This window comes from Diadema antillarum, unplaced genomic scaffold (assembly GCF_040938485.1).
Source record: "Diadema antillarum isolate AM-2024a unplaced genomic scaffold, OU_Dant_1.0 seq00000573_RagTag, whole genome shotgun sequence".
In the NCBI taxonomy this organism is placed as follows: domain Eukaryota; kingdom Metazoa; phylum Echinodermata; class Echinoidea; order Diadematoida; family Diadematidae; genus Diadema; species Diadema antillarum.
In genome coordinates, this window is record NW_027271509.1 from 278536 (window position 1) to 332335 (window position 53800).

Here is a 53800-nt window from a genome sequence, read left to right on the forward strand (position 1 = left end):
CGAGAACCAACTTTGTGAAAGTTACTAGTAGGCCTACAGTGTATTTTATACAAAGGGGAAAACTTTTTTTTTCTTTTTTTTTTTAGGGAAAACGTCGCGAAAGCGTTATGCCCGACAAACTTGTCGGACAAATTTGCTCTTAGCCAATCAGATGCAAGGATTTCAGTACCTTATAACAGTGTGTCAGAAAAATCTGACAAAACGCGGCATGAAATGCCCTCTGAGGTCTAAAATTTTTTTTTCACGCTTGTGTTTGTTGTTTTTGTTTTGTCTTGTTTTTATATCGTTACAAGGAAACGATTTTTGAAGACATACATATGGTCAGCTACTAGTATGACATACGGCGCCGAGACATGGACAGTTAATAAGCCAATGAGACACAGAATAGAAAGTTTCGAGATGTGGTGCTACAGGCGAATGTTGAAAATATCATGGACGGAAAGAAAATCAAACACAGAAGTACTAGAAATGGTGTCGGCTGAACGTGAGCTGCTCTCGACCATCAGGAAACGCCAGATGCAGTTTTTGGGCCATGTCGTGAGGAACATATGGATTTTACCCATACACTTAAGCATCAACCTCTTTAAACCCACCGCGCGCTGCAGTAAATAGCAGTAAAAATGTGTAATTTCCTCCTTTCTTCAACCATATCTTCTGATTCGATCGGCCTAGTTCACCACCGGAAAGAGCATTAGAAAATTTAACTTTTCTTCTTTATGATGATGTAAAAATTAAGATTTTTTGTTGTTCCATTGCACCGTCATTTATTGCTCACTTTTCATTAATTTGGTCAAAATTTCTGTGGTATCGATCTTTCTTACTGAACTCTTCCGACTATATCTAGCGGTTTCTTGCCGGGAGTGGGCTATTTTTCATCACCGGAAAAAGATTGAAGTCCTTCAGGTTATTCTGAACAGTTTGATATATAAAGCATTTCCATTGGATGAATAATACCCCCGTCAAAAGATTAAACCAATTGGGAGCTTTGTCTCATTTTGGGAAGTTTGCTATGAGTTCCGCGGAAACCGGAATTGCACTGATTTACGTGTGTTACGTTGCCCACCGGTTGTGTTGCCTCCTGTCTGGCTCGGGCATAGCCGCAAATTTTGGTAAGTTTAACTTGTTTCTCTTTAATATTATATCATCAAAGTTATACCTGTTTATAAATAAACGTTTGAGGAACATTGTAAAGTATGTTGAGCCTGATGGCATGCACAGAATCGTTAAAAGGGATGATTGAATAAAATCCATAATTCTTTCGGTACGATGTCGTTACACTGAAATCTGCAGGCAGCCAGCGAACCGGGTCGTACCATCCTTGCTCAGGGGAAGTCAAGGGGTTTCAATAACGCGGATCAGCTGGCTGCGCTTACTGGGTACTCTCAGAACTCGTGCATTGCATGCATACAGAAGGAAAATAATTGTATTGAACTGTGTGTGTGTGTGTGTGTGTGTGTGTGCATTTGTATGTCTATATTAATGATTCATCATCTTTCTTAATCTTACTCATTTGATCGATGAACAGGCTTAGACTTAGTCCTAGCAGCGGCGGATCCAGGAATTCCCTAATTCTAGTAGAAACCTCTAAAGCCTAAACTAAAGGGGGGTGGGGCTCACTTTTTTCCATCGTCGGCTGCCATCAGCAGAATCTCCAAAATCATGCTCAGTGGGGGGGGGGGGGGGGGGGGGGAACTTTTTTCCCGTCACCGCACACTGACTAGCAAGAGAATCTTGAATGAAAATCATTCTCAATGGGGGGGGGGGGGGGGGGGGATAGGCAACACATTTTCTTTCCGTCATCTGCCATTTTTCTAATTTTTTTTTTTTTTTGCTAAAAAAAAAAAAAAAAATCAGAAAAATTAAAGGGGGGCGCGCGCCGTTTGCGCCCCCCTGGATCCGCCACTGGTCCTAGTAACATTGCTGGAGTAAAGTAAGTAAAGTATTTACTGGGGAGGGGGTAAAAAAATGTTTATCCCGGCTTCCCATCCCATGCTAATGATTAAAATTAAGGTAATGTTGGGTCTAACGTTAATTTGGATCGAAGGATTCAACTTGTAAGAGCCTGCACTGACACTGCATTTCCTTTTTTTCTCTCACTTTGGTTTTAAAGAGACTCTGGGTCTGGCTTTCTTTTCTGTTTGTTTGTTTTCTTGTTTTCTTGCATCACTTCAAGGGAATAAAAGGAAATTCATTTGGCTGCAAAGCAAATTTACATGTATGCAAAATAATTACCTAAAAATGCAATTTGAAAAAATTCTGTGTAGCCTATAGATCTACTGTTTTCTCTTCGGCCCCCCAAAAAACCCAACAACAAAAAACACGATTTTAGCCCCAAGCCAAAGGAATTTGAGACAATTTTCTTTTTTTCTTTAAAAGTCATCAATAGACAAAAACAATTTCCTTTTGTTTTATATATCACAGACAGACCTCCACTGCCATCATCCTCTACTGCGGCTCATGATGTTCAGTCGGTGCTCAGCCAGAGACGAAATACTCTGATCAGCCAGGATGTACAAGCGAATGTTCAGTCGACCTGCTGCACAGCAAGATGCTAGAATTATAACTGGTAAAATCACTGCATGAATTTTTTGACTTCTCTGTCACTGTGCTATAAACTTAAAGTATGCACTATATTTTTGTTTCTGTTCATGTTATGAATAGCCAGGCTAGGACTTAAACTGTATAATTTGCTTGGAATAAAAAAAAAAAAAGTCAATAATAGTTTTAGTCATACTGGCAGTTATTGTCATTTCACTTTTGATTTATGCATATGTTGGGGAGACTGGGGAGAAGTGGGACATATTTTCAATTTTATGAATTCTACCCTGTAACTCCCAGAATATTTAGGATAGCCAGCTCCTGTTTACACGTCAAAGACAATGGGTACTGCGGTGTATTGTGCAGTAGTTTTTATTAGGCCTTCGTCTTTCCTCTGTATGTAATCAATGACTTTACAAACTGTTATTTGGGGAATTAGGGGGTGACTTGGGACACCCTGGGGAGAAGTGGGACACTGGCAGGGGTAAAGTGGGACAGTAAGAAACTTATTTGGGAGAAGTGGGACATCGTGGGGAGAAGTTGGACAGGGAGTGCAATAAGAATCGGTGTGTCAGTTTACCCCATTGGTAAAAAATACTAAAAATTAGCTCATAATCAGAGGTTTAGGTATTATCCTAAGAAATTTCGTGAATTCTTTTACACATCTACCAGACCATTATGTAACTCAGGTGTAATACCTCCACAGCCTTGTATGGTATCTGTAAATTTACTTACCATTTCAAGAAGGCAGCAAGACCTGTGAAAAAAGGACACGTTTTTAAATCTAGATGAAGAGTGCTTAGCAACACCTGTTAAGGGATATTTCAAAAGCAGACTGTTCATCAGTTTATTAGTGTTTGAGTTATAGAGCTGTCCCACTGGCTTAGTGCAAAGAGCGCGGCGCGTTAAATGGCGCGTGAAATGGCGCATCAAACGGCGCGTAAAAAATGAATAAAATATAGATTTTTGTGGCATTGCAAAAAGTTTTCTATTTTTCGAGTAATTGCTATTTGCGCTGTTGGTATTTATACATGTCGATCATTATACATATACATATACATATACATATACATTAGCACAGCATAATTATGCCATAGGTATTGCATACACTGTAGCTGATGGGCGGTAGTGGAGCGTTACGGAAAGTCAGCATGACACCGTCAAAGTTACAGACCCAAAGTTAAACGAAATTTGCGGTGAGTAACTTTACTTGTTTTGGAAATTCTATTCTTTTTTGATGAAAACCGCAAAACTAATTCAGTAGATTGTCCTAATCAATTTATTCGGCGTTGATTGATTCTAATCGTCTGTAGTTTTAGGAGCCATTCTGCGCGTGTTTTGGTGAAAATACCAGTGCAGTCCCACATATGGTATTTTATGTTTGCTGGCTAATCGGTCAACTGATTTGCCAGTAGGATAGACCGAATGAAAATCTGTCGGAAATTCACTGGCCTCTTATTTTATAAGGACGTCTGTAATTAATAGGGAAATGAGCGGCCAACCCTATTTAAAACTAGACGATTAGAATCAATCAACGCCGAATAAATTGATTAGGACATTCTATTGAATTAGTTTTGCGGTTTTCACAAGGAAATAAGATATGCAAAACAAGTATTAAAAGCTACTCACCACGAATTTCGTTTAACTTTGGGTCGGTAACTTAGACGATGTCATGTCTATGGCTGTGCTATTAAATGTATGTATACAATGACATGTACTACTTGTTAGAAAAAACATTTCTTACTTTTGATCCTTAATAGTTCGGAAACTATATATCAGATGACACTGTCGTGGATATGAGAAATAGCTTAATAGTGTACAATTTAGTTGGAGGTGATTTGAATACGAAAGCATAAATAGGTTTCAATAAATCCATGATTGATTTTAAAGTTATATTCCAGATTTTGGTCAAATTCTAATTCTCGGTAGAAAACTTGATCTTTAATTACACAGAAAGCAATGTTGTGTATCTGAGTGTGTGCTTACAATGACCTCGAACAATGGACATGGATACCACCTTCATGACCTTTTTCAGAGCTCTGCCGACTAAGCTTCTGGTCTCTTGCTCACAAGCACATGAATGCTTTATTAATGATTTATGTTGGATTGCCCTAGACACTGCTAACCTGAATTCATGGCAAAGGGTAAAATGCACGCACAAAAAAGTAAGCCCTGTTTCCATGTGCTTGCATACCACACGTTTCATTCCAGCTGACAATCATTTTCAAAATTTGTCTCAATGAGGCTATCACTAAATTTGGTATAAGCTTAAAATCTAAAGTTTTTTTAACACAATTGTTTACTAGTAATCTGACAAATTTATAGTTTTTTTTCGATACCATGAATTCAGACTAGCAGAGCCCAGGGCAAGCCACATGAATTGATAATAAAGTATTTATGTGCCCTGGAGCAAGAGACAAGAAGCCTAGTCGGCAGAGCTCTGAAAAAGTGGTATTCATGTCCATTGTTCAGGGTCATTGTAAGCACACACTCTGACCAAAATCTGGACCCTAACTTTAAAATTAATCATGGATTTAATGAAACCTATTCTTTCATATTCAAATCGACTCCAACTAAATTATTGTACACTATTCAGCTAAATCCATGACAGTGTTATCTGATTTAGTTTTCGAACTATTAAGGATCAAAAGTGGGAAATGTTTTTTTTTTTTTGTAACACGTAGTGCATGTCATTGTATGAATACCAACAGCGCAAATACCAATTGTTCGGAAAAAAATTGAGCTTTTTGCAACGCGCCGTTTAACGCGCTGATTGACGGGCCATTTAACGCGCCGCGCTTTTTGCACTAAGCCGTCCCACTTCACCTCCTGTTCCACTTCACCTCGGTCTTCATAAAATGTACTAGGGACCATGCACAGAGCCAAAAATTGTGTTCTTTTTGTAAATATTTCTTTCAGGTTATGGATCTGAGAAAGAAGAGGCGTGTGGATTATGCTTCAATTCACGACCATGGCTTTGAAGATGTCAGTGTGAACTTAAATGAACGTCTTCACGAAAAGAAAGACAAATGGTCCACAGCTACGCTATTCCGCTTGGAAGTCCTCGATGAAAGAATATCTGATAAAGGTGATGAAGTTTTAGTCCATTATGTCGGATGGGAAGATAAGTACAATGAATGGAGACTTAAAAGTGAAGTTGTAGATGTGAATGAGGAAAAATCAGATGCTCTGGAACTTGTGAAAAAGGATTTGCTTGTCAAGGTGAAAGAAAACCTCAATATTTCCCGTGTTCAGGACACCGAAGTTACTCTGCATATTCCCATACAAGTAGAAACATTCAATAGGTTTGTGGAGGTCATAAATGGTCATCCAGTCCGTTTGAAAAGGAAAGACATCTTCACAGCTGATTGGGCATCCGTTGCCACATTTCTAGGGACTGATTGGTTTTTTCGCATAGTCAATGCAGCAGGAGACTTTGCTTATGTTGTGGAGAGCACTATACAGATATGGATACATGAAAGAAGGTGCCTGGAACAATATGTTGTAAATGTGGAAACAAAACAACTTGACAAAAAACTACTCCATCGTGGACATCTTCTTGTTTTTCGTTTCGTGAAAGATCGAGGAAACAAGTTTGAACTAGGCAAAGTAGGGGTCACCTTATAAAGCATGGGCTTGTTATCTCATCTGTAACTTCCAAGTAATTCATGTACACATTCGGACAAATTCATATGGTTGTGTAGCTCATTAGGCTTTCAAATTCATATTTAATTGAAACTTTGCCAGATATATCTGAGTTCAAACTGTGACTTTCAAGTAATTCAAGTACACATTCGGACCGATTCATATGGTTGTTTAGCTCATCAAACTTTCAAATTCATATTTAATTGAAACTTTTCCAGATATGCGTGTATCTGAGTTCAAACTGTGTGTGTACAATGATGTAACTTACACTGGTGTTTGAACTGGGTGGAAGTTTTGAAATCTTCCAACTGATTTAGATTTTTGATTGTGTTCATCGCTGACTCATTTTGGTCGATTCAACTTTGGACACACAGTACTTACAGTGAGAATTACACTGCCTGAATTGTGTAAGCTTCAATCTAAAAACCTAAGTTTCCAGCTGACTTTACTTTGTATTGAATTATGACTATTGTGCTAAAAATTACTGTTTAAACCCCCCCCCCCCCCAAAAAAAAAAATAATAAAAAAATGAAACTGTTGACTGTGAAGCTAATTTTTTCCTCTTTGGCACTATACTTAGTATTTAGTGTAAGTTTTCTACCTGCAGTATTTGGTGCACCTTCTGGAACAAATTCAGAATCGTGGGTAATTTACATCAATTGCTTTACTTTGTACCAGCTAGTACGCGAAAGTGATATGGGACCTGGACTCAAACAGAGTGAATCTGTACTAAAGAAAATATTTCATTTGAACAGCATTGATGCAAAATATGCAGATGCTGGCATTGTTAAACGTCTCGATGACAAAATACGATATATTATGCGACCTGCATCAAAGGCTTTGAGTGCTGGTGGCAGGCAAGGTCAACAATTTTTGGACAAGTTGAAAAGCACCATATATAAATTAAATCTCGGTGGAGTTAAAAGACAAATGGAACATGAACTAGAAAATGAAAGGAAACGTAGGAAGGTAGCAGAAGACGAAGTTAGAGGCCAGAAAAGACAAGCGAAAGAATGCCAGAAGAGTGCAAAAACAGCACATGTGTTATTAGGAAGACTCCTTAAAAGACGCACAAACAAAAGGAAAGTCCTACCTAAAACAAAATATGGGCCAACCTGGAAAAGTGTACAAAAGAAAAACCTTAATGAAAGTGTGAACTTTGCTCGTGACCTGCTGGCAGAAGATAACATCAAAATCCAGAAAATGCTTGTAAAAGATCACTATGGAAATACTGTAGGCTACCATGATTATCCAACAGACGACTTGCCCTCTGGACCCTCGGTGGATCGGATGCTATACATAAAGGACTCAAACCTTATTTCAGATGATGCCTACCAAGAACTAGCCATAGAAAATCAACAATTCTTAAACCAATTCAAAGATCACCTGCCTATACGAACCAATTATCCATCACTTTATGCAATTCAACAACGCAGGGCAGAATTAAATGCCACATTTTCTGTACAGCTACTTCCAAACAAAAAAGGTGTTCAAGAGAGACTTGAAGTAAAACTCAGACGTTTCTTGGAAAGTGCTTGGCCGATAACTGATGATGAACTTGTAATCAAAATCACAGGTGACGGAACATCGGTTGGCCGTCTACATGTAACCAATTTTGGAATGACAGTAATTACAGATTCTTGGCGGTCGGATGACCTATTGTTAGCAATTGGAAAGATCCCTGAAAAGTACAACGAATTGGCAGATGCACTACAAGACATAGTACGAGATACCCAGTCACTTCAGGAAATTACAGTTCATGGCAGAACTATCAAACTGAAATACATTATTTGTGCTGATTTGAAATTTACTAATATCATCCTTGGCTTAGGTGCCTGCTCGGCAAATTATTGTTGTGTGTGGTGCCAAACACATAAAGGGGAATTTCACCGTCTCAACCAATCTGGAACTGCAAGGAACATATCCGAAATGAACCAGCTGTGCAAAAAGAAGAAAACCAAGAAAACGGAAAACTACAATTGTTTGCATGCTCCAATCTTCCCCCACATTCCAGTCACTCACGTCATACCAGATCCCCTCCATCTGTATCTCCGCATCTCGGACCAGCTGACCCGTCAACTTGTACTACGCATCAGGACAAACGACAACATTACGAAGAATGACAAGAATGTTGACAAATTGAATTGCCCATCTATGTTGAAATTCGAACAGTTTGTCCAAAACCTCGGAATCGAATGGCAGTTTTATGTTGATAAACAAGGTTATCTCACTCATCAAGACTTCATTGGGCCACAGCATCAAAAAATTCAAAAGGCCATATGTTTAGAGGATTTTTATGGTTCTGATAATCCTAAGCTTGAAGATATCAAGTTTTTGTGGTCGAAATTTGGAGAGCTAGTTAACCAGATGAAAAAGGATATGACAGAGGACGAGTTGGTGGAATTCCAGTCACAAGCTTGTGCATGGGTTGACAAATTCTACCGAGTCCATACTTCAGGTGATATCACAGTATACATGCATGTATTTGCAAAACATGTCAGTGACTCAATCCGCCTTCATGGCAATCTCAGCAAGTTTTCACAACAAACTTTTGAAAAATTGAACGATCGAATAACTAGCTGGTATTTTTCTTCTTCAAATCGACGCAATATTGAAGCATTGAGACAAGTTATGAACATCCAAAATAGAGTCGAGTACCTGGAACCATCATGTAAACGTGAAGGTTACAGAAAGACATGCAGTGTGTGTGGAGTTTCTGGGCACAACAAGCGTACCTGTCCTGAAAAAAACACAAAAAGCAACCAAACGTGAATGTGGAGTTGTGCATTACTGATTATTCACATTAATGGCCTGCAAAATTCGGAAAACATTGGCCTTCACTTAAAGCCTTTTCTAAAGCTTCGCTAAAGTTTAGATAATGTTAGGCATATTGGACTACAGTGTATCCAATATTCAAATCTTACAAAAGCGTAGTGACAATAACATCTTTGTTATCATCGGTTGATTCTTTGGGAAAATTTGAATTTCACCTTTGAAGATATTTAAACCATTTCATGGTAATGTTTTCATTTTTCTTTAAAAAATGCCCTTCCCTTCTTAAAATGTAGTCATTGTATACTAGTATGAGAAACCTGCATAGGAAGATTATATCGTGCATTTTTCAGCCAATTCCACGAGTGAGAAGATTAGGAATTGGTTTTATACCAAAAAGAAGTTTAACCCATAGATCATATTTTTCATTCAACATGAGTTATATGATACAGGCTTTAACTTGATGTTATTGCTAGTGAAGATTTTGATACCTTTTATATCGAAGTATGCAGTAACATGCAACATGACTATGATTACTTCTTTCTGATCAGTTTCTCATGGTTTGTTGTTTACTGCGATTCAACCATAGAGTTACATACTACGAAGACTAGAGTGAGTAGTACGCGTACCAGTGCATGTTATCAAACAGCCCTAATTGAACTACAGCGCAGTCCCTTTAGCGTGTGCACCTATGCGTAATTACACACATTGGTTGGGGCGATCTGACGCGTCACGTAGGCAGTAGCCAAGTAGTAGCCAGCTAGCTTTGTCTTCAGCATAGAGTTCAATGGTTGCACAGTCCCCTATTAAAATGTCAGGGCGCGTTCAATGAAGGGCGTCTCTTCCGGGTTAGTGCGCACTTTAGTACTTAGTAGTATGTAACTCTATGGATTCAACACATCTGATGATTCTGATCTAACATACTGCAATGAATATTAATATCTTATTGACAAGTAGAAGCCAGTAATTAGGCTTTTCATTAAATAGATTTGATTATTTGTAAAATATGTTCCACATACAGAGATGCCACTTTTCAGGAAATTTCCTGAATTCAGGAAATTTTTCCAAGGAAAAACAGAACTTCAGGAAATTTAAACAATGTTTGTACCTGAATAATAAGTGTAGAAGGGAAGAAAAGACTGTGAAAGAAGAAAATAATGATTACTACAGTACATTTGCGTCCATTCTTGTAGGTAAATTGCAATTATTATAAACAGGTGAGTGTTACAGATAGTAGTTCGGGAAATTTTGAATAGCACCCCTGGCATCTCTGCATATGTACAGTGAAACCTCGTTATAACAAGCTCGGATATAACGAGGTAATTTTTCAGGTCCCATTCTTTTTATACTCTTTGTTTTTATCCCTGATATAACGGGCTTGTACCGAAAGGTTGGGTTGCGTCGCGTCGCGTTGACGCGAACGCGACCATTCGGCCAAAGCTCCCCCGGTTTGACTGAAAGGGTGCATTGGGAGCGTTGGGAGCGTTGGCGTCAACGTGACGCGACGCGACGCAACCCAACCTTTCGGTACAAGCCGATATAACGAGATACCCGATATAATGAGGAAATTTCTGTGGTCCCAAGGAGCTCGTAACGAAGTTCCCCTGTAAATGAGTGCTACAATTTTAGTGTTATGGAAACTACTGTAAAATTTTTCCATTCAGTATTGCTATTTCTGAGCAAATAATGAATTTGTTAGTATATTTATTGCATTGGCTTGTGTTGCCAAATGTAGTTCAGTTTAGTGCCTAAAATTGTTCTGCCATTGAAATTCTATCACATTTGAATAAATTGTTGGAAAAAGAAACCAAACTTCCACGTGTAGTATTTGTATTAAAATTATCAAAATTTTGAGAGCCAGAGGAAGCAATAAGCAATCTTGGGGTCAGTGAGAAATCGAGTTATCTGATATGAAAGTGTAGACATTCCAGAAACAAAACATGAGGAAGAAACAAATAAAAAGAGCAGAGGAGAGAAAGCAATTGAGAGAGAAAGGGGGGGGGGGGGGAAGAGAGTGTGCAAGAGAGAGAGAGTGTGTGCAAGAGAGAGAGAGAGAGACAGAGTGTGTGCAAGAGGGGGAGAGAGGAAGGGATGGGGGGGGGGGGCAGATTTCGACAAGTATAAGGAGATAGATGAAATTATGAGAGAACGAGAGAAAGAGTGGGAGAGAGAGGAACCCAACACTGGAAATATCAATTTGTTATGTACAAAAGACATTCCTCTTTTTTCCCAGAGAATTGTAAGGTTTATTTATACGGGTAAGAAATTTGAAATGAGATTGCAGCAATTTGGGCCAGATTTCTCATTTCTAATTCATAGATTACATGTCAATATAATAATCCAAGATTCATGGAGACAATACAGAATGACTACACGAATTACAACATCTAAAACTCCAAAGATTATGAATATTTCCATGTCATTTGCAGGTCAATGGACTGACTGGTTTGATCAGATCATTTTGTAAAGCTGTTCTCACAATAAGTTTTTGGAATAAATTCCACATAAGTAGAAAGAAAGTAACTGAGAAAAATCATTTTTGAATACATAAAGTGAACAAAAAAAAAATCTGAAATGGGATTTGAACCTGCAAACCTCGGTTTATCAGTCCAGTGCTCTACCAACTGAGCTATTCAGTCTTTTGTAATCTTGTTTGTTGTAAAAATGATTTATTTTGTTTGTATCTAAACTTGAAATATAATATCCACAAAATACCATATCTAATCACATACTAGTATCTAAACATCCTGTAACCACCAACAAAACATAACTGGACCTATTTTGTTAGCTTTATAGGGGGCAGGAGATGCATGTATACATGCATGCACACGTTAGCACGAGCGCTGTTCGCTCGGCTGTGTCTAGCGGGCCAGAAAATCTGAGCAATTGCAGAATACCCCAGCTCTCTTGTGCGTACTTCCCCTTAATAACGTGTTTCTATGGCCGTACGCTAACGGAATAAAGCACAGTGTCTATGGGAGACACGCTCGGAATGAAGGATTGCCGGGGTATTCTGCAATTTAGCCAAAAAATCTGCTGCAAAAGAAACAGTTCCGATGCAGTCAGTGCGTGACCGGGTAAATAAATCGCCTTCGTGTCCCTGCCACGTAAATAGGCACCGAGCTCCGTACGTGTCACCCCCTTACTCTAAATAGAACGGTCGCGGACCTGACGCGATCCAATCAGATCCACTCAGAGTCAACCGCACAGCTGATCGGACATTGTACGCTTAGTCGGTTAGTGTATGCGCGTACAGCTGACCCGGCTGATTAAAAGCTTCAAATTAGGTGAAAGAAATCGGGGTTCTAAAATTCATATGGAGGCAAACTGAACATCTAGTCCTGTCTGGATTTGTTAATTGGAAGAGATCACGTGGACGACAGCGACTCACTTTCCTTTCTGCAATGGCTGGATTAGTCGGCGAGAGAGGATCTACATTGCTGCATTCGTGCGACGATAGAGGGAGATGGCGGAAACATACTGCATCAGTGCACAGAACAGAGTTCTGTGCATCAGTGATCGCCAACGGGCGCGCAGTGACGTCCATGGCAGAACAGAGAGAGATGGGTTATGGGGGAGGGAGCGACCCCCGCAAAGTCAGAAACGCGCAGATGTTAGCGCGTCGTTCAATGACTAGCGCTCCACGCGCGTTTGTTCACAACGCGTTCTAATACCGCACGTACATTCCAATGCCACAGCTAATCACAGCATAGCAGCAGTGTTTTACGTGTGTTTAGACTATAGAACCGTGAAGCATGCTCAAAAGTAGTCTTACCTATTTGGGTTTTACTGCTTAAATCATGGGATCATAACGACTATTGTATTGATTACGACCGTTAGAATTAGTCTGATCCCGTCACACTTTACCGTACTCGACCCGAAGTAAAGGCAGGCCGAGTAGAGATCTGAGAGGCAATTTACTGGACGCTTGAAGTTAAAGTTGGAGTCTTCTTGGCCTTTTCGCATTGTTTTTCCAGCGTTTACACCCGCAGGTGAGTAAACGTGTGTCACGAATAAAAAGAATCCTTTGTTTATCTAACAAACGTTACGGTCTAACGTTAGCTCTAGCGTCACTTATATCTTATAGGCTCGTAAGGTGTCGTATAGCGAAGTCAAAATGTTAAATGACAATGTAGTTATCCATGTGATAAACAAAGGAAAGAAAGAAAAAAAAGAATCGCTTGTCTTGACATCAAGGTCAATGTGACTAAACGTTAGGACAATGCAGTCCAGACTAAGGTCAGTAAAGTAAGGAGCTCCCGGAAAGTGGAAGAACTGGAATCATGCAAATATTTATTTATCACAATCTAGTTGTAGGTTAAGTTATATTGTGTACAGTAGGCTAGATCTGTGTTGTAGCTTGTTTTAGAATCTATAGACCCTATACCATACTTTATAGTTGTATGGTAACCCTACTAACCTGTTAGACCTACATATCGACCGCCCTTAGTGAAACCGACCGCTGGCGCACTTCACTGCGCGCAGAGCACATAAAAATGAATTGGCTTTGACTGTTGATGAGGATGTGTAGGAAAACGCGAAAAATCGCTGTTCATTAACGTTAATGGTTTTAATCAAGGACAAAATTTCGAATGAATATTTTCACCGAATCGTAATGTAATGTCTATGGAAGTTTCTAAAAAGCTTCGTACAACACGGTGTTCAATACAACTCGGTTTGCGTGCATTGTCAATGCAAAACAGTGAGCGAGGGGGAGGATGTGGGAGGGAGTGTCCCCCTCCCACGGTGAGCACTTTTTGCATTTTTATGTTGTACATAGTGTAAATGGTGCAATTTGACGCAGGTATTTTGCGTGTTTTATCGACTTGAAACAGTCCCACTTGTTTAAGGTATCAGTACATTTTGAAGTAAATTGTTATTTAACAATTTGCCTATAAATGGTATAATTCAAATAAACTTCTAGTAATAATTCTTACACTGATGTCATGAATGCGACCGAGCCCGAACAAGCGGAACGAGCAAGGGGGGAGGTTGTGGGAGGGGGTTGTCCCCCTATAAATGGATTATGGAATGACGGTGTGAAACGACAAATTACTGGCAGCAATATCGGGAGAAAGGCATAACAATTAAATGCGAGCGAGCGGAGCGATCGAGCTTGAATATTTTGACATTTTACAGTTAAAAGAACCCTGCCGTTTGTTGCTATATTTTTTCGCTTTGGAATTTAAGGGGGGCGCATCGGGCGCAACTCCTAGCAATTACTGGCAACAATGTCAGGAGAGCATGACGATTACATGCGAGCGAGCGGAGCGAGCGAGCTTGAAAATTTTACATTTCACAGTCCAAAAGCTGCCGTTCTTAGCCATATTTTTTCGCTTTGGAAATTAAGGGAGGGGGCGCACCGGGGCGGAACTGCTGGCATTTACTGGCAGCAACATCAGGTGAATTGCATGACGATTAAATGCGAGCTAGCGGAGAGAGCGAGCTTGAAAATTTTACATTTTACAGTCCAAAAACTGCCGTTTTTAGCCATATTTTTAAGGGAGGGGGGCGCACCGGGCGGAACTGCTGGCAATTATTGGCAGCAACATCAGGTGAATTGCATAACGATTAAATGCGAGCGAGCTTGAAAATTTTACATTTGACAGCCCAAAAAACTGCCGTTCTTAGCCATATTTTTTTTCGCTTTGGAAATTAAGGGGGGGGGGGGGTGGAGGGCATGCCACCGGGCGCAATTGCAGACAATTACTGGCAGTAACATCAGGTGAATTGCATAAAGATTAAATGCGAGCGAGCTTGAAAATTTTGACATTTTACAGTCCCAAAACTGCCGTTTGAAGCTATATCTTTTTTGCTTTCGAAATTAAGGGGGGCGCACCGGGCGCAACTGCTGACAATTACTGGCAGCAATATCAGGAGAATTGAAATGCGAGCGAGCGGAGCGAGCGAGCTTGAAAATTGTGACATTTTACAGTCCCAAAACTGCCGTTTGTAGCTATATTTTTTTTTTTTGCAGTAAGGGGGGGGGGCACCGGGTGGAACTGCCGGCAATTACTGGCAGCAACTTCAGGAGAATGGCATTACGACTAAATGCCAGCGAGCGGAGCGAGCGAGCTTGAAAATTTTGACATTTTACCTTCTAAAAACTGCCGTTTGTAGCTATACTTTTTCGCTTTGGAAATTAAGAGGGGGCGGGACGCCCGGTGCGCCCCTCCCCCTGGATCCGTCACTGGTAGTCAAGGGTGTCGGTTTATGTTCATGACTGGCAAAGGTATGACCCGCGAGGTGGCGTCGAAGTGACCAAGCATGGGAAGGATGTCCAAAATCTATCTAAATAGTAAACATTGTATAGAATACACTTGTACTATTATAGTAGATAATTATGTATAAAATCAGTGCTGCCAGAACCAGGGGTGCGAATTGTTTTTGCCCACGATTTTTTTTTTTTTGTCCCCGATGCAAAATTTCAAAAGAAAAATAGATAAAAAATGATAATCATTAGGGTCCGGCGTTGAGGTCGCTCGCAGACTGAAGTTAATTTTTTTTTTTTTTTTTTTAAAGGGTGTGAAGGGGGGTGCGTTCGCATCCAATGCACCCCCCCCCATTCGTGGTGACGCCCATGAATTACTAGTACAAATGTTAGATAAACTCCAGACAATAGACTATATTTTGGTCACTACATGCTGTGAACTTGGTTGATTGTAGACTTAAAGTTAAGCTTTGAGTTTCATTTCACCGTTGCCTTTGGTTAGACGCAAAAGAAACTGTGATTGTAATTTTTGTCATAGCCTAACTTTGGGTTCTAGTACATCTTCTCACTTATCTACTCTGCGCGTTTCTGACTTTGCGGAGGTCGCCCCCCCCCCCCCCCCCCCCCCATCTAAAAACAAAACAAAACCAACAAAGAAACAAAAGCGTAAATAAAAAGGGTACATTTTTTAGACACACTGTTATAAATTACTGAAATCCTTGCATCTGATTGGCTAACAGCAAATTTGTCCGACAAGTTTGTCGGGCAAAACGCTTTTGCCGACGTTTTCACTAAAAAGGGGGTGTTTTTCCCCTTTGCAGAACTTTCACCAAAAAATGGGTTTTCGACATTTCAGACGTAGAACAGCTTGTCTACACCTAATATCTCCTCTTTTAGATGCGTGATTGTAATTTTCGAAGCGACTGTAATTGTATTTTTTTTTTTTGTGGTCATAGATGTGTAAATCTCCTCTCTATTACGGATGCGTGTTCTACCTGTAGACCCTGATTCATCGTTTGTTCACGGACCATCATGGGAAAAGACAGCCCACAACTCGGAGATCCCGACAAGGGCGCGAAAATCTTCAAGACCAAGTGTCTGCAGTGTCACCAGATTGACAACAGCGGGAAGCACAAGCAGGGCCCCAACCTCATGGGGCTTTGGGGCAGGAAGACCGGCCAGGCTGCTGGTTTCAAGTACACGGACGCCAACGTCAACAAGGGTGAGTAGCAGGACTGTGTTCGATCATGTGCACAAGGTAAATCCATGAATACCGGTATGCTTTAATTTTATGTTTAAAAGTCATGATTTGTTTTACAAGCACAGTAAGGAATGTTTTGTTTTTTGTTTTTTGTTTTGTTTTGTTTGTTTGTTTGTTTGTTTTTTTTTTGTAAGTTACGCATAATAAAGTTAAGCTTCCTCGGAACGAGTGGCGGTTTTAAGTCCGCATTCGAGGTAAAACCCACCAGAACCTCTATAGTATAGTACAATTAAGCAGTCAAAAAAAAAAATCACTTGATGCCATATTAAATATGATTGTACGAGTATTCAAATTACTGCGGACTGAAGGCACAATTGTCCTTTTAACGGGGTTAATTCAAGACGGTACATGTAGGCCTACCTTCTAGTTTCGCGCGCACGTGCAAAGCAAACAATTTTTATTGAAAAGAAGATCATCAGCCTACATACGACTTACCCTTTTTAATTATTTGTTTTTGTAATTACAAAAAACAATAACGCAGCCACCCAGACACACACATGAAGTATCTCTGGGCTTCCATTGCAAGCAGGGGACAGCGATGTTTAGCGATGTATCGCCCCACGTTACATCGCTTGCACCGATTGATCTTTCGTTATGGAAATTTTGAAGATGCAGTAGTGTTAATCATAAGGGATGACATCTGTTATATAATGTACATCCAGCTATACGAAACCCCTTACCCGGGGTTATTATTCGATTCTGCGATTTTTACTTCAGATGTTTTAATATACTGCACTAATATCCAACTAGATGAAAGTCGTTTCACAAATGTGCCACTTTGTATCATGTACAGTGCACTCCCGTTATAACGAAATGCTCGGGACCGGCAGTTTTCTTTCGTTATAACGAAATTTTGTTATAACCGAACAAATACAATGTATAACGAAAACAAGAAATCCATGCATATCTGTTTGCTGAATAGTCATCATACACTGGAAAGCTATGTGAAATGGGATGGGATTATTGTATTAGAATATTAAACGAAGTTCCCCTCAGAAACTGTGCGTGACACAAGGAGCGAACACACAGTGATGTGAAGCATTCGCCCGTGCAGAGACGCCATAAATGTTTGTTCCGCTACGTATTTTCGAAATCAATTCGCATTTCGTTATAACGGAACACATTTCTTTTGTTTTTCTTTGTCAGTGGCGCTCGGAAAAGACTTCGTTATGACGAAAATTTCGTCATAACCGTGTTCGTTATAAGCGAATTTTGTACCATAGACTTTAATGGTGTTAATTTTTGGACCAGAAGTTTTACTTCGTTATAACCGTGTTCGTTGTAACGGGAGTGCACTGTATTCCTTTCTTGATGGAAATAAATAAACTGAATTTAATACCTGCTGCTTCATTTTGCGTCAGGAATCACATGGGGCCTCGACACGTTGTGGGTCTACCTCGAAAATCCCAAGAAGTACATTCCTGGAACGAAGATGGTTTTCTCGGGAATGAAGAAGGGGAAGGAGCGAGCCGACCTGATCGCGTACCTCAAGGAAAAAACCACCGGCAACTACACAAAAGATGACTAGACTGGACCACACCAGCAAGGGACTTTTAACAGTTTCATATTGTCCTTAATCGTCTTTGATTTATGGATTTATGGCGATTTGTCTTGGCCTGTTTCCATCCTGTCTGCCAACCACTCGAGGCCTGCTCCAGCTTCACAAAGCTGCGATTCAATTTTTATCCAAAATAGAAAAAAAAATTGAGACAGTTCCTCTTTCATTGACTGTACACACACACACACACACACACATTACACACACACAAATGACTGTCGATAAATAATCCCGAAATTCAAATGAATTGAATTTGTTAATACAGAGATGAATTTAGATATTTTAAACTTCCTTTGTGAGATATGTTTTCGTTTACTTATATCTTATGATCCCGAAAGCCTTGCCAAAGAAATACATGTATTCACGAGTGCGCGAAATAAAATGAATATTCTCTATTTCCATAGTGAAGATTTGTCCTTCCTAGAAAGTTTCCTGCCATTTTGCACCTAAAAAAAAAAAAAAAAAATATATATATATATATATATATAATATACGTGCGTGAGCGTGTGAGTGTTTGTGTGTTCGTGCTCGCGTATTAAATGTGGGTTAGAAAACAGAAAAAAAAAAACAGAAAAAAAAACTTTGTAAGACTCCGCGTCGGCGTGTTTGCTTTCTTCACTTGGTCTTCTAATGATATCAACAATCTGGGGGCAATTCATGAAGCATTTTGTCAGATTTTTTTTTTTTTAAACAAATTGTTATAAGCTACAGAAGTCCTTGCATCTGACTGGCTGAGAGCACATTGTCAGAAGAAAAAAAAATCCGACAAAACGCTTCACGAAATGCCCCTGGAGCACTTCAAAGGTTCACTCAAGACTCGCATTTTTCGCCAGACATTTAATAAATAAATCTCTTAGGGGAGTCTGCGCCTCTGAATGGTTTCTAGAACATGTATGACGTCATACAAATGCTATAAATCAACGTCATGTCCATCCTTCTTTCCATTCGGATTTACCATTATATTCGGATTTACCATTATCATCGGTATCATCAATTTCATCCTTGGGTCCCATAGAATGATAATCATAATAATGATACCGATGATAATGGCAAAACAAACATTTTTTTTTTCATCATTCCATTCTCACTATCATCAAAATTTTATTAGGGAGCTTTAGATTTTAGACGCGCGGACTTTCAGAGGGAAAAACATGTTCTGAGCGTGCGCAGAAGCGCGCGTCTAGTCGATCTATTTTTAGCTTGCGTCGCCTGAGTTTTTCACTATGCGTACTGGGCTATAACGTCCGCACAGTTTGCAACGTAGAAAACTACTTCATGCACTGATCATATGGGGGCGCGATTTTATTTTTCATACGTTCCGTCCACCTGGTTGCGTCCCAGCGTAATCTAAAGCTACTTTTCTACACGACGCAGGGGAGAGGAGAACGTCCAGCGCGCACTCGTCGTCTCAAACGTCCGCGCGTCAAAATCTAATTCTCCCTATTATAGTAGACCAGCCAAACCTCAAAAAAGGCTCTAGATAAGGATTCGACGGCATTTTTTGTTAATGCTCCGTTCTCATACTGAAAGTCTTGCAAAAATACTAAGGAATAGCGTACGGCCGGATGTCACGCGCGTTTTTGCCGAAAAATGTCATTTTTAGCACAAAATTCAGAAGCATGTCAAAAATCACGATTTTTATTTTTTGCTTGCATTCAATTGATATTTGAAAGATCATGAGTTTCAATTGTCCCTTTTAATGAAATTGCAATTTAAATGTGTTTCCTTAGCATTTTAAAAAGTCATTTTGTACAGCCATATATGGGGCTCTCAAATGTTTGGGTGTTGTTTTCTCGAAATAATATTCACAGATTACTTAACGTTCTGCAAAGTTTGCTTTTCCAAGCTAATTAGATGATCTTCCAAAAGTACTTTAATGTTTTATAAAACTACAAGTGCTTCTTTAATTGAATGTGTCAATATTATTTCTAGTTTTCTTGAAGAAATCTTTACTTTTAATCAAAACTCTGAACTTGCAGGAACTCAGAAAATGCATTTTCCGAGCATTTTCCAGTAGCCCCGCGCAGCTTGTGTGCGCGCGAATACTTAATACGTGTGCGTACGTCTACCACGCACTACCCCTACGATCTAGCTACATACAGGTAAAATCTCTCGCGCGAGAGCTGCATGTTTCGGTCGTTGAGTTGGAAACGTGGTGACTGGAAAAGGGACTATTTCCTTCGAATGTAAGTAACTTAGTAAATAAATACATAGTTCCTTATTGCACTGCATAACGGAACTTAAAAATCTGTTTTGATCTATTAGTTAGATATACAACTTTGATCTGAGACTTGGTTAATATCAAGGTTCAAGCGCTAGTACTACGTTAGGCCGATGTCTTTAATTACTGTATTTCGCACCGATCCCGTGGGCGCGGGCATGCCTACCAACCCCCGGGCCGCCACCCGACCGTGCCGGCGGTGTTTGTTAGTGGAACAGCGATTATTCCGTAAAGCACGTCTTGACACGGTGCGAAAAGAGGCCTAACAAACATTAGGTCTACGTCTAGATTTAGGTGTCTTGTTAGTTCGATCTAGGTTTGTAATTTATGGCCTCATCACATGCAGTTGGACTGAATCCTCGTCTACTGTTAGGTCTAATCTATCTAACGGTAATACACTCTCTCTAACTGTTAATACTAACGTTAGTGTTAGACATTCTAGCTAGTAGGGGTAGTGTTACTCTAACGACGAATGTTAGTGTTAGTGCTAGAATGTACGGCTACGCCTGTTATTATGCCAAAACAATTCAATCGGGCTAGGCCCTATGACACTAGTAGTATAATCACAATGAACTTAACACCTAACGTTAGCACATTAGCAGTTGTATAACGTGGACAGTACAGGTCCACTACTACTAACGTTACTGCGCTGGTTAGATGTATTTCTATTTGTAGGGCTAGAGCCAGGTCCAGGGCAAGGGGCTGTAGACTATACAGAAGATGTAGATGTAGATCTACCAACGTTTAGAGTCTAATAGTAATATACTAGACCTACAATATAAAATCTAGGGCCGGGGTCTGAAGCATAAATAGCTGGCGTCTGGAATTAGGATCTAGGTCTAACCTTAGTCAAGATCTGGGCCACTGATTCTACCTAACGTTAGAGGTTTCTAGTAATCTACTACTCATATCTAGGCAGTTTTGTTGTAAAGACCCAGCTTACTAGGCCTAGCTAGACCTAAGTTTAGGCATCTAGAGGTTCTAAAATCTATGCATAATAATTATACTATATATGTAGGCTAACTTTGATCAAAAAGTTCATGTTAGATCTAACATTAGAAGATCCTAACATTAGCTCTAACGTGAATTATCTAGGCTAATATTAGTCTCTAGAGCAGAGGTCTAAGGTTGATTCCACTCTTTCTGGTATTTGTAGACCTGTGGGTTCAGAAAAAGAGTCTAGGATTTAGGCCTAGGTGTTTTATATAAAAGCGAGTCTACAACCAAGTGATCTTGCCATTCGAATATGCCTGAAAGAGAGAGAGAGAGAGAGAGAGAGAAAGTGTTCAGTCCTGACTGCCAACCTCTCCTAATCTGTGAATCATTTACATGTACTCTTCTAGTTTACAAATAGATCTAGTCAAAGAGAAACTATTTAGAAATGTCTTTACTCATAAGTACCAAGTTCTTATGTTAATGTCTCAAAGAATAAAGGTTCATTTGAAAAAATGTAAATATTACATTTTTAATGGATCATTTATACCGACTCACTGAAACCTAAATATCTTCTTCTTTTTTAACTTTTTAAAAAGCTAAAAAAAAAAATATCTTAATGAAAGAGATATATTTTTAGTTATAATTGATTTGCATGGGAAACAAAGAAAATTATGTCAATGTCAAGATGCCTTTTCAAAACAATTAAATTTCAAATTGATTTTATTTTTTGTTCACTATTAGCTTATAATGCTCTGCTTTAAAGATGAAAAAAAAAATATTTGAGTCATGTTGATTTCTGTTTTCAGCTAGATGTACCAACAAGTGGACAGACTGAGTCTTGTCTTCAAACTTCACCAAAGAGAGAGACATATGCCTATTCTGACTTGCCAAAATCTAATTGTAAAGACTGAGCTCTTTCTACCTGCAACAAATTGCAGAACAACCAGAAGGTAAGAAACGGTAAATGTCTTAAATAGCGGTCTAATTTGAAATATCTTTTAAATACTAACTTACTAAGTGTTTGATTATCAAATGTATCACTTCAGTGCCCAGTTGAAAATAATGCCAAATCTAAATACATTGAGTATCAAATATTCCTATTCCATTTGAATAAATTGTAACAAGCATGTTTTCGCTTTGACAGTTGCATTACAATGCAGTGTACAAATACTTTGCAAACAAAGAGAGGAGAATAATCTTATACACGTGTATCTCCATTTATATAATAAGGGAAGCAAATCTATGATCGGATGTGTATTCTTGTTTTCTTGTAAATTCATTGCATGTTCTATTGTAGAGGATCATATGAAAGAACGGTATTCTATCTACTGAATATGAGATCATATAAAAATCAAACATAAATGTAATCAAGTAAGATATTATATGTAATGAAATATTTCTCAACCATGTCAATTGGCACAAGTGTTTAATGTGTGCACAAATGAAAATACGTCTGTAGTCACAGATCAATTAACTTTCCATTGTTATTATGTTGCGTTAAGTATGACGTAAGGGTGATATGCTGTGATGTATTCTTCTTTATTTTTATCAAGGTGTCACCAACAAATGGACATGCTGAGTTTGAGATCACATCCACTAGAGTGAGGGGGAGATAGAAAGATGTCTTGACTGCGATGTGAATGCCCTTTCCAGCTCAGAAGTAAGTGTCATCGATTTGAAATTAGGAATATCATCTCATGAATACAAATCGATTTATGCAAGGAAATCATATCCTAATCCACATACAAATGAGAGCATGATACAATCAAATATTTGTGTACAGGAATTACAGGTGTCAAGATGACTTCCATCCTACATAATTCATTTTCAGTAAGATATGGCTTTAGAGCATCAAAGATGATAATAACAATGACATGATTAATGTATTACATGTAAGACAAATTAATGTTGACAGTGACCTGAAGATCCAAAATCTCATACTAAGGGATTCATGAGATCGTGATGATTAATTCTAATTCATGATGAATGTGTTTGTTTATGTTGCAGTATGATTATCCTGTTTCACTCATAAAAATGATAACTTATTTAAGTTTTTGTTAATTGTATTTTCGACCAGAATTAGCACAAAGTGGACAAAATGGACCCTGCAAACCACAGCCAACTACGGACAAGAGAGAGAGAGAGAGAAAAAAGAAAGAGAGAGATGTCCTGACTACCAACCTCTAATCTGTGCATCCTGCACTCTATTTCGAAAGGAAATGTGGGAGGTAAGCAGTAATACATGTACATGTAAAATGTAAACCCCAAATATGTTGGAATATTTTGTCAAGCCTTTGACATCTTGACCAAATTTTTGACTGTCGATCGTTCATTAGGCAGAAAATTAACGCATGTTTTGCTAAATGAATGCAGTACTGCATATGCATGTAGTCAATCACTCCAACAACGAAGATTTACATGAATTAACGCTGATTATTATTTTTTTTTTAGCCTCTGTCAAAGATGGTTGCAGGAGTTTTTATGTTGTTGCAGTCATCATTCACACGCACATCTGTCCTATTCTCATCTTGCAATAACTTAACATTTACTCAGCAGATCATCTTCAACTTTGGTTTTATACAGAAGAGATGATTACCTGCTGAGCCTTGTACAAGTAGCATTTTAGTTATTGTTGTGATTTTGCTGCTGATTGTAAATTACAGGGAAACCCTGATTTTTATTGACTGTAGAGCATTGCTACCATGACATTATATTTACCTTCGGATGGCAAAGTTACCATAACCTCTAAGCAATTTGACTTTGATTAGTTATGAGGGTATTGATGTGAAAGGTCACAGGGACATTATATGCACGAAAGTGTTGAATGTATCCAGTTGCAGTATCAGGCAAGCACTACCTTGAAATTCTTCTGAATGGAATAAAAAGCTTAATGGAAAGAATTGGATATTTGGGTCATGAAAGTTTCCTACATTTTATATTTCATCGTGTACTCACGGTTAAATTGCTACAATTAGGATCTACTGTATAAAATAATATACTTTACAGTTTCAAGGAAACACTACATATAGAGGAAATCAAGTAACCGTATGTCTTTATTAGCCTATATGTCACTGTGTCTTCACCAAAGATTAAAATGCCCATGTCACTTTCCTCATCAAGTAAAGACAGATATACCATTCTTTCTCTCTCTCTCTCTCTCTCTCTCTCTGTCTCTCTCCAGAAACAACCCTGCCAGGCTATCCGGTCCGCATCCAGATTCCGTATGAAGGATGTCATCAGAACCTGAACTTACATGTGGAATGCATCCATCTAAACTTCTCAAATATAATCACAATGTGCTTTCAGAACTATTATAGAAGTTGAATATATAAAAGACATGTGTATATATTAGACATTTCTACTAATCCAGATTAAATGCTTCTTTTCTAATCTTTTTTTTTCTTTTTTTTTTCCCTTAGTGATGAAGTAAAACAAGACCTGACATCAAAATGTGCACAACACTACTTGGCAAAGAGCATTTACAATATGATTTGATGTAGATCTACTTCCAATTTTGATGGCAGCATTAAAGGGATGAGGGATGGCCTACTTTTGGTTGAGATGGGGGCTGATATGGAGATTTTGTAAAATAATGAGAACCCTGTTACGAAATATTAAAGAGTAAACAATACCAAGAGGAATTCCAAATTTATTTGTTAAAAATTGGTTTTGAAAAGGCTGAGATGTACAAAAACAAAGAGGTCCTAATAAAGGTGGCACCCACTTCTAATTATTATCATTCTGTGTCACTTTTTAAAAAAATTTCTCGGCCGTTTCAAAACCAAGAACTTTAATCAAACAAACTTCAAATTACTCTAAGAATTTGATGCTCTTTCATATTTCATAAGTTGTTTTTATTTGCTTGCAAAAAGTTAAAGTCTGAATCTCCATCTCAACCAAAACTATACCATGCCTTTGAGACTCACAGTTACAAGCCGCATACTAGTAGTTCATGGAAATTGATCCTGTTATTTCCTTTGAAGCCCAAACGCCAACATTTTAATCCTGTCAGATTGGAATGTCTTTTGTTTTTGTTTTTATGGGGGGGGGGGGGGGCAACAAAAGGGAAGTGAACTTTGCCTTTCTTCATCAGATGGAGGAAAATATGTGACATGTTAGTCAGAAAAAAAAACCTGCACGTTGAAGTGCTTAAAAAGAGAAAATTTCACAAAGTAACAGTTGGTGAATCTGAAGGGAAATAGCATAGAGCATGTTTTTTCTTTTCTAGTTTAAGATATAAAAGAATAGTATGTAGCTTAAAGGAACGAACATAAGTAAAATGTTTCAATCCAAACGCCAAGTACAAGAAGTAGTGAAAAGAAAATGTACTGGTCAAGATGTATGTTTTGCCAGGTTTTCTTTCACATGTGCCATAATTGTCATGATGTTGGTAATACTGTAATATATGTTAGCTATTCAGGGCCCCAGCAATGTATTCTGGTACTTGGAATGAGGGAAAGTATTAGAGGGAAATACCGGTACCATGCATTTTGGAGAGGTGATTTTTTTTTTCTTCATTGAGAGACGAGTATTCAGTACAGATACCTTATCACACTGGTTTGCAGAACACAAAAATAATATCAGACTAAAAGTAGATTTTTAAAAATTTGGCAGTCACCATTCCAATTTAGTTGTACATTGACGAAAGTTCAATGCAACAGCGTACAGTCATAATTAGCTAGGATATGTAACCACAAATTTTTTAAAAGATAGAGATATTGAAATATTGCTTAAAGAGAACATTTTGTTTTTCTAACTGGTGTAACGTTTGTGATGCTGGACACATTATAGTATACGTCACATTAAAAAAAAAATTGAGGCTGTCAATGCAGTTAATGTAGTCAGCGCAATTTGTATTGTTTTTCAAACTCTTTTGATGTATATCACAGAGATTTGTTCATGAAAGACATTTTCACTGAGGACTCATTCTTTTCTAAAGCTTTTAATCATTTAAGAAGATTGCTTTCAGATGGATTTTTTTGTTTGTTTTTAGATGTCCACAAATGGAGACTGAGGTTCTTTACCTTTCAAAACGAAATACTGTTGAAGAGAAATAATTATATATATTTTGCAGGATTCAAGCATGTTCTTACTGTGTATGGTATTCTAATCAGCATTTTGGTAACCAGCAACATAGATGTCAAGTGCTGCTATTCTAGTAAATGTACGCTAATGGCAAATCATTGCTTTAAAAAAGAGAAATTGCCTCGTTTACTGTTTACTGTATTTCATTCGTGAACGCTGTTTGAGACGGTGGTTGCGGGCGTGTGCACATTGTGTAGTACGTTTTGTTGGTTGACTGGGAATTTAGAGTAATGGTGATAACTGAAATGATTTTTTTTTTCACAAATTTGTGATAATATAGAAAAAAAAAATCGAATTGCAAACAAACAAGTTGTTACATGTCTGCTCCAAGGACATAGAACTTGGCCAAGGATTAATATAATCTGCAATATAGACTCGATGATATAACCGACTTAATGATGGGAAGGGGAAATAAAGCTGTTATTGCATTGTACGCATTTCACTTCTACTTCCTTTTCGCTTCTTATTTTCTCTTTTGAGGGTGATATTTGCCTTACTTGTTCACACAAATCCGGGATACATTATAACATTTTTATGTCGCCGACTAAGTGTGCGTTCTAAACAACGTTCATGTCAACAATCAACCATCATAAAAGAAACATTTAGTATAAGTCTTCTGCGGGAGAATAAATCAAAATAAAATGCAAACACCTCGCCTTAGAACATTACAAAAGTAAAAGTGATTTCGTGCCTATCCCTTGCAGGGCTCCGTTTCAGGGCCTGAGAATGCAAACTATATAGCATTACGAATTCCAAAGCATTCTCGGGGGAAGGGGTGAGTATGCAGGATGGGAGATTTGGTATCGTAATTTTTCCCAGTAACATGTGATTTGTTATCACGGTTTCCATGACAACCATTTCCGAACATAGTAAACAATTTTATATAACTCTTAGGTTTCATTGTTAAACATAGATTAGTTAGATTGACACATTTTTCACACACACACAAAATGTTTCAACACTTTCGTACGTTTTACAATTATGAATATTTGAAATTTTCAGGGAGTGACCTAATGATGATCAGTTGCCATGGTAACAACACTACTGATTTTATTTTTATTTTTTGGGTTGGGGGGGGGGGGTGGGGAAGAAGCACATTTCAGTCATATCAAGGTGCCACAAAGGGTTTTGCAGTCAGCTATCCAACCTGTCCATTGACTTCGCCAATTATGTAAGATAAATACCTACACGCACTATACCATGTACAATATATATGGGCTTACGCTATACATTCGATTTTTCATTCAAAATGCGCGTCCGGTAAAAATACATCGTCCCATTTAGGATAACATAAAACGAGTTATCTTTCGCCTTATCTTGTAATTTCTTTGCTGCATAAGATATCAGAATATATATTATATTTCGGAATAATAAAAACTTTTGAATAGATTGATTTAGGTAGTTTAAAAAAACTTTGAAATATTGGTAGATTTTACAAAGTACAATTTTGAGTAAATCAAGTTTTTATGTTTCATTGCGCCATATATGTGCGTGTAAAAATTCTACATTCAAATGCATATTAGTCAGGTTCTAAACTTGAAATGGAAGATAACACATTTCTAGTTTGAAAGGTACTTATCAACCATTACTTATTTCGGTAAAAAAATAAAAATCGTGATTTTTTACATTCTTTCAAATTTTGTGCTAAAAATGACATTTTTCGGCAAAAACGCGCTTGACATCCGGCCGTACGCTAAACTTGAGTATTTTTGCAAGACTTTCAGCTGGAAAACTTAGCATTAACAAATTTTGCCGTCCAAAGTAAAAAAAAATCGTCTTGGCTGGCCTACTATTACCTCCGCCAAGGGAGGAGGTTAGTTAGTTAGTTACTTTGTCCGTGTGCAAAATAACTCAAAAAGTAGTTAACGGATTGGGATGAAACTTGCAGGAATGGTTGAGTGACAAACGATTAACTTTTGGTAGTGATCAAAGATTTTTTTTTTTTTTTTGGGGGGGGGGGGGATTTTTGATGTTTTGATATTTTGGCAGGTAGGGTCAATGAACTTGGGAGTTCATCTTGCTTCCGTTATAAAAGTCATAATTCTCTTAATACATTTGATAGTAAAATAGATTTAGTACTTGATTAAATTACAATGTATTAGATTTAATTATTTGCAAATTGTCTTTAAATCTCACACATATAAATATAGATAAAATAAACTTTGCAATATTATGCATAATTATGTGTGTATGTATATATACACATATACGCAAAGATGGTACACATACGAATACAAATGATAATCACGCCCTTTCGTGTACATGTATTGTGTATACGCAATTTGCTATGTAAACCCAAATGAAGTTTCATACTTGCACAATTACGCAAACACAAATGCACACATACTCACATGCACACACACACACACACACATCTTTATATACATATACAAATTTATTTCACAAATTTGCACGATTAACATGCACTCTCGGGCTAATTACTCCCACCTGCACTCCTTTCTCTCTTCCTCGTTATTTCGTCATTCTTCTCTTCTTCTAGTTGGGGGCATCCCACGAGACCGACACCCACGAGTCATACGGTTCACGAGACCGACATCAATAATAGGTCCATGAGTCATACAGCCCACGAGTTATACGGCTCAGGAGTCATACAGCCCATGAGTTCGACACTAAGCACAAAAGGCTCATGAGACCGACACTAAGCAGGGAAAGCCCACGAGACCGACAGTAGGCAGAAAAGGCCCAGGAGACCGACATTAAGCTAAAAAGGCTCACGAGACCGACACTAAGCAAAGAAAGCCCACGAGACCGACAGTAGGCAAAGAAGGCCCACGAGACCGACAGGATAAACAGCGCCATCTACATGTCAATTACCTGTACAGGGTGTTCCATGAACGGAAAAATAACATACTGGCGGGTGTAATTTCGTAACGCTATCAATTGAAAGATGGTGACCATCTACATAATTATGAACGTCATCAAATATGTATTTCTACATACTTTGGGGGGGGGGGGGGGGGGGGGGGGGCAAGTGTGTCCGGGAGCGACATTGTTATCAAGTAGAAAAATTGAATTGCATTCTTCATGCCCCCGCTCCCCCCCCCCCCAAAAAAAAAAAGAGACAAAAACACAAATGAATTTAACAGAGGACAATAACGATGTATAAATCAATTTTAGAGCATTGATAATGCCATCGTGCTAAGATATAAATTTTACCTCTGCTCTTTTCCGATTCACTAGTTACTTACTCTATTTTAGATGTTCTACCCTCCTGCTTTGACGTTTGCAGTAAGATCCATTTGTAATTTTCTCTGTAACTATGATGTAATTCTACTGATTAAAACGTTTCATGTCGCAGGGATTCACCTCAATTTTGTGGCTTGTGTTATTCTCCTCCGAACAGTACATTTTATCGTGAAATACAATAGCTGTTTTCATGGACGCATCTGGTTTTTTTCCGAATCCCTAACGCTATCTTAATAGACGATTACGATTATTTTTTATTGATACTAAATCAACACCCTCGCAGGTTTATTGTAGAAAGATCTGTTACACACTTTTACTGTACTTTGTTAATTTTGTTTTACAAACACACACCCATGCAAACACAATTAAAGATCCTGATCACTTCGGGGGGGGGGGGGGGGGGGGCAACTGATGGGCTAACACCCTGCCGGAGATGGCAACTCTTCTTTTCCATCTCTCATTAGATCTTCCTATGCCATTATCAGGACACCCTATACAATTTATCGGTCTATAGGTGGCGCTGTTCATCCTGTCGGTCCAGTGCCGTATATTAAGAGAGTCTGGCCAACTCATAAATTGAACGCCATGTCGTTACCCAGCGTACAGTGCGCTTATGGTTTTAGCGTGTGCGCTTTGGGGTTAGCGCGCGCAGGCGTCCCAAAGGCGCAAGGCACTGTGTTGCTTGACTTTTTTTTTTTTAGAGAGAGAGAGGGAGGGAGAGAGAAAGGGTGTAGGTTGGGGGAGGGACATTCATTCATTCCATCCATGTTGAACAAAGCCAACAATCAATCATTTTTACACATTCAAATAGACACAAGCACACAGGTATATAAACTTAATAGGGAAGCTGTTTAAAGGACATAATTCCTGAATATAAATATGATAAATTATTGCTGTATAAATAAAAGAAGAATTCACAGTATCAACATGTCGTGTCGTAAACTTTCACTAGACTGTAGGCCCCCTATATGTTATATTGTTTATTTAGCAAGTTGTCCAGGGAACAAGAATATTGTACAACAAAATGATACAATGTATATTTACAATTCTAGCTGTACTGTGCACAGACGATAGACGAATTTCACAGTTTTACTGTTTCGCACATAAATAACCATCAATTACCATCCTATTTAGTACCATAAACTGACATGAAGGCCTACTAGTATAAGTAGGCCCTAATTCAAGAGGAATACACCTATGTACAATGTATATACAACATGAAAAGTCATCGGCAAGTGCATAATTATAATGGTATGTAAAATGATCTCAAATTGTTTAAAAATAAATTTAAAAAAAAGACCTGTAATTGAACAATTGAACAAGCACAAATACCTGGATAACATGATAATCATGAGGGATATCCTCAGTGACATCCGTGCCAAATATAAACTATGATCAGGACCATTGAATGGATATGAAGAGAGTTTTAAAAAATGAAAATGTCCAAATGGCGACCGGTATACCTCCGCCATATTACATTGTTCTTAGCAGATGAAGAGTACGCCTTGACAATGTTACACGACAGTTTCACATATTATTGGCAGAAAAATTTGTTACAAAATTTAATGCGTCGAGTGTTTACTTTCCTTTAACTAGGTGTGAATGGATGAGTTTTATTTAAAAGAGAAGTATTAAGGAATTTGAGCATTTTTTACTCGTAGGTTGACCAATCTATTTTCATGGCAATACTTTAAGTGGTTATTTTACAAATCTGCGGAAATTACTGTCATTTTAGTATTTTCACTTGACCTTTGACCATCATGGCCAAAATCTTTCCCTATGCGTCATTGTGTACGAATGGTGGCATGCAGATACCGCGTTTGGTTTTAAGCTTGTGCATTGGGTATAATCTCCAAGGTATGGATGAACTGGGTAATGATATTTCAACAATAGATAGCAGAATTTGAACATTTTACCCGACATCGATCCTTGACCTTTGCCACCTCCCATGACCCCCAACCCCCCCCCCCCCCCCCCCCCAAAAAAAAAAAAAAAAAAAAAATCACAAGAGAATCACGGTCGGGCAGTAAGTTTCGTCTGGAAATCATGCTCACCTTTAGAAATTGTATACAGATATGGGGGAAATGGCAGAATTTTAAGATTTTAACCATTATGATTTTGACGGTTCACTTTGAGCATGTTTACACAAATGTTATATGCTAAAAACACTTCGTCCACTCCCACATGCACACAATCATGTCAAGTTTCATGGCCAACGGTTTCAACAAAATTGATTACGAATGAAGGACAAATGCCTCAGGCGACACTTCGTACGTTATAGCGGTGACATACAATCTTAATGTGAATCAAAACTTGGATAGTCTGAGAGACACCGCGAGGAATCCAATGAAAAAAAAAAATCATATAGTTTTCCCGTCACACTCTAATTTCCCACTTCTTTCCTTCGTTTTGGATCTGTCGGGAAGCGGTGCATCATTACACTTGAGCCAGGTCGGTTAGCGCAACGCCATGCTGCGCAGGAAAGGCATGACGAATTTTCAGTTTATCGCAGTAAGATATCAAAATATATTTCGTATACTTCACTAAAATAGACAACGGCAAGGACACTGCACCGTGACTGGGGGATGTCCCAAAGGCAAGCAATATTAACGCGTAGCTGCACTGCGTATGAACTCTGCTCACGCCCGCGTGATTGACTTTGGTAACGACATGGCGCCTGTAGATCACGGGACCAGCTTTTGACCAATCACAGGCTTCAAAACACATAAGCCGAAAACCGAGTTGGCCAGACTCTCTTAATATACGGCACTGTGTCGGTCTCGTGGGCCTTCTTTGCTTAAGCCAGGCTGACACTTGCACGATTCTGTGGCACGCATTGGCACGACTCGAGTCATGCCAGTGCGCAAACTAGTCGTAAACTGGCGTGAACTGTGCGTAGACCCGTCGTGACCTGCGTACCATGTCCGGACGAGAATTTTGAATTGTTCACAATTTTGGTCACGACTTGCCACGATAAAATCGTGGCCAAAAGTCGTGCAAGTGTCAGCCTGGCTTTAGTGTCGGTCTCGTGAACCTCTTTTGCGTAATGTCGGTCTCGCGAGCCTTGTATGCGTAGCGTCGGTCTCGTGGACCTTTTAAGTGTAGTGTCGGTCTCGTGGGCTTTGCTTGCTTACTGTCGATCTCATGAGCCTTTTGTGCGTAGTGTCGGTCTCGTGAGCTGTATAACTCCTGGGCTTATTCTACTTGATGTCGAACTCGTGGGCTTTATTTACTCAGTGTCGAACTCGTGGGCTGTATAACTGGTGGGCTGTATGACTTTTGAGCTGTATGACTCGTGGGCTGTATGACTAACGTGAGCTGTATAACTAGTGGGCTGTATGACTCGTGGGTGTCGGTCTCGTGACGTGCACCCTTATAGTTGCCCGCCTTATTCTACGTTATATATTACGTTAAATGCCAATTGTACTTTTCTTTTCCTCGAGGCTGCCATCAAGATCGAGCATTTGTTGTGATGGCGGTCTCCTGCATTTTATGCTTTGTTATTGTTTCAGTTAACGTATTAATCAACTTATTTATTCATAACTTAGCTTCGCTTTATTATGAATAATTATGTCATCCCATTTTGCTTATTATGTACAATGTACTATGTACAAAACTGTATATGATTTGGAAAAAATGCAGAGATCAAATCAAATCAAATCAAAAATTTTGTCATTTAATCCGTAAGAATTGCATATGATTTTAAATCACCCCCCCCCAAAAAAAAAACCAACAAAACAAAACAACAAAACTGGAAGTATTCCATTGAACGCTTAAAGGTGTGTCAGAGTGATAACATATGAATGACCTCAATTCTCCATTGTATTACCGCAAATTTCATTAATACACAATCGGTAATTAAAGATCATTCTGTTTACCAATCAGATGAACCTCTTCAAAGATCTCCACTGTATTCAATAAATCCATGGCGAGGTCTGCAATTCTCGATCTGTGCGCATCGTTTTTCAATATCTATCGACAAGTTCACAGAATCTTCAGTAAACATGTTAAATCTCCCCGCATGTGAAATTTCTCATTTATTCTTTGATTCAATTATTTCCAATCTATCAATTTTCTAATCTCTCTATTGCTTTCTCATTTCCCCCTCTTCCTATTCATTTTTTTTAGAGTTCTCTCTCAGCTATAGTCAGTACTTGTGGCTCATCGAATTTGCATGCTACTTTAGTCTGTACGTCCACTATCACATTACACCAACCTTTCCCTCCCTCTCCCTAGCTCTCTCGAACTGCGCCAGGATTTTGTTGGAAAATATACAATATATTCTACAATGATACTGTCGTAAGTTAAAACAAGAGACCCGGGGGTCACGCGCTCACCGGAGTATCGCAAGTTCACCTCTCATGCATTCTTGCAGACTCTTACCTGAGAACATTGGAAACTTGTGGTGGGGGTAACTTTGAGAATGGGGGCATGGTGTCCATTTACATATTTCATCACACTGGTAAAAATACTGCCAAGTACGCTGTACTTTTTAGAATGTTGGATTATGCAGCTTAGGAATAAAGACTTTTCTTTCCCCCTAGGGATGCTACCTGCCAACTTTGGTGAAAATTCATAATGGCATTTTCAAGAAAAAGATGAAATTGAAAATGTACAATTTGGGCCCCATTAGGACCCCTCCCCACCCCCCTCCCCTGGGTCCCAAGGGGGGGGGGGGCACCCCTGATTCCGCCATGAAAAAATCTGAAACTACAGTCATCAATGTACTAATTCATGGTACGTATCAACTTAGCTCTATCACCTCTGGTTCTAGAGAAGAAGATTTTTAAAGATTCCTTAATTTTGGGAGGTTTGAGGTCCTATCCCCCTAGGGATGCTACCTGCCAAGTTTGGTGAAAATCGGTCAAGGGGTTCTCAAGAAGAAGATGAAAATGTAAAAGTTTACGCACGACGGACGCTGGACGACACACGACGGACGACGCACGACGGACGCCGGACGAAGAGCGATTGCAATACATGTAGCTCACTTGAGCCTTCGGCTCAGGTGAGCTAAAAAACAGTATTAAGGTAAGCCGAAACGTATCCTTTCTAGATTACTTTGTTCAAAAGAATACATATTAGAGGTAAATAAATAATGTTAAAGGACAAGTTCACCTTCATAGACATGTGGGTTGAGTGAATGCAGCAATATTAATAGAACACATCAGTGAGAGTTTGAAGTTTCTGATCAGTCACGGCTGGATGAAAAGACTACTATAGCTTGTGATGTCACATGAGTACAACGATATAAAGAAAGAGTAAAGAAAATTCAACATATTTCCATTTTTCTCGCATAACAAAAGAACGCTCGACTTCTCTCAGAAGGCAGGGGGAATAATCATCCCTTAACATACGTCAGTATAGCAAGTCGAAGAAATGTGCACTTTATTCAAAAAGTAAAGTTTTGTGAAATTCTCCTTTTATTTTCCTTATACAGTTGTACGCATGTGACATCATACACTGTAGTAGTCTTCTCTTCCAGCAGTGACTGCGCATATACTTAAAATATTCGTAATTTTTGAACGGATTGTCCAATTTTCCTCAAACTTTCACTGTGTTCTACTAATATTGCTGCATTCTCTCAATCCTTATGTATATGAAGGTGGACTTGTCCTTTAAGAAAAATCAGTGTCATTCAGTACACTTCAATCGCAGAAAATTGCAGAAAATAACACCTTTTTAAAGGTGCTACTTTTGACTTATTGTTCTTTTCTTATATATAAGAAAGTCCTTTCTTTAAGTGTTGTCTTCTAAATAATCAGGCTTTGACACTAAAACTTGCCCACTTGCCCGCTGGGGCAAGTAAAAATTCATGTTAGGCAAGTGAAAATAACAAAATGAAAACTAGAAATGTCGCTATGGCGACTGGTATGCCTCCGCCATAATGCATGATTTTCCTAACAGGTCTAGATAGTACATGTGGACAATGTGTGATTACATTTTCACAAAACTGGCAAAATATTGAAATGACAAGTTTGTCACAAATGTGTTGAATGTTCACCTTCCTTGACCTTGGTTTAATTGGATGAATAGGAGAGCATGTATTTGGGGATTTAAGGACTTTAACTTGACTTTGACCCATTCATACATTTATGCATTGAGTAATTTTCATGGTACCGGTATGGAGAAAAAGTGCAATTTCAGTACTGAATAGTAAATTGTTACCATGTTCATCTGGCCTTTGACCCTAAAATTCATAAGATACTAGTAATCACTTTCAGGTAGAACATGCATAAATATGCAGCAAGTTTCACGATAAATTGAGCCACTTTTGAGATATGGAGGAAAAGTTAGTTCAGCACTTTCACTTGATCTTTGACCTTTTGACCTTTGAGGCAAAAAAAAAAAAGAAAAAGAAAAAGAAAAAACTCTCCAGAGAATTTCTATTAGGTTACACATGCATACACCAAGTGTAAAAAAAAAAATAATAATCCTGCTGGCATTGCATGAACATGAGGGAAATAGTAAAATTTTGAAGTGTTGCACTTGACCTTTGACCCCTGACCTTTGACCCCATGAACCCTACATTCTCTATATAATCACTGCCAGTCAGTAGATGTATATACTATGTTCCATGAAGATACCTTGAACAATTTTCCAATTTACAGAGAAAAAAAAAGAAGTTTTAATACTTTTACTCGACCTTTTGACCTTTAACCTTTGACCTCATTACCCAAACTTTCACCAGAGAATCTAAATTGGGTAATACATGTATACACTAAGTTTCAAGAAAATATCTTCTGGCATTGCATAGATATGGTGGAAATAGTGAAATTTTATGTATTTGACCTTGACCTTTTGACCTTTGACCTTGAGCACGTGCACCCAAAAGTTGATAGGCACAACTTCACCCCCTAATACACATACATGCCAAGTTTCATTAGGATACCTCAACAGGTTTTGATAGTTACCTTGTCCACAAAATTCATTACGGACGGACGGAAGGACGGACGGACGGACGGACGGACGGACGGACGGACGGACAACCCGAAAACATAATGCCTCCGGCACCACTTCGTGGCGGAGGCATAAAAAATGTACTTGCCAAACCGGGCAAGGTAAACTTTTAATAAAGTGGGGAAATCATTTGAAAATCTTTTGGTTTTTTAAATGCCTGATTATTAATAATTTTGCAAGCCATAAAATCAAAATCAACAACATTCCAAATTCAACAATATAAAGGGACTTTTATAATATGTGGTTAGAATTTTCAACAGGAAAAAAAATGTATTTTCTAATGTTTCAAACTTTTCAGGGCAAGTAAAAAATAAGGAAGAGACCAATTTACCCGCCCAAAGAGAAAGTTTTCAAAATGTTAGTGTAAAACCCTCTAAATATTTGTTTTAAGAGAGAATGATTCTTGAAAAATCATACATGTATTTCATTTCGTACTAATAAGTCCTACACTATTATTCATTTCAGGCTACCCAGTCAAACTTTGCTCTATCATGTCTGCAACCGAATTCAAAGCTCCAATAGTCTTGTTTACACTCACTCCACATACCATGTGCTTATATACCATACACAAAAGTCAGGGGACAAGGGGCGACTGCCCCCCCCCCCCTATGGTTTTTCAAGTAGTGATGAAATAAAGAAAAAGAGATAAAATTTGAAAGAGTGGAAGAAGAGAGAAGAAAGGGCAGTATCAAAAGAGGTGTCTGAGTTGTGTTATACTCATTAAACCATGTTCTCCATGGCACCTGTACGTGGTCTTGCACCCACAATTAAATAAAATATTTTGGGGCCACTGTTGCACAAAATATCAAATCATCGTGCATTCATCACCATCACAATTCATGACGTTCCTGCAGACCAATATCCTCCGTGTTTATTCCAGTTAAATACACAGACAAATGGGAAGACAATTAATGAAAAATAGAATTCATATAGAAATACATTTATTGTTCGAAAACTTTTGACACTGAAACACCATGATAAAGATGGCAAGATGTTTGTACTGAAATGTAAGGATCATACAAGGTTATTTTGGGTAATATATGAACAGTTGTAATCTTTGGCAAATAAGCATATTATTGTTAATGGCAAGATACCACAATGTTAACATCTCTTGATATTTTCAGACGTACTACAGTCAACCTCGCCTAAGTCGACCTCGCATAAGTCGAAAACTCGGCCAAGTCGAAGCTCCAGAAAAGTCCCGATTTTCTCTTTACTTATTTCTTTAAAATAATCTTGCACAAGTCGAAGTTTTACAAGTCGAATTTCGCCTATGTCGAAGATAATTTCGAGTCCAGATTTGTGTATAAATACATGTAATTTTCATCGCACAAGTCGAAGTTTTTTTTTTCCCCGTACGTCATTCAAACATTGAGTGAAGCATTCTTTCATTCTTCGATAAATAAGCGAAGGAAAAAAAAAACCACTACTTTTGTAATAAAATACTCCCAAGGGTCGAAAACAAGTTAACCCTAATATCCCTTGTATTCTTGATGTCCAGCTGAGAAGAACATAAAAACCAAAATTTCAGAAATGAAGATTTTGGTGGCCCGCGAAAAAGGTCGGATGTTTGCCATTACTTTTGGAAATGAACAGCGGTAACAATCGGCTCCGTAAGAAGCTAAAATAAATGTCAGATGTTTGCTTTTAATTTTGGAAATGAATAACGGCAATATTCGACTCCGTATGATACTAAAATGAATGTCGGATCTTTGCTCATACTTTTGGAAATGAATAATGGTAAGATTAAGCTCCGTACGGTGCTGAAATTAATGTCAGATATTTGAATTTGCGTTTGGAAATGAATAAGGATAACAATCGGCTCCGGAAGATGCTGAAATGAATGTCAAATGTTTGCTTTGACGATCGGAAATGAATAATAATAGTACGCTGTATTCAAGTCCGTACGATAATAAAATTACTGCCGGATGTTTGCTTTTACGTTCGAAAGTAAATAACAATAACATTCAGCCCGGGAAGATGCTAAAGTATAAATGTCGAATGGTCACTTTGACGTTCGGAGATGAATAACAGTAATATTCAACTCCGTATTTGTACCATGATTGAATAAATGTCGGATGCTTGTTTTTAATTTCGAAAGTAAATATAGCAATAACATTCGGCTCCGGAAGACGCTGAAATAAATGTCAGATGATTGCTTTTACGTTCGGAAATGAATAGCAGTAATATTCTGCTCCATACGATGCTAAAATAACTGTCAGATGTTTGCTGTCAAATTTTGAAATGAATAACAGTAACATTTAGATGCGTTCGATGGTGAAATTAACGTTTGATGTTTCCTTTGACGTTCGGAAATGAATAACAATAGTATTCAACTCCGTACGATGATAAAATAAATGCCGGATGTTTGCTTTTATGTTCGAAAATATATAGCAATAACATTCAGCTCCGGAAGATGCTAAAATAAATGTCGAATGGTCACTTATACGTCCGGAGATGAATAACAATAATATTCAACACCGTATTTGTACCATGATTACATAGAATAGATGTCGGATGCTTGTTTTTACTTTCGAAAGTAAATAGCAATTACATTCGGGTGCAGAAGATGCTGAAATAAATGTCAGATGATTGATTTTACGTCCGGAAGTGAATAGCAGTAATATTCTGCTCCATACGATGCTAAAATGACTGTCGGAAGTTTGCTTTTAAATTTCGAAATGATGCGTTCGATGGTGCAGCGGAAATTAACGTTTGATGTTTGCTTTGACGTTCGGAAATGAATAACAATAGTATTCAACTCCGTACGATGACAAAATAAATGCCGGATGTTTGCTTTTACGTTCGAAAATAAATAGCAATAACATTCAGCTAGGGAAGATGCTAAAATAAATGTCGAATGATCCCTTTGACGTACATGAAACGCATTTCGATTATTACAGTCCAATAACTTAAGTTTCTCGATTTTTTAAAACTCAAAACAAAACAAAAAACACTATACGTATTGCTATACCGTCTTCTGCATTTCAACTGCCAATAAAGACATAAAGAGACACCGCATTATAAAAATTTATCGGAGAATATCGGGAAACATGCACGAGACATTCTCCGAAGAAGCTTCGGGGTCTATTCGATGTTTCACGAAGATTTTGCGAACATCGCGCACGTCTAGCACTGGCGAAGGTCAAGCGCTTTGTCGAGACAGTAAAGACATTTTCAAAAGCAAATCACGACCTGATCATGACGCATTGTAAGGAAAAGTTCATTGGAAAAAAAAATATATATATATCTAATTTAAATTCTTACCGAAGTAAAAACATCCCCGAACAAATAACGGCGCCCCGAACTCCCGCGTTCGTTTCGCGATCTTTTGCAGAAATTACGTGCAACGCATTTCGATTATCACAGTCCAATAATTGAGCTCCAGGATTCTTTTTTAAAACGTAAACAAAACAAAAATACTAATTACAACATAATACTACCGTCTACTGTAATTTCACGGCCACTAAAAACATGATAAGACACTGCATTATGAAAATTCGTCTGGAAATACAAGTCGAAGAAAAATTCGACTTCCGCGGAAGTCGAATTTCGCGTAAGTCGAAGTGTTTTCGCCGGTCCCAATAGATTCGACTTAGGCGAGGTTGACTGTATTTACATTGCATTTTGGCATCACTTGACCATGGAAGAGGCTTAAAAATTTCTCCAATTTACAGCTGAACTATATCAAAATACATGTATAAATAGTGCCTCATCAAAATGCTAAGAGAGTGTACCTGACCAATTAGAAAACTTTCAATACACAACTGTTGGATATACATCAACAATTTCTGTACAATTTCTTTTTACGCCAAGGCACACATAAAGTTACTACAGTTCATTGCACCAACACTATGCTATCTGTATTGTACATATAATTTGGCTGCCTTTGCGACCTAATAATGACTTAATAATAATGCTGTATGCTCCATTCTAAATGATACTCTTATACCTCCCTGATATTTAAGTTTCAACCATCTTACACAACACATAGAACATACAATGTACATGTAAATGTACCTAACATCGTCAAATATACAGGGAAACCCCGTTATAACGAGGTCGGATAAAGCGAGATACAGTTTTTAACAGAGATTTTACTGCTCCCATTTTCACTAATACACATATTAAAATGGAAAGAAGATGCATATGTTTATAACGAGGTACCGGTTGTAACGAGGAACAATAGGTGGTCCCGCCGACCTTGTTATAACCGGGTTTCCCTGTACTGTACTACGAAACGTGAATTCATGGATACAGAATTTCTGTCATGAATAACAAACGGCTCACATCGCCCTATAACAAATCCACTTGACAGATCTCACATTTATGAATGAATATTTTATGGTACATCGTAGACATCAAAGCATGCACAATATACATCTACATGTATACAAGTACACCAGTCCTGCTTTGCAGAGATTCAGTTTTGGTTTCCAAAGTTGCTCAATGCAGATGGGGCAGAGCATGATATTTCATACTCATACTTGGTCCTGTCAGCTGCCGCAAACCATACGTTTCACACACTGACAGCGATCTTCAGCCACCAGCATGAAATGATGGCAGCAGACAAGGTCATACACACATTATATGAATATGAGTGTGTGTGTGTGTGTGTGTGTGTGTGTGTGTGTGTGTGTGATTGCGAGTGTTGAGAAAAATGGTGAAAACATGAGGTAGAAAAGAAGGAAATGGGAACAACTCATGGTACATTTGCAGAAAGGGTCTTAGATTGCACTTTTTGAAGTAATTGCCTAAATGTAGTTTTAGCTTATGATAATGCAAAAAGCGCATGTTCTGTGACTGAATAATTTGTAGGATATGATGATGATGATCACAAGGGTGTTCACAAAAGTAAATTGCTCTGCACTTCGTTATTTTTCTCCCTGAGTTGTTAAATTATCCAATACTCTTAAGGCAACATATTCTGAACAATCTGTTTCTTTAAATACACAAAGTTCACAAATCTACACATGCACTACATCAAACATTTATGTGGCAACACAGAACTATATGTACAAAGTTGCGTTCTGTAATAGTGAAATATAAAAGAACTAGAAATGTCGCTATGGCGACTGGTATGCCTCCGCCATAATGCATGATTCTCCTAATAGGTCTAGATAGTACATGTGGACAATGTGTGATTACATTTTCACAAAACTGGCAAAATACTGAAATGACAAGTTTGTCACAAATGTGTTGAATGTTCACCTTCCTTGACCTTGGTTTAATTGGATGAATAGGAGAGCATGTATTTGGGGATTTAAGGACTTTAACTTGACTTTGACCCATTCATACATTTATGCATTGAGTAATTTTCATGGTACCGGTATGGGGAGAAAAAGTGCAATTTCTGTACTGAATAGTAAATTGTTACCATGTTCATCTGGCCTTTGACCCTAAAATTCATAAGATAATCACTTTCAGGTAGAACGTGCATAAATATGCAGTAAGTTTCACGATAAATTGAGCCACTTCCGAGATATGGAGGAAAAAGTTAGTTCAGCACTTTCACTTGATCTTTGACCTTTTGACCTTTGAGGCAAAAAACAAAAGAAAAAAAAACTTTCCAGAGAATCTCTATTAGGTTATACATGCATACACCTAGTGTAAAAAAAAGATAATAATCCTGCTGGCATTGCATAAACATGAAGGAAATAGTAAAATTTTGAAGTGTTGCCCTTGACCTTTGACCCCTGACCTTTGACCCAATGAACCCTACATTCTCTAGATAATCACTGCCAGTCAGTACATGTATATACTATGTTCCATGAAGATACCTTGAACAATTTTCCAATTTACAGAGAAAAAAAAAGAAGTTTTAATACTTTTACTCGACCTTTTGACCTTTGACCTTTGACCTCATGACCCAAGCTTTCACCAGAAATTCTAAATTGGGTAATACATGTATACACTAAGTTTCAAGAAAATATCTTCTGGCATTGCATAGATATGGTGGAAATAGTGAAATTTCATGTATTTGACCTTGACCTTTTGACCTTTGACCTTGAGCTAGTGCACCCAAAAGTTGATAGGCACAACTTCACCCCCTAATACACATACATGCCAAGTTTCATCAGGATACCTCAACAGCTTTTGATAGTTACCTTGTCCACAAAATTCATTACGGACGGACGGAAAGACGGACTGACGGAAGGACGGACGGACGGACGGAAGGACGGACGGACGGACGGACGGACGGACAACCCGAAAACATAATGCCTCCGGCACCACTTCGTGGCGGAGGCATAAAAAGTGGTAAGCACTATACCTGTGATTATGTACATGTACCAACATTTACGGTATTCGGTGATAGTCAGACTCAACCAGAACAGACTTCTGATACATCATGTACCACCACTCGTCATGACGCTTCTGACCTTCACTAACTGAAAATAACATAGTCTTTAACAAAATTCCTGGCAAAAAAAGAATTGTACTAACATTGAATTTTTGCCTTTAATCTTGATCTTTTTGCAAAATTGAGGATATCTTTTGTTTCATATTAGTTCATTGTCAATGATGTGCGGATGTCAGATAGATCTTGCTTGATGTTCATTCACTATTGTCTTCAATTAGCCGTAAACTTGGACTTAAATACTTCTATGAAGTTTTGCGACCTCCACTTAGAAGTCTTAGAACACTGTTGCCTGTGCAAAACATGAGAAAATGTAAGCACCTTTTTGTACACAAATTTAGCAGGGAATTAAATTTAGTTCTGTAAAATATACAGCATTAACTTGACTGAGTGCGTTAAGTTTTCCACTGAATGCTACACCAAGAGCTGAAAGGTTGTGTTGCTTTGTTGCAGTAAGTACTCTACTCCGAAGAGTGCACGTCGAAAACGTAAGTACTCTACTCCGAAGAGTGCACGTCGAAAACGTTCAGTAGCAGTATGTATTTGTTTAAGTACTAGAAGTTTGCAACATACACTGCTAGCCAATTCTATTGCATATGAGTCATGATCTTCAATGGACCAGAGTTATTTTTATTTTTTAAAGATTTGAAAAGAAAAAAATATGATTAAGCATGACATGATTTCATTTTACTATGTCTATACAAGGTGTAGCTTTGTGTTGGTGTTCTGGTTTAAATGTAGGCCTACATTCACCATCCGTGTTATTTGTTGATTAACAATCATTATACCGGTACATATAATATTTTTCATTTATAAATATAACTAAATAACGATCTAAATCTACCTGAATATAAATCAATATAACAAAACATGTACATATGGGTCAGTCCATGCGGTTGGGTCAACTTTTATGACATACCAGAACTAAGAAAATGTGCTTCAGTATTCAGTCAAGTAATCTTTATCAATACAATAATGGCTTAAAACGTACACGTACATAGCCAATTCTGTACGGACTCCTTTGATACGGTATATCAAAATTGCTTGTTGGAAATTGTGATAAATATTAATGCTTTATGAATGTAATGTCCATGTAATGTACAGGTAGGTAAAAATGACGGAAGTGTCAAAGCAAATATGACAAAGTTATTGAAACAAGCATGATTCTAGTAAAACACAAGTCGTACTTTCACTCCATTCAAAATTTTTTTAAAAGTCACGTTTGTCATGAATGCGTAACAAGAATCTCATACATACACGTTACTTGGACATTGGTTCATTTTTGGACTCGAGTTAACCCAACCCATGGACAGACCCACGTACTACAAGGCCCAATTCATATTATGCTTCAATTCGTTTTTCATTTTGTGCTGCAAAAGAGGACACTCTGGAGTAAAGTCTAGATGAGTGCTTGAACTGTGCATGCATAACTTAGGAACATACAGGAGAATACAAATCTTTCACTGTTCAGATTAGGGCCCTGTTGAAGTAACATTATTGGTACTGTATGTACATAGGTGTCCTACATGAAGAAAACTAAGGAAACATAATATGCTAAACATCTATAAAAAACATATTTCTCACGAAAGAGAAGCTAACTAAATAAACAATCACACAGAAACATGCAAATCAGCCAAGCCTTTTTAAACATGCCCCCCCCCCCCCCATAAAAAAAAAGGAACGAGGGTAAGGATGAGCATGGACCTACAAATGGACTAACAACGGAAGACTCTTTTTGATCTATCATAACTGCCGCCCCCTGATTATGTGCCTCTTGATGAGCACTTTCAGTTGCCGTGACAATGTCGATTGCGTAAGCATTTTAAGTCATTAATACAGTATATCCTTACCAAAATGCTTTAATTTGCTGACTTTCCACTTACAGTACGTCTCGGAATATACAAACCGAAAACAGAAGCAGAGTAGCTAAAATCTGACAATTTTAGTGATATGAAATTAATGATGACCGCAGTGGACATTGGTGGACACGAACATGAGCAGTCTAACAGTGAGATATACACTGTATGTATCATCTACCAGCACATTATCTTGTAAATCTGAAATAGCACGGGCATAATTGAAGGGATGTACTTGCTCAAAGTTTTCTAAAAATATCTCACATTTACAGTTACACCTAGTAAAGTGTAAACCGCACTAATTTTGCCTGTAAAAATGATTTATGATAAGATGCCATTGTACCACGAAACTGCACATTCATTTCTGATAATTTGAATAATACAATCTTTTGCGCATGTAGTTTGGTATAATTTCTAACAACTATCTTCAGTATCTTGCTTCTCTCCCACAATTTGGCAGTGGTCATAATAGGATCAAAGCGGAAAAGCATGTAAGCATGAGCAAAATGCTTAAATTGTAATGCTTTTCACCCTGACATGTGCATGAATACATTAACATATTGATGAATGTCCATTTGTAGTAGGTCCATGGGATGAGACATGCTTAAAGGAATATCTAAAGTCCACAGTATCAAGATAAATGTATAGAAATGTACAATATGTGCAAGATCATACATTTCTTGCACATATCTAATATGGCCTAAGGCATGACAAATTGAATCTACGAATTGAATACGATAACATTACTTAGAAAATTTCGCAAGTTAATGGATCAAGCATCAACTTTCCCATGAATGCACAGCGTAAATACACATAAAGGCATATAAGAAGGACCGTACATGTAATCAGGGCTTCCCTCTTGAAATCGTCACAAGTGGGTCTGCACCACTGAGACTAGCACACCTAATGTACGTTGCTTCCCCTAATACCTATCAAAATGTCATGATGCTGATTCCAAGTAGTGTGGGGTCAATGGTAATCAATGGGCAAGCATATTGTGAAAACAATATGAATCTTTTTAAAACTTCTGGTTGTTCTAATGGCTGCTTCATTTTTTTATTAAACTTGATTTTGTTACTAAAATGGCATGCCCTAACAATAAGATACATGTATAATAAAAGGGCAACATTTTATGTCTCTGTGATGACATGGCAACATCTCCGTGACCAATGGAGACTGGAACCATTGGAGACAAAGGTTGGTTACATACAATAATCAACAGTACCGTGATGGAATCGTACGTACAAATTGTACCTGTACTGACATTGATAGTACTAAAAGCCTACTTAATTGCACAGGAATTACGGAATCAATAATTCCTACAGAAACTATTCTAAAGAATATTACCAGGTGTTGTAGATCATTTTAGGAGTACCTTCATATTCAAATCTTGATGTCAGATTGTAATTCTGTATCATAACAAACCAACCAATAGATTTGTTAAATTATACAGTATACAAGATCACATACGTTGAATTTTCAATGAATAGTGCATTTAAAATATATATTTATTCTTGGGTTCTCATCACAATTCCAAATAAGTGTTAAATATGAAAGAAACATTAATTTCTGTGAGGTAACTCAGTTGTCCACTTGTGTAGGTCTTACGTAACAGTGTAAACAGTCAAACACACACACTAATTAAAACATGGAAATATTTTCTCTTTGCACCTTTAAACAGATGAACTCCGGAAATGGTTCTGCATACCTTTCTAAAAGACATAGGTCAACTGCTCACATGATAATTAAGAAGTATAATTACAAAGAGAATATATGCTGCACTGTATTTAAAAATACATTTTTATTCAGTATGTACTTCTTGGTGTACTAGAATAGTTATGGTTCTTCCACAATTAGATGGCCAGCAAATTTTGTAACGGAGGGATTGTCAAGAAATGATTTTTACCACTCTCGCTGAGCTTTATGAACTACATGCTGCAAGAGAGATCTTTTACATTGATGAATCTGATGATTCTAAATTCAAATTGCCATGCGATGACTACAATAGACATGTAAGCAGATTAAATGTCTTGTTTAAGAGCTCATTGCATACTGGTGATTTAAGCAGGGTCCCCACACTTGCTGCAAGTATGGGGTCATTTTTCACAGGGCTTGTAGTAATCCAAGGTGAGAACAGATTGCCACGGGTGCCCAACTCAACTACTGCCTTGCAAATTCCCTAATACATGTAGTACCTAAAGTGGTTCTAAGGCCACTAAATGGGGGTGGGGGGATACATTGCTTTCCTGTGGACTAGCGAGGGCTGATGTGTCATCAGTTCACCAACTTTTGCGTACACTGTACAATGATACATGTACTTCTGCCCACCTCCAGCAAGTTTCTCTATTAGTCAACTTTTATCATCTTGAATATTTACAAACAAAAGGTCACGTCTTTAATGCATATTCTTTATGGTTTTCTATTATTTCAAGTCATTATAAGTCCACAATAACCATCTCCTTTGTTATGAGTCTCTGTGTATATAAAGTGACATATCACTATCACTACACTACCTCATTTTATTTTAATGTATGTGACAGGTGCCAAAAGTGATATTTGTCACATTATGACCAGAACAAACATATTTCTAAATATGTTCATTATTTTCATGACCTTTATAACTGTACAAAAGTGTAAATTTTTAGCTTGATATTACATTATTACGTGCCCATTGATTATTCAAACTTGTGTCACACAAAATCAAGGATGAATAGTACATGTACACATTGTATATTAGCTTTAATTTTGTATAATACATTGTACCACATTCTTGGAGGTACATGTATTTGGGTGAGAATTTTGAACGATGTACAATTGCCAATTTTCGCACCTTATGACATTCTTTCCCTTAGAATACGCCAGCATGATCTAAGAAACCAGATCTTTTTCATGTCATCTCAAAGATTGGTAAATTTCCTTTAAGGAAATGTATGGTTTGGTTGACTTTTGCCTGATATTTTCATTGACAAGGACTTAAAGCGTAAAAATACGGTAAAAACGCTATTTTCACAATAATTTTTGTTTTTCAAACTCATGATGTGCCATTTTTATGGTACGTGGCATCCAATACCTGACCATGTTCTGGATCTGACATATATTATCATGGGTATGTACCACAAAATTATAAGAACTTTATGAGCACGTATAAAATTACAGAGAACAATTGAAATATCAAAGCCCTAAACAGACGAACGTCCGTGATGCTTTTATTTCTATCGCTGCTGCAAATTCTACTTTGTTGTCCCAACTGTAATGTATGCGAAAATTTGGTGTTCCACCTAATGAACATATCCTGCAAATATTGTACGTCTGCTGGCTGTACATGGGACGTAACATTCTTTTATGCAAAGTTTATACTCAATTTTCGTCACGGACGTGCTTCCGCTATTTTCTAATATAAGATCGTTTAGCCCATTAAACGTTATTGGCAATATTGTTCTGAGTCGTAATCAACTAAGATCTAGCCACACGATAATTATGTTTGTTTTGAGTTTCTGTACATCCTTCGTCAAATAGGAACCAAAATTATATTTTTGGACGAACCTCCGAGAAAAAAAGAACGCCCGGTGATGATTAAAACGTATTCGAGTGGGACACCATCTTGCTTTGATGGCGAAGGTGACCTTTGGCTCTCTAGCCGAGGAGCTGCATGCATTTTTAGAGTGGGACTGAGGCTCGTTCGCAGTTTTTGGACCATGCAATTCACCGAAAACCAAGCAAATAATTTATATTTTCTCTGAAAAGTTCACCTCCTGATCCCCCTCTGAGCAATACATATGTTGTGAGGATGTCAAATTTCTTATAATTTGCATTGACAATACCTTTTCAAAATTTTCAGAGTTAGGAAGGCTAGGTACTCTCTGCCGATTAGTTAGCCGTCCTGGAACATGACCCTAGTAGTAAAACGAACGTCCGTGACAATTCCAGCGAACTCTCTAAAAAAATCGAAGTGAAAATATTCACTCTTAAAGGAGTGAATACAAAAAAGAGTGAATTTAGAGTGAATTTCGAGTGAATTCTGAGTGAAAATGTTCATTTTCACTCGTTTTGGAGTGACGTCAGGGATCACTCCAAAATCTTCGAGTGATCCCTGAACATAATAGCACATGTATACCATGTGCAGTTTAATTTGAATAACTGGATATGCATTCCACACTTGCTACGCGACTCAAAAGTGTACTGTAGATGTGCCCTACCGTACTACAGAGATGCATCTCTACAACGTTTACTATGAGTTGCACACAGGATTGCATGAGGTAAGGTAGCTGCTAGAAATAAGATATGCATCTCATATGAGTAGTAACAATACACTTTTAGCTCTAGGTTTCTTGTAGAAGGAGAAGATATTTTGATTGTGATCTCTTAATTTCTCCCTATGAAGCATGCTTTCAATACTTTCTCTCTTGCATTCCACATGATCAAAAATATTCTTTCTCTGCTAGGAGGGCAAAACTTTTAACTCTTCACAGTACTTCTTAATCAGTTTACCCTGTTCTTGAAAAGGTATCTAATATTTTCAAGGCATTCCTTCCTTTTCAAATGGGCATACAACACAGCTGGACTCACTGGGCAGGAAGTTCTGGGGACCTTAAGCCTACTCTTTGTGTTCTTTTCCTTCCTCAACAGAGATGCAACACTCTTTTTTGACCAAAATGAATAGCATGTAGAGTTGGCTGCTGGCTTGTGTGACCCAGAGAGTCACGGAAATCTGCCTCATATGCCTTTGTAGGTATATATATGAAAGCCACGGTCAAGGCAGTCAAAAATGTACCTGTAGATAGTCAAGAAAAATGGCATCTTCTATTATAGGCCTCATAGATTATATCTGGAACCTTTTTTGAGCGCTTCATTCCTTCCTTATTTACTAAAAGGTAATAGACCTTTGTTGAGCGCCCCTTAGTCTTTCCAGGTAGCATTTTCCGCACTCGTCCTAGGAAATAATCTTTTCCCCTAAGCTCTCCTGGGTCATTTCTTCCCGTGTGTTGGTACAACACCGGAAAGAATGAACGTTTTTGCCATAAAATGATGGCAAATTTCAGGTAACTCCCTTAAAGGCATTCTGAAAATACTAGAGTGTGCACGTAAATCTTCCAAAACAGCATCATTCCTGTTGACCTCATCTTCATTTCTTGGCTTTGGACACCAGCCCTTTGGCTTTAACAGTTTTCTTAGTGAATAGTCCCTGAACAAGGCTTGTATTCTACAGGCAGACACGTGCTTCTTTGTATAAAGTGTGAAGTCTTCAACTGCCTGTCATCTTAATGTCGTATGAAAGCTTTCTGTACATTGCCAAGAGGAAGGCTAGCTGGGGGTCAACTCTATATTTACCCCCATGCCTAGTTGTATGCTTGAAATAATAACTACTGTGAATGTAGTTTATGTGTTCACCACCTTCTGTTAGAAAACGGTTTGAGGGGAAACTGCAAGTGGTTCATGAAATGCCGCGAGGTAGTCTATAAACTTCACCATTATGGAGTTAGGTTTCGCCAGGTAAATCGCACACAAAATAATTTGTAATAGCGCTCTGCGAGATCTTTGTACTCTAATTTGGTATGTTCATTATATCCCCAGCTACATGTATAATCTTCTTCTTTGAGAGACCCTTCTGGTTTGCCATCCAGTAAAATTGGTCGAGGTTCCTCCTTCAAAATGTTGTACATAAGGAATATTGTGTTGTATATCTCTGTTGTAAGATCATATTCAGTGATGGCAGTCAGGCCATCATGCTGAAAGTATTCCTTTATTTGTTCTGAGTTTCAAAGGTAACACTCGTTTTGGTACAACATCGTGCAAGACATGGGGATAATCATTGCTTCCATCATTTTTGATCATTCCGACAATATCAGAGCATGGCTTTTGTTCAGAGAGAAGGGCACTGGATTACCAGATTTATCAAAATGAATTTGGAAATTTCCCCTGTCTTACACTTCTTTTATTGATATTTGTTGTCAAGTTTTCAAGAAGAACTTTCTTGGAACTCGCCCCTGATTTCTGTTCATTCTTATTACTTTCGTACAGTATCTTTCCCACTTCAAGGATGAGTAGTTTCTCAACTATTCGAGTAAAGCCATGCATTGGATCAAATATGATATTGCTCAATGGAATACAGGGGAGGAGGGATTCTGGGTGCTTCCTGTCAAGTAGGATTGGTCGATCAGTCCGGAGTCCACTCTCTGCTACTTGTGCTTTGTCTTCTTTTTCACATTCATGGTAGAAATTCCATCCCCTTTGGGATGTTGGACTAAGTACACCTGAACCATCCAAAATCGTGATCAGAAACATTTCATCCCCACTGAGATAAATATCTGAATCATCACAAACCCTCCTCAGTTTTTCACATATATTGTACTTTGAAAGATTTCCTTCTAAATTTTCCCTTGAATCACTTTCATAAAATATTGAGAAGGGATAAATATGATCAGGGCTTTGGTATGGCACACTATGCAGATACAAATCGTGGTTCACAAGCGATAATGCCAAAGAGGTACTGTGTCTTCCACCTATCTCTCGTCCATCACCCCATAGCCTGATACACAATTTACCTTTGATATATGGGTATTTAAATGTCAAAACCTCAACACCCCATAGCCTGATACACAATTTACCTTTGATATATGGGTATTTAAATGTGAAAACCTCTAGCAAGCAAGATGGGTCTATAATCCATCCTGTTGAAGTGCACTGTGGTGAAAGGATACAAGAAAATTCTTCCTTGTACTTGTATTGCCTTTTTGCTACCATTTCTTCAGCATAACTGGGCAAAATATCAGGGATGGCTTTTCGTAGTTGGTTCGTGAGCCTATAGTGCCACTGTAATTGTCTGCTATGTGCACCAGGTCTTCTCCTGACACAGAACGCAGAGATTTGTACATGGCACAAACTGCGGCATGACCTGGAAGTACTTGAACAGCTCCTGTTAATTTGTATGCAGTCCTCTTCACTGACATACTTTCACAAATTACAGGGTTTGGATTTTGCGCATTCCTTGATTTCTTGTCTATTGCTAGTTGAAGCAACAAGTAATTTGGCATTTTGATTTCTGTCTCCACGGCAGCTGCTAGCGAAGAATGACAGATGTCACATCTCATGTCTCTAGAAATGTATGCTATTGCACGATCTATGATGAATTCCAGACCAGAGTGCAGGCTACCTGGATGTGAACTATTCACACCATGGTCATAGTAATGGACTGGGTCAAGTCCAATGCTCACCCTACAAAAGTGTTTGCAAGAGGAACAATAGCTTCTCACATTGTGTTCTACAAGAAACTTGCTGGAGAGATCCTTAAAACAATCAAAGGCCTCCACAGTTTCTGCTGATGATGTTCCTCTAGGACTGAAGCCACGGACATGTAATGCTAAGTAGTTCCACAAATCTTCCCTCACTTCACACGACGGGCCGTAATCCTCCCTCATGCGACATAGATTGATAAGCTTGGCAAACAGTTCATTCTCTCCACTCACATTCCTTTGTCAATCATAGGGGTATACCCCATAGTAATAGAGTTCTGCTAATGTGTCAATACCACAAGTCGCCTTCATAACACCATGAAAGTGCTGACAACGAAGGGCACTTCGAAAGTGATATATATTAGTCTTTATTCAAATACATGTAATAAGCACAAAATACTCACTGTTGGGGAGCAAACAAAGCAAATAACCTAAATACATGATTTTTTAGATTTTTTTTTTTCATCCTATAAATATATAGTTTTTCTCTTTCCCTTTTATCAATACAATATGTAACACTCCCAGTTGCTCATCTTGTGGACATACATGTAGAGAAGACATCAATAAGTTGTTTCACTACTACATGTACATTTTATGCATTTTCATTCAAGTGTTGTGCAACTTTTGAGATAAAATTTGCAACACCCACATACGCAGTTCTAACCTTACAAAGTTATGGAACATTTAGTATGTGCATTGGGCATGTCAGACACCAAACTGCTCAAAAACATGATTTTATGTTCAAATCCAATACTGTATATAGCCAAAATTCATGTTTCACTGTTAACTTGTATTGATTCTAATGAATCAATTTTACATTCCGTATGCCACAATGTCCGTCAATAAATACAATAATAATTGCTATGTTGAAAAACAAAGACAAAACAAGAAATATTCCCAAAATATTTGGAAACATATTTTGATACCAATTTCATTTTTTCTTTTTTGGCATACATTTGATCAGAATAAAAAAGAGAGTCTCTAAACAAACAAGTGGATCAGTAAATTACATGGTGCATAATATAAGGTACATGTACGTCCCCGCCTAATGTGTAGATCTGTTGACTGGCATTGTTTGTAATTTTTGCTAATTTGTTGGAGCTACCCATATGAGAAATTCATTATTTAACTAGATTTGATTTGTGATTTCGACAAATCATAGGTGATATATATATATATAAAACACAGTGCTTATATAGCGCATATATGCAGAAATTGATATGAATATGACAGTGAAATCTGAAGTCATGAATTCAATATACTGAGATTTGGGTGGAAATGGATAAAAAATGGGTGGAATACATGTGACGTCCCACAAATATAACACGCAATTATGACAAATTATGCATTGTCGCCTTCAATAAAAAATTTGACCATGATGACATCATCAAATTAAGATGGTTGTCATTGTTTTGAAAAGGAATTTTCTCATATAAGACACTGAAATTTGGGAGAAATTGACAAAGGATAAGCGAGATATGCCCAAATGAATACCAAAATTTATGATGTAAAACATCAAAATCCAGATTTTTAAATTAAAACCCCAATATGATGACGTCATAATATCTGATCAGCCATTTTGACGCATAACATCATATTTACAACTCATATGCTTTCCACATGTGATAAACAGTATGGGTCTCCACGCATTCTGAGGAGCTAGGGCTCAATTTACAGTATCATAATGCTTCACTACACTGTATATGTGCCTACTGTATAGGCACGTGTGCAGATTTTTAACTTTGACGCACGTGTATAACCTTATTATTGGTCGAGAGGGACTGGAAATGAATAGAAATGGGTAGGTATTATATTGGGAACCCGAATCAAGAGAAAAACTGGCATTTCTAGCTTTTGTGCATGATGCGCGTGCGCGGAAATATTCAAAAAACTCAAAATGGTCTGAAATGTGTAGTTAACATCAAGGTTTGGCATTTTGAGCCTCTAGGCGCTTGAAGCATTACAA

General features: G+C 38.0%; 1 protein-coding gene and 2 long non-coding RNA genes across 3 annotated transcripts; all 3 read left to right on the forward strand.

The window, feature by feature from the left end:
- The first annotated feature begins 815 nt into the window (after window positions 1–815).
- LOC139735373 (uncharacterized) lies at window positions 816–6674 on the forward strand. The gene is made up of 3 exons (XR_011711203.1): window positions 816–1109; window positions 2422–2566; window positions 5458–6674. It is a non-coding gene; the product is annotated as an uncharacterized lncRNA (long non-coding RNA).
- A 9524-nt stretch (window positions 6675–16198) lies between these two features.
- Window positions 16199–17955, forward strand: LOC139735369 (cytochrome c, somatic-like). The gene is made up of 2 exons (XM_071646121.1): window positions 16199–16388; window positions 17789–17955. Exons 1-2 carry the CDS (start codon window positions 16199–16201, stop codon window positions 17953–17955), a joined length of 357 nt encoding a protein of 118 aa, XP_071502222.1.
- A 1494-nt stretch (window positions 17956–19449) lies between these two features.
- LOC139735374 (uncharacterized) lies at window positions 19450–24506 on the forward strand. Its single transcript, XR_011711204.1, has 5 exons — window positions 19450–20171; window positions 21949–22092; window positions 22696–22802; window positions 23220–23370; window positions 24324–24506. It is a non-coding gene; the product is annotated as an uncharacterized lncRNA (long non-coding RNA).
- Window positions 24507–53800: the final 29294 nt, after the last annotated feature.

What these genes read in the sequence shown, in the direction of transcription:
- LOC139735369 (XM_071646121.1), top strand. Translation starts at nt 16,199, where the DNA reads ATGGGAAAAGACAGCCCACAACTCGGAGATCCCGACAAGGGCGCGAAA. An exon ending in GGACGCCAACGTCAACAAGG is followed by an intron (nt 16,389 to 17,788) that starts GTGAGTAGCAGG and finishes ATTTTGCGTCAG; the next exon opens with GAATCACATGGGGCCTCGAC.